The following is a 72,089-nucleotide window of genomic DNA, read 5'->3' as shown; positions in this document are numbered from 1 at the left end:
TTACATGGAAATGAACATCAATCAGTCAAGAATCATCACAAAAATTTCCAAGCATTTATTTTACATTATGAGCATTTCATGAATCAAATGGTAAAATGCATCAATTTTGAGCACATGTGAAATAAGCCTAAGTCCATCCAAAAATATACCATGCACAACTTTGACCAATAGGTCAAACAAATTCTACACTCAACAACAAAGTCACCACAAAAATTTCCATATTTTTCTGAATTTTCTACAATTTTTTATGAATTTTTTCATGTGTTAATGATTTTTTTATGAATTATTTAAATTAAATGAAATTTACAATGGCGGTTTGGTAATTAATTAAGGCGGGAGCGGTAAACACAGAATTCGAATTTTCAAACGGAAAACAAGATCAAACAGCGTTTTGGCTTCTTCTTCATCTCAAACATTTTCCAGATTTTCAAGAATTTGAAGAACACGAAATTTTCACTAAAATTAGCAAATGAGTAACCGTTCGAACCGTCTCAACCTCTACAATCCAAATATCAACCTATTGTAACCTAACAACTCCTATATCATGCGAATCGATCGATCTAGGGTTTGGACACAAAAATTCAAATCCAGATTTCGTGAGCTATGGTCATCTATTTCACAAACCAAACACATCACTGTAATCTACATAACATGAACTACAGCACGCACATAATTATTCAACGAATCATGACACTCGAATTTCGATGATACCTGTTATGGCAGTAGTGTTCTTGGACGAATTGGCACGTGTGAGCTCCAAACAGATGCAGTGCAAGCTAGTGGAAAGGAGATTTGAAGCTTTGATTCACTCGATCTTGCTCCTATTGCTTCAAATCAACATTCACCATTGATGACTCTTGAAGATGCAGTCGAGATTGGCGCGGTTCTTGAAGCTGAAAAGCACAAACAGATGAAGTATATGGTGAAGCAAGATTGATGCAACCAAAATTTCGCCAATTGATCAAAGATTGATGGAGTTTTGATGAAAAATGGTTTTTGGTGTTCTTGAGACTTTGATGAATGTGAGAGGTTTTTTGATCCAATCTTGGTGATTGTGCCATTCTGTTATGCTTACAATGTGATTAAGATTATATATGTGACCTTAATTATCCCTTAATCATCATCATTAGCTAATTGGACTTGTTAAGTGAAAGTGTAATTTCCAAGTGAGGGTAAAAGTGGAATTTCCATAGCCAGCTCATTGCCACCTGTTTTGACAGCTCACACAACTTCCAAATGTCATGTGTGAGCTGTTGAAACTTGTCTCATGCTCATTGGTTAGGCCATTCTCATTTTCACCTTGTGTTTGCATTTTGTCCAAATTTAGCCATTTCACTTTTCAAGCCAATTCTCAAATTACAAGGCCTATGCATGAAATGATGATTCCAACCAATTTTAAATGCCATTCATGAGGTGTAGCAAAAATCCCCACCCAAAATTCCAATTATTTTGAAAGTTGGACAATTTTGCCCTTGGTCCACTTTAACTGTCCAGTTGAAAATTGACTTTTTGCATTGGCCACTTTTGAGAAAATCCAATTATGCACCATGAAATTACATGTCAAATGGAGTTTGTGCATATAAAGAACTTGCAATTTGGACAAACCATGTGGAAATTATGGCCTCCTGATTATGGGTCATTTTTGAATTTCACTGAGCCATAATTTTCCAACCACACATGGGAATTTCAAGTTCTTGGACTTTTTGGAAAGGTGAGAACAAGATCTACAACTTTCATGTTGAACAAATTTTCATTTGAAGTTTCCTTGGACACGTGGCTTTGAGGTCAAAAACTTTCCATTTTTGGAAACTTCAATTACAAGTCACTTTCTATTTTTGGCAGTTTTTGTCCTGACTTGATTTTCTTCATTCTTAAGCTTTGAGATGTCATTCAACACTTGTTCCAACATGAATGAAGTGTATCCAACTCATTTCCACCTCCAAATCCATCAAATCATGTACAGTTGACCACAATTGACTTTTTCATCTGATAGATGAATCTGGCAATGCATAGATCAATCTGAGCTCCAATCTTCAACTGAAATGGCTCAAGGGTGAAACCCTAGCCTCAATAAGCACAAAATAATCATAGAATGAACCCCATAACCATCACAAACCCCATCTCCTGATTGTCCCCTGATTGGCCCAATGCAACTGATTAGGGTTGACCAGTGGTCAAAACCCTAATCTCAAGGAATCTTCTTCAATCTTCTAATGACATCCAACCATGATGATGATGATGTATCATTGCAATCAAGATGAAGACCAACATCCATTGAGAATCATGAAACCCTAATTCACAGTCCAATCCTCAGATGGCCAATGATCAGTCAATAAACCCCTAGGCTTGCCTTTGACTTCCTCATCTTCTGATCAAGACTTGAGAGGATAGCTTGCACAACGTAACCATATGATATGCAACATGACATGCCTAATGACCTAAAAATGACATGCAATGATAATGCTAGTCCCAAGAGAGGAGGGCAAATTTTGAGGTGTTACAGCTGCCCCTATTCAATCCACTGTGAACCTGTCGATACGAATAGCCTCGGCGTTCGGATGATCAGGATGAAGAGTGATTGAATACCAAGAACAGACGAACAATTTGCACTCTGATGGGATGATAATTAACAACGCCTGTCAGCATCGGCGAAGAAACAAACTCGAAACGTCGACCTGGGTACCAAAATAAATGGTAACACAGGGATAACCATGGTCTGAAAACCACACATCCGCTCGGGATGATCATTCTCTTCTTTTTTATGCTTTTCTTAGACCCCGAAAATTTTCTTATCTCCTTTTTCATTTTCTTGAACCCCGAAATTTTCTCTGCGCAAACGACCCTCGGATCTCTGCATTTGAACCCCATTCGCCTGACGATAACCCGCGATCGCCAATATGAACCCCGTTCTCCAGAAAATGCCGCAACATCTCCCTTTCTCCATTTGAACCCCAGAACATGCCGCAGCATTTCTTTTCTCCATTTGAACCCCAGGACAATGCCTCAGCATATCCTTTTCTCCAATCTCTCGTGATAATTCCGCTGGCAACGACGGAAATAACACCAAACACCACTCTGAGGGCGACATATCAGAGGGTACACCTTCACAAAAGGAAGGTAACATGTGCATCTCTTCTTCCGAAGACACCCGTAACGACCTCCACTGGCATCCGCCAAAGTCTAAGGTGACACATGAACAGAAGATAATCCCAAGGACCTCATCCTGGATATAATCTTCAACTCTATCTCCATTTGAACCCCAGAAAATGCCTCAGCATATACTCTTCTCTGATTGAACCCCGATCTCCAGAAAATGTCGCAACATCTCCTTTTCTCCATTTGAACCCCGGAATCGCGCTGATCGCGTAACGTCTTCTGATATCATTTCCATCTCTGTCCGACGGAAACATTTCCTCCAATATCGCCCTACTGGGGAACACTGCTGACCTGATGTCATGGTACCACACTCCTCAGAGTAACACTTTCAACCACACTCCTCGACGTTTACTGGACATCGAACAATGATGTTGACAGGACATCGAACAATGATGTTTACAAGACATCGAACAATGATGTTGACAGGACATCGAACAATGATGTTGACAGGACATCGAACAATGATGTTGACAGGACATCAAACAATGATGTTGACAGGACATCAAACAAGGATGTTGACAGGACATCGAACAATGATGTTGACAGGACATCGAACAATGATGTTGACAGGACATCAAACAATGATGTTGACAGAACATCAAACAAGGATGTTGACAGGACATCAAACAATGATGTTGACAGGACATCAAACAATGATGTTGACAGGACATCAAACAATGATGTTGACAGGACATCAAACAATGATGTTGACAGGACATCAAACAAGGATGTTGACAGGACATCAAACAATGATGTTGACAGGACATCAAACAAGGATGTTGACAGGACATCAAACAATGACCGACCAGACATTAAACAATGACTGGGAAATAACTCGACGTTTACTGGACATCGAATGATGATGTTTACTGACACCAAAGAAAGCTCGACCAGACACTTACTGATGACTGGGAAATACTGTTGTTCCAAACTCACAATGCTGAACTCCTCGGAGTATCGTCTTCATTGTCCGGCAGAACCAATCCTCAAGCGGTAACCACGGCTCGAATCGCGCTGATCGCGTAACATTCTCCAATCTTCATTCCCATCTCGGCCCGACGGAAAAGCTTCCTCCAGTATCGCACTACTGGGGTACATCTCTGATCCAATCATGAGGCTAAACTCTTCGGAGTAACACCTTCACTGTCTGACACAACCACTTCTCAAACGGTAACCACGGCTTGAGACTAGCTCTATGCTTGCAACAATGATGCATGATCTTTTTCTGCGTAATGCTCCGTAATTATGGAAATGTTACGCGATTTATTATTTTTTCTATGCAATATGTTATGCTTATTTACATGATGAATGCATAAAAAGGCATCCCCCTCAAGGGACTCTGCGGAAGCACGAGGCACTCTGCTGAGGAACTCGCCATTGCTTCAATTCCACCCTGCTGGGGAATAGCACTGCTGCTGGGAAAAGGCAACCCTTGCTGGGAAGAACCTCCTTTGCACCCAATCCGCTCGGGAATTTGCTGGGGATAAGCACCACCAACACTCTGTGGGGATACAACAGTTTTTGACTTGCTGGGGATATCAATCCCGACTCTGCTTCGAGAAACCCTCACAGATACCTGACGACTTTACTGGGGAAAATGCTCACAGACACTCTGCTGGGAAAACAGCCACCTTCAGGTCTGGCAACTGGGGAAAGCATCAATTTGACACCCGCTGGGGATGACCATCCTGACCCTGCTAGGGAAGCGAATGCTACTCCGCTGGGGACAACCCGTGCAATCCACACGTAGAATCAACTCAGCTGAGGATGCAAAATCCGTCCGCTACGGAAATTCGTCCAATCCACTGGTAGGATGAACACTGCTGGAGATATATTTCATTGAAACCCGCTCCACTCGGGGAACTGCTGGAGATGTATTTCTTTGAAACCCGCTCCACTCGGGGAACTGCTGGAGATGTATTTCTTTGAACCCGCTCCACTCGGGGAATAGCAACCTTCTGGCCTGGCTGCTGAGGAAACACCATTGTAAACCTACCGGGGATAACCATCTTGACTCGGCTGGGGAAGTCTCAGACCTTGGATCTGCTGGGGAGCTAGTCCTCTAATTCTGCTTGGGGACTACGCTGGGAAATGAGAAAAGTTGGTACAGAACACCCGTCGACTCATCGAACCATGGTATCAACCTCCCAATCTCGTACCAGCTTTCCACTTTTGAGAATTCCCAGACTCGTCTGGACCTTTTCTGCTCCATCATCTTGTATTCCGAATCGCTCCGCGCCCGACGGAAAGCGTACTCCTGGGATTTATACATACTTTTCAACTTTCCGACTTTGAAGAGTCTTCTTGGTTAATTTCAAAGGTCGTCGGACGTCTCAACGTCGTCTCTTCCTACCGTCCCTCCTCTGGGGAATTTCTACAAACTTTCAAGTCTTCCGACTTTGAAGAGTCTTCTTGATTATCATCAAGGATCGTCGTACGCCTCAACGTCTTCGTCATCCTTTCATTCATTCATTCCTGAGCGAACTCTCTGGGGATTTGTTTCATCAACAGCTTCCATATCACAACCTGCAAGTGAGTGACGAATACCTAACAGTTCCTGCAAAACAGATCGTCAGATAACCGTGCCCCAGGCGTGTCAAGATTTCAACACTAGGGTCACTCACCCTTCCAAATAAGATTTCAAGCTTTCCATCTTATAAACATGCATTGGAAGGAACCTGTATGTATTAAAAATGCAAGATTCTTTATCAAAAATATCTGGATGTTTTTGCAATCAAAGCGGCAATGAAAAACAAAAACAAAATTATTTGACTGAATTTGCATTTTATTGATTTGAAAATGGGTGGCTCAAGTTGAGCAATACAAAGGAAGCAATTCCTGAAAAGAGGTAATTGCGCACAAAAGGAAAAACCTATCCTAATGGCAATGTGAAACCCGTGATCTCATCGAGTTCCAACTCGGTTACACCCCATATGTCCTCAGACTCTCCATGCTTTCTGCCTTCTGAACAAGACGATTCCAACTGATCCCTACCGGGTATTATCCATGATGCTTTAACCAAAGCTCAAACGATCATGCCAGACGCAGTTATTCGTTTCAATCCCTCTTTTGCCTGGACCGCCCTTTCGGGTTTTCAGTCCACCGGGATACCCATTTTTGCCCAAGTCGCCTTTCCAGGTTTTCGACTTGCCGGGTGTACAATTTTTCATCTATATCCCTAATTTTTGCCCGAACCTTTCTTTCTGTTTTTTTGGTTCGCCGGGATGCCCTTTTTTTTGCCTGGACTATTTTGTTCTTTTCGTCCAACGGGTCACTTTATACGAAGTATTTTTTAACTGCGTCCGCATTCACAGGGGATGGAAAATCTTCACCATCCATGGTCGTTAACAACAAGGCTCCGCCAGAGAAAACCTTCTTGACCACGAATGGACCTTCATAATTCGGCGTCCATTTTCCCCTTCGATCGTTTTGAGGAGGAAGGATCCTTTTCAGCCCCATATCACCCACGTGATACACCCGAGGTCGCACCTTCTTGTCAAAAGCACGCTTCATCCTTTGCTGGTATAACTGCCCATGACAGATGGCTGCCAGCCTCTTTTCTTCAATCAGGCTCAACTCTTCATACCGGGTTCTTATCCATTCAGCCTCTTGCAATTTGACGTCCATGTCCATCAGGACTCTCAAAGAGGGAATCTGAACCTCAACAGGTAATACAACCTCCATCCCATATACCAATGAGAAAGGAGTTGCCCCAGTAGACACATGCGAAGATTAATACCCAGGATACCAGTTTCCTACTCAATCACACCGTCGTTGGTGTATTCAAACGTTATCCGGGCAACAAAATCTTATTCTCCTTAACCTCCCCATCAGACATCAGAATCCGTTCGGATTTGGGGTCAGGCCCCTCCTCCGGGATCGGTCACTCTCAATCTTTCGATTTGAGTACCTCGAGATGTCCTCATCAGGGAACTCAAACTTCATCGATTGATAATCCTCAATGGGTTGTTGAGCGATGTAATCAGACAATACCCCTTTGATGGCTTTCTGAGAGCATCACAAATTAGTCAACATTCTTTTGCGCTCTCGCCACCTGTCCGGTCAATGCTGGATTCTCAAACCCATACTCGATCGGATCCATCTCGGAAATCTACAAAGTGGTATGAACCAGCATAAACTGTCTCAGTCGGCGAGCAGCCTATGCCAAAGTACATCAAGTTTTCTCGAACAGTGAATGTATTGTTTCACAGTCGGTAAACTTTTTGCTAAGGTAAATTGCATGCTCTTTTCGACAAGACTAGTCAAGCTGACCCACTTCACCCCGTAAACCCCTCGAAGGCCGTCAAGTACAGAATTGATAATTGCCCCTTCCACAGGAGGTATCAGAATCAGAGGTTCCTGCAACTTATTCTTTTTTATTCTTCAATGCCCCTTGGCAATCATTATTTCACCTGACCGTTTGATCTTTTTTTTCAACATCTTGAATATAGGTTCGCACGTGGCTGTTAGATGAGATGTGAACCATGACAGATAGTTCAATCTTTCTAAGAAACCACGAACCTCTTTTTCCTTTTCCTTCGGTTCAGGCATTTCTCATTTTTTTTTTTAGCAGGATCAACCTCGATTCCTCTCTTATTTACAATAAACCCCCAGCAGCTTACCGGCCCGCACTCTGATAGTGCACTTATCTGAATTCAACCTCAGTCTGAATTATCTCCACCAGATGCCCCACTCCTGTTTGGGACTTTGCTATCATGTCATAGCATAGCAATTGGTTCCACGATGAATCGTCTTATGAAACAAAGTCACCATGGCTCTCTGATACAGGCACTGGCGTTCTGCTTCTTTAGAGGACAATCTTCTCTCCATGGTAGCTTGTGTACAGTGACACCGGTATCCGACCCTGGCATATCCTGACATGACCAGGCGAAGGTATCCACATGCTCTTTCAACAAGGCTACCATTCTGCTCTCGATTTGCCTCTGAAGCGGCCTCATTTCACTTCCTGACCTCGGCGGTGCTTGGAATAACAACCTCAACCCGCTCCTCATGCGGCTGGATCACCTTCTCCTCTTGTCTCGACAACCTGGTTAATCCCAGCAGATCACAATCTTCTTCGCCTTCTTCTTTGGCATGATTGCTCGGATTGTCGAAGTCATACGAGGTGTAACCAAATCGTTATCAACAAGATCCGGAGAATATTTTTCGACTTTGGAACGAGACAAATCAAAAAAGAAAAATGAAAACAAACATTGCCATTTTTATTTGTTTTTTAAAACTGCAAAAATAAATGAAAAACAGGGAACACCGCTTTTTTGACTGAAAAACATCCATTTATTTATGATGCAGAAATGCAAATTTAAACATGAGGTGGCCCTTACAATGGACCATTACGTGTCGGGCAACACATATGGCTTTCATGCAGATAAAACTGAAAACAAGAAACATTACTCTTCCAGACGAGCGACAGTGATGATCTTGTTAGGCCTTCCAGCTTCCTGGTACGCACGATCTTATCCATTGATCAATCTCCCAGTCACTGTCAGTTTCTTCACCCACTGTATAGGCGTGATCTGAATCTAGCATTCCGGCACTGACAAAGGTGAACGACGGACGACGTCCTCTGTTCTGCTCAGACGAGTCTTGACCTGGATGATAACCAATCCCAAACATATCCGCCTTTACCACAATGCCTATGATCTGTCCCCAGCCTGGGATCCCTCCATTTCTCACCACTTCCAATGCCTGCTTGTAAGAAGAAATGGACGGCTTTTTCTCTTTCTCAACACCAATGGCATTTTCCACCTTGACGGTTTCAACTGCCAGACTGGGTGCTTTACACCTTACATCGTCCATTTCTGCTTTCATCATTCTCTGGACCGATCCCCCAATTACCACACACCCTTTTATAGCGATGGCTGCACAACAATCATCAACACGAGGGAAAGCTCCACTTTTTCGTCGGGCGTTTTGAGACCACGGACATTGGCATTTTCAACTGATCCTTCTCAGTCACCTCTATCCCTTTCTTGTCCCTCGACATCATCTCCACTTTTACAGGACCAGACCTTGTCGCGGGGTTAGCACTATCATCTGTCATCGGTGCAAAGCTGATTGCCTTAGAATCCACCAAGTCCTGGACCACATGCTTAAAAGCTTTGCAATCCTCAATGTGATGTCCGGGTGCCCCAGCATGGAACTCACACCTGACATTCTCATCGTAACTGGCAACCCTCTGATCCTGTTTCCCTGGAACCAAAATCCTTGGCTGCACCAACCCAAGATCCTTCAACTTTTTAAACAGAGAGGCGTAAGTCACGGGCGGCTTATTGAAATGACGATCTGTCGTCCTCCTTCTCACTTGGCCCACTGCTCTTTGTGTCCTCTGTTGAGGTGGTGGTTGCCGCTGTTGTGCAGATTGAATACTAGTAGGTATGTAGGGATTGAATACTAGTAGGGATTGTTACCGTATCAGCATATGGGTGATAACGATCCTTACCGCGTTCTCTTTTGGCCTGCACACCACCTGATTCAACTTCCTTCTCAAGATGACCATTGACAGAGGGCTTCTTTGTTACAGAGCCAGAGGGATTTGTTACTTCGGATGACGGAGCCTTCCCATGAACCTTCTCCTTGATCATCCAGCCCTCAATCCTTTCCAATCTCTCGGCCATGGCTTTCTGCCCCAAGGCAAGCCCTTGCACAACACTGAACAAATCCCTCACCATCTCTTTCAGTTCGCGGATGTCGGCGTTGGGAGGATCCATCAGTTTGGATTTGTTGCCCCTAGCAGGATATCTGAGCAAACAAGCTATGTGCACCGGTCGACACCTACAAAACAGCAAATGGGTTAGTATGCATGAATGCAACGTCTATCCATATGAGGAAGCTTCTGCCCTTTGATTCTGATTTCATCGAGACAGACAACATTTTGACATCCACATTCTGAAATTCAAGATGTCTCTCAACCAGATTCTCAATCAATAATACTCCCCATATGGCTAGACGTGAGTTTGATGCAGATGAATGCAAAATGAGAATGATGCAGATGTATGCAATGCACTGGGCCATCCTCCAACTCATCTGATCATCAACTGTACAGAAGTCTCTGATCTCTGAACTGATCACAACCATCTGAGGAAACTGTAACCACAAATCTGACCCACGGGTTCCGAAATAAACGGAAGAAAGATACATTGTCATCATCATCACCCAACAACCTCTGATCAGATACCCATCATCATCTGAATCGCCCCGGGGAATCCTGAAATAAACGGATCCCCACTGATAAATACGGACAGCACTCCGGCGTCTCGGCAATAAATGGCCATAAATCCGACTTATAAATAGGACTCTGATCCACGGAACAAAAAGTCACCATCTGAGTCCCATCTGATCATGCATCTGACAGAATCAAACCCTCCCCTCACAGGTAAATTCTAAACAGGTCATCCTAAGGCGGACAATAGTCTCGACAATCGGGCAGAGATACTCAATGGGTTTGCCCTTTCGGGTGTGCCATTGTAGCTCTCCTGAGATCGTCTGAACCAAAGATCCGGGAAATGATCGGTCACCAGAGTCAACAGCCCAAAAGAGATAACCCAACCAAAGTGGAAAATCCCACTGGAAGAGCATTTCTCAGATGAACCTCGTCCGGCTTGTGGTATGTCACGTCGCAACATCATGCCCAACCGACATGTGAGCGACGCGAGACCACACTAATCCTAGGTGTATACTCGGGCCTGGGTTTTAGCCCCACTAAGAACACCCACCCCAAACAGAGGAAACACCTGCACGGAGGACAGCAACAATATGATAGTATGATGCATGCAGACATTAATGCAAATATAGATACACACTGGTTAGAATAATAAATGCAATAAATCAAACATCACAAGCAACCTAAACTAATCCTAGAACGCTAGGAAGGACTCGCTCGGGGAAGATGGACCAGCACAGGTCTACATCATATGACTCCCCAGCAGAGTCGCCAGCTGTCGCATCCTGCGAAAAAACAACCGGCGAGACTCAAAATAAAAACACAACACAGAGCCGCCACTGCGCGTTATTTATCCCTAAATAGGGAAAGGAAACGCTCAGAGAAACCTGGAAAGGAAATGGTCTCGCGACCAGAGAGAAAAGGTTCGGGAGTCGGTTACGCGAGGGGAAGGTATTAGCACCCCTCACGTCCTAGGTACTCCTAGGGATCCACGTCCTAGAATAAAGAATAGGTTGCTAAACATCACACACACACACACAGGGAACGCAGGTGGGGTTAGGAGAAACGGGCTCGATAAGGTATCGCACCTTATACCTACATATCTTGTCTGGAACAAGAATCAGAGCCACTGTAGTTCGGCTTACGCACGCCAAACAACACAAAACGCACAGACAGATGGCAAACATGGAGCCCGACAACCACTTGATGGGATTACGTCAGCATCCGAACCAAAACACGCACAAAGGGGCAAACGTGGAGCCCGACAGCCAATTACTGGACTTACGTCGGCATCCGAGCCAAAACACAAAGAAACGGCAAACTTGGAGCCCGACAGCCAATTACTGGGCTTACGTCGGCATCCGAGCCAAGCACACAATCAGATAACAAACAAACACACGCAAAAAAGAAAAAGGTTGCCCGGAGTGGTCTCGCACGACCACCTGCCTACATACCTCGTCTGGAACGAGGATCAGGGCGATGTAGTTCCCCTGAAAGGGAAAGAAAGAACATGCAAACTAGTAGGGAGTCGGGAACTCGAGCCTACAAGTCATCAAGCAAGCCAGAAGAGACGCCGAGACGTCAGAAGAAATTGAACACACAGACTAACAGGGAGTCGGGAACTCGAGCCTGATAGCTGGCAAACAAAACACACGCAAAAAAGAAAAGGGTGCCCGGAGTGGTCTCGCACGACCACCTGCCTACATACCTCGTCTGGCACGAGGATCAGGGCGATGTAGTTCCCCTGAAAGGGACTGAATTGCTAGCCAGAAACCAGGGAAAGACACACTACTAGGGAGCTGGACTCGAGCCTAGTGTTGTCATGCATCGTTTACCCTAAGTTCGGTTTTCTATCCTACTTGCATAAGCAAACTACTCCTATCCAGGAAAGAAGCAAGCATACAAGCATACAGAATAATTCAAGCATACATCCAATGAGAACAAGCATCTCAAACAGATATCCACATAGCATGCACTATAACCAAACAAGTGGCTCACACAATAGGTTTGACTGCCTCAGCAAGTCGTCTGTACGGGCTGTGTTTGCTCTTAACCTTGCCATTACGAGGCTAAGGTGAAGCAGATGAGAGGTGAAGTGAGGATCAGACCTCACAGCTCTTATCCCTAACCAGGGAGAGCTTCTGACAAATGAGCATGGGTCCAGAATGGGGGAACCCTTCTATACTCAGAGACTCTGACACAATGTGCACTGCACAGGATTTTGGGCTAGGATCTCAATGCTACAACCATGTAATGGGAGCAAGGAGAAGACTCAACTGAATAGTGGGGGATAGATTGCTTATCCCTAACTTCCACCAATTGCCTTGATTAAGGACTTTCACCTGCTTGGCACGAAAAATAAACAACCACAATCATTGCCTCTTAAGGAGGACTTCAGACATTTATTTGCCCGGCCCGGTAACAGCCGGGTCTCCAGACTACATGAAGTTAGGAAGTTATACCTCAATGCAAGTTGCTTAAGCAAAGCAAAGCAAAAGTTCACAAGGAACTGAGCAACTAAAGTACCTGGAAACAGTCAAACACAGTTAGTACTCAGACAGACAAACTAAACAGCAAAAGTTCAATCAGTTAATCTATACAGATCAAGGCACAACAAAGCAAGCTCAAAGCTCAATCCCAAACTTCACAACCTACAAAACAATGTTATGTTAGTGTACAAACATCAAACAACATCAATTGAATTGATTTGGATCATTCTCCATGAGCATAATGCTTTTCTCATCCTGAAAAATCAAGCAAACATTAGCAACTAGACCACTAGGCCAAGCCTAGGGTCCAAAGGCAAGAAAAATTCCTAAACAGCAAGGTATTCACCAACCAAAGTCAAATTAATATCAAACAAGAGCAAACACCATTAGTCTCATGTTTATATCATTCATCATGTTCATGTTATGCACAAAACAATCCAAACTAGTTCAAATGAAACACCAAACATGCAAACAGAACTATTGCATTCAAATCCACATCAAAACACTTCCAAAAATTCTCAAATAAATTACACCTAAACAGGACCTAATCCAGGTATGGCACACCAAATTTCAGCTTAATTGGGCAAAGGTAACTATGTCAATAAAAATCAACAAAGACAGACACAACTATAGGCTCCAAATCACAACATCAACACATGCTTCCACTTCAAAAATTCATAACTCAATGAAAACAGTAAAGAAATGAGTGAGACCAAAACAGGGATGTTCTAACATGTGTCTATTACAAGCATATCAAATTTCATGATCATACAATACCATATGAGCATTTCACAAAAGATTTGCCAACCTATGTCACATGAACTTGCAATTTCAACCACCAGAGATGAAAAATACCAAACAATTTGAAAATGCAATGTAAAATTCCACAAAAATTCATATAGCATCTCAACATGTTAATCAACCATCATGCAAAATTCCACATTATTCTACCAAGCCTAGGTCACACAATTAAATCCAGCAAATTGACACAATGAGGTGTGACACAAATTGTCACACCTAAGTTCCAAAATTCATAACTCAATGGCCAGGCATCAAAAATTCATAAAGTTTACATGGAAATGAACATCAATCAGTCAAGAATCATCACAAAAATTTCCAAGCATTTATTTTACATTATGAGCATTTCATGAATCAAATGGTAAAATGCATCAATTTTGAGCACATGTGAAATAAGCCTAAGTCCATCCAAAAATATACCATGCACAACTTTGACCAATAGGTCAAACAAATTCTACACTCAACAACAAAGTCACCACAAAAATTTCCATATTTTTCTGAATTTTCTACAATTTTTTATGAATTTTTTCATGTGTTAATGATTTTTTTATGAATTATTTAAATTAAATGAAATTTACAATGGCGGTTTGGTAATTAATTAAGGCGGGAGCGGTAAACACAGAATTCGAATTTTCAAACGGAAAACAAGATCAAACAGCGTTTTGGCTTCTTCTTCATCTCAAACATTTTCCAGATTTTCAAGAATTTGAAGAACACGAAATTTTCACTAAAATTAGCAAATGAGTAACCGTTCGAACCGTCTCAACCTCTACAATCCAAATATCAACCTATTGTAACCTAACAACTCCTATATCATGCGAATCGATCGATCTAGGGTTTGGACACAAAAATTCAAATCCAGATTTCGTGAGCTATGGTCATCTATTTCACAAACCAAACACATCACTGTAATCTACATAACATGAACTACAGCACGCACATAATTATTCAACGAATCATGACACTCGAATTTCGATGATACCTGTTATGGCAGTAGTGTTCTTGGACGAATTGGCACGTGTGAGCTCCAAACAGATGCAGTGCAAGCTAGTGGAAAGGAGATTTGAAGCTTTGATTCACTCGATCTTGCTCCTATTGCTTCAAATCAACATTCACCATTGATGACTCTTGAAGATGCAGTCGAGATTGGCGCGGTTCTTGAAGCTGAAAAGCACAAACAGATGAAGTATATGGTGAAGCAAGATTGATGCAACCAAAATTTCGCCAATTGATCAAAGATTGATGGAGTTTTGATGAAAAATGGTTTTTGGTGTTCTTGAGACTTTGATGAATGTGAGAGGTTTTTTGATCCAATCTTGGTGATTGTGCCATTCTGTTATGCTTACAATGTGATTAAGATTATATATGTGACCTTAATTATCCCTTAATCATCATCATTAGCTAATTGGACTTGTTAAGTGAAAGTGTAATTTCCAAGTGAGGGTAAAAGTGGAATTTCCATAGCCAGCTCATTGCCACCTGTTTTGACAGCTCACACAACTTCCAAATGTCATGTGTGAGCTGTTGAAACTTGTCTCATGCTCATTGGTTAGGCCATTCTCATTTTCACCTTGTGTTTGCATTTTGTCCAAATTTAGCCATTTCACTTTTCAAGCCAATTCTCAAATTACAAGGCCTATGCATGAAATGATGATTCCAACCAATTTTAAATGCCATTCATGAGGTGTAGCAAAAATCCCCACCCAAAAATTCCAATTATTTTGAAAGTTGGACAATTTTGCCCTTGGTCCACTTTAACTGTCCAGTTGAAAATTGACTTTTTGCATTGGCCACTTTTGAGAAAATCCAATTATGCACCATGAAAGTACATGTCAAATGGAGTTTGTGCATATAAAGAACTTGCAATTTGGACAAACCATGTGGAAATTATGGCCTCCTGATTATGGGTCATTTTTGAATTTCACTGAGCCATAATTTTCCAACCACACATGGGAATTTCAAGTTCTTGGACTTTTTGGAAAGGTGAGAACAAGATCTACAACTTTCATGTTGAACAAATTTTCATTTGAAGTTTCCTTGGACACGTGGCTTTGAGGTCAAAAACTTTCCATTTTTGGAAACTTCAATTACAAGTCACTTTCTATTTTTGGCAGTTTTTGTCCTGACTTGATTTTCTTCATTCTTAAGCTTTGAGATGTCATTCAACACTTGTTCCAACATGAATGAAGTGTATCCAACTCATTTCCACCTCCAAATCCATCAAATCATGTACAGTTGACCACAATTGACTTTTTCATCTGATAGATGAATCTGGCAATGCATAGATCAATCTGAGCTCCAATCTTCAACTGAAATGGCTCAAGGGTGAAACCCTAGCCTCAATAAGCACAAAATAATCATAGAATGAACCCCATAACCATCACAAACCCCATCTCCTGATTGTCCCCTGATTGGCCCAATGCAACTGATTAGGGTTGACCAGTGGTCAAAACCCTAATCTCAAGGAATCTTCTTCAATCTTCTAATGACATCCAACCATGATGATGATGATGTATCATTGCAATCAAGATGAAGACCAACATCCATTGAGAATCATGAAACCCTAATTCACAGTCCAATCCTCAGATGGCCAATGATCAGTCAATAAACCCCTAGGCTTGCCTTTGACTTCCTCATCTTCTGATCAAGACTTGAGAGGATAGCTTGCACAACGTAACCATATGATATGCAACATGACATGCCTAATGACCTAAAAATGACATGCAATGATAATGCTAGTCCCAAGAGAGGAGGGCAAATTTTGAGGTGTTACAATTACCAACTACCAATCAAGTGGTAACTTAACAAAGGTAACTAGTCAAAGGTAAAAGGAGTATTACCTACTATCAGCCAAGTGATAGCTTAACAAATGTAATAAGCTGAAAAGGACGATTACCAACTACCAGCCAAGTGGTAACTTAACAAAGGTAACCAGTCAAAGGTAAAAGGAAATTTACCTACTATTAGCCGAGTGATGACTTAACAAAGGTAATAAGCTAAAAAGGACAATTACCAACTACTAGCCAAGTGATAAATTAACAAAGGTAATCAGTCAAAGGTAAAAGGAATATTACCTACTATCAGCCAAGTGATAGCTTAACAAAGGTAATAAACTTAAGACAAAATGATTACCAACTACCAGCCAAGTGATAGCTTAGCAAAGGTAAACAATTGAAGGTAAAAGAAATATTACCTAACTATCAACCAAATGATAGCTTAACAAAGGTAATAAGCTCAAACGTAAAGATTACCAACTACCATCCAAGGGATAGCTTAACAAGGTAACCAACTAAAGGGGGCCAAAGTTCAATCCAGGAATGAACTGGAGAGAAGAGGTCAAATAGGATTCAATCCAATGAGGGCATGAACTCAATTTGAGATTGATCCCATCCAAATAATGAACTGGATGGGAAAATTGAAACAAAATATTCCACGAGGATCAAACTCAGTGGGGAATTAAAAGGATAAATTATTTCTACTTAAAGTCGACACTCTATTGGAGAGAGGACGCATACACTCTGCAGGGAGAAAGGTTACAGAGAGTGGTGAGGAATTATTTAAAAATGAGAAATAAACATCATGATGATATGCACATGCGTATGATTATGATGACGAAACAAACGCAAATGCGCAAGACTGATAACACAGTACAACCAGATACTCGGCTAATCTCAACAAGATGGAGATGCTCACAGAGATTCGTTAGGAATCACACCACTCTTGCAATCTAATGCTGGGGAGACCATTATAAAAGAAAATCCATCCTAGGGAAGTCACTGAATTCCGCTCTTCAGGATCTTACCATCCTTGGGATTGCCATTATCATTCCTCTTTTGTATTCACATGTCGAGGAAAATACATATCTTTTTTTGTAAATTTTCAAAAATATGATTGTTTAAATATATTTTTTTTTTGTTTCAAAAATGATCATCAAAAATAAACAAAATTTCATAAACTGAAACAAAATAGGAATGGTGAACAAATGGGAAAAAGCTTCAAATTTTATTGATATAATGGTTTTCCGCAAATGGCGTGACTCCATGGATCATTACAAAGTTGGAAAAATGGCAAGTACATGGAAAATGCTACATTGAAATACAATTACCATTATTCTCCCTAAAAACTTTGAATTCCACTATGCTCTGGACTTCGGTCGAGGATGACAGAAAAGAAACTGTGATAAGCACTATTGCTTAAAATGATCAAGTTTGGCCCGATGCAGTTACTTTCCATAATCCCTAACTTTTGCCTAGATTTCAGTTCGGGGTCAATCTACCGGGATGATTATTTTTTATTTATGTCTCTAACTTTTTCCTATACCTCCCTTTCAGCTTTTTGATCCACCGAGACGCCCATTTTTGTCTAAGTCTCCCTTTCGGGATTTTAACTTAGCGAGCTATTCTTTTATTTTTTTAGGCAAAGTATTTATTGACTGCATCGACATTTACAGGATGAGGGAGCTCCTCACCATCCATAGTTGTAAGAATCAATGCACCACCAGAGAAAGCTCTCTTAACTATATATGGGTCTTCATAATTAGGATTCCACTTGCCCCTAGAATCAGTGTTGAAAGACAAGATCTTCTTGAGCACAAGGTCACATTCTTTGAATACATGAGGTCAAACCTTCTTGTCAAATGCTTTCTTCATTCTCTTTTGATATAACTGACCATGACACAAGGTTGTCATTCTTTTCTCTTCAATCAAATTCAATTGATCATATATGTTATGACACCATTCAGCCTCAGATAAACTAGCTTCCATCAGGACTCGCATTGATGGGATCACAACCTCTAAAGGGAGCACTGCTTCCATGCCATACACAAGAGATAAAAGGGGTTGCCCCTATTGAAGTGCGGACAAATGTACAATATCCATGCAAAGCAAATGGGAGAATCTCATGCCAATCTTTATTTATCATAACCATCTTTTGGATAATTTTCTTAATGTTCTTATTTGCGGCTTCAACAGCCCCATTCATCTTGGGCCTGTAAGGAGAAGAGTTGTGATTTTCAATCTTGAAGTCATCACAAAGTTCTTTCATCATCTTGTTATTCAAGTTCGACCCATTATTCGTAATGATCTTACTCAGAACACTATATCGGCAAATAATTTGATTCTTGATAAATCAGACCACAACATGCTTGGTCACATTAGTATAAGATGTTGCTTCTACCCATTTGGTTAAGTAATCAATGGTTACCAGGATGAAATGATGTACATTCGAAGCTTTGGGTTCAATCATACCAATTATATCAATTCTCCGCATAGAGAAAGGCCATGGGGATGAAATAACATTGAGAAGTGTCGGAGGCACATGAATTTTATCCGCATAAATTTGACATTTATGGCACTTCTTCATATATTTACAGCAATCAGATTCCATTGTCAGCTAGTAGTAACCTTCCATTAACATCTTTTTAGCCATTGCATGTCCATTAGCATGAGTACCAAAGGATCATTCATGAACTTCTCGCATTAGCATGTCTGACTCGTGTCTATCCACGCATCTGAGCAAAACCATGTCAAAATTTCTCTTGTATAACACATTTTCATTTAGAAAGAAATTTCTAGCCAGTCTTCTCAAAGTCTTCTTATCTTTGTTGGATGCCCCAAGCGGGTACTCTTGACTTTGGAGGAAATATTTAATATCATAATACCAGGGCTTATCATATGTAGCTTCTTCTGCTGCAAACACATGAGCAGGTTTGTCAAGGCGCATAATTGTGATATTGGGCGCGCCATTCCAACGATTTACTTTATACATAGAAGACAAAGTAGTCAGAGCGTTTTCCATCTGATTCTCTTTGCGAGGTATATGATGAAGCTCTATTTTATTGAAGAAGTTTAACAACCTCCTTGCATAATCTTTGTAAGGAATCGGGTCAGGATGACGAGTTTCCCATTCTCCTTTAATCGATTAACCACCAAGGTTGAATCTCCATACACATCTAGGAGTTTAATTCTCAAATCAATGGCCTCTTCAAGGCCCATGATGTAAGCTTCATATTCTGCCATATTATTCGTACAATCAAACATCAATCTTGCAGTGAAAGTGATATGAGAACCCTTAGGAGGAATAATGATTACCCTAATTCCATTACCATAAGCATTAATAGCTCCATCAAACATTAAACCCCATCGGGATCCAGGCATTGGTCCTTCTCTAGGCAATGGTTCATCGCAATCTTTAGCTTTCAAGTACATAACATCTTCATCAGGGAAGTCGAATATGATGGATTGATAATCATCGGTCGACTTATGAGCCAAATAATCTGTGAGAATACTTCCTTTAATTGTTTTCTGAGTACGGTACTCAATATCATATTCAGACAATAGCATCTGCCAACGAGCTATCCTCCCGGTCAAAGCAGGCTTTTCAAAAATATACTTGATTGATCATATACTAGCGTAAACATTTAGTATCCCAGGCTAAACCACAACAAGTCTTTTCAAGCATGGAGTACCGAGACTCACAGTCTGTAAACTTCTTACTTAGATAGTAGATGGCATGCTCCTTTCTACCAGTTTCATCTTGTTGTCCAAGCACACATCCCATGGAGTCTTCTAACATAGTCAAATACATAATCAAAGGTCTTACTTCCACTAGAGGAGACAAAACAGGAGGTTTAAGCAGATACTCCTTGATGTTGTCAAAAGCTTTCTGGAATTCCTTTTTCCAAACACAACCTTGATCTTTGCGGAGAAGCTTGAAATTGGCCCACACGTGGCAGTCATGTGAGATATAAATATGGATATGTAATTCAGACGCTCGAGGAATCCTCTGACTTGCTTTTCTATCTTCGGCGCAGGCATTTCTTGAATAACTCCGACTTTATCAGGATATACTTCAATATCTTTCTGGCTGACAATGAAACCCAATAGCTTTCCTGAATGGACACCAAAAGTGCATTTATTAGGATTCAAATGGAGTTTAAACTTTCTCAACCGCTGAAATAGATTCAACAAATACTCAACATGATCTTCTTCAATCTTCGACTTAGCAATCATATCATCAACATATACTTTTATCTCTTTGTGCATCATGTCATGGGAAAGAGTAGTCATGGCTCTTTGGTACGTTGTACCAACATTCTTTAAACCGAAAGGCATCACTCTATAGCAGAATGTTCCCCAAGGTGTAATAAATGTAGTTTTTTCCATGTATTCGGGTTCCATCTTGATCTAATTATATTCGAAGAACCCATCCATAAAGGAGAAGACATTGAACTTAGCTGTATTTTCTACCAACATGTCAATGTGTGGTAGAGGAAAATCGTCTTTTGCACTAGCTTTGCTCAAGTATCTATAATTAACACACATCTGAACTTTACCATCTTTCTTTGGAACGGGTTCAATGTTAGCCACCAACAGAGGATACTCAGCAGTAACAAGGAACCCAACATTAATCTACTTTTAAACTTCTTCTTTAATCTTGACATCCATATAAGGGTGAGTTCTTCTCAACTTCTGCTTAACCAGCGAACATTCTGGCTTTAACGGGAATCGATGCTCCACAATATCAGTATCAAGACCTGACATATCTTGATAAGACCAAGCGAACACATCCATATGATCTCTAAGAAGCTCTACCATCCTCTTATTTACATCTGGACGAAGTAGTGCCCCAATCTTGACTTCTTTCTTGTTATTTTCGGAACCCAAATTAATCACTTCCAATGGCTTCGTATGAGGCTGAATGAGGCTTGATAAATCATTTGGAGGCGGAGAGAATATGAAAGAGGTGAAGTTACAAACTCACAAAAAAACGTATGAACTGCTTCAGATGGAAGACAATGAAAGCATAACTGATTTTTTCACTAGGGTTACAAAACTGGTGAATCAAATCAAGGTATATGGAGAAGTGACATCAAGATCAGTTGTTTCAAAGATCTTGAGGTCATTGGCTCCAAAGTTAGACCATGTGGTAATAGTCATAGAAGAGCCGAAAGATTTGTCAGCATTGATAAAGGAATAGCTTTAAGGGATGCTTGAATCTCATGAATAAAGAATAGTTGAATGAGTTGCAGGCAAGTCGAAGAGTGACGTGGCTTTGTAGACGCAATCAGCAAGAGAAAATAAAGGCAAAGGGAAGTGGCTCGACAACAAAGGTAAATGAGGCTACAGCAATTCGACTAGTCGAAATCAGCAAGAAGAAAGCTAGTCGAATCAGAGAAGACCTGCATGCCAAAGTAACCAAAGAGGAAGAGGTGGTGGTCGAAAGAAACCTGACAAAAGTCACATTTAGTGTTTCAATTTTCAGAAGTATGGCCATTGCTCAAGTGATTATCCTGAAAAATAGAAGAATCGGGAAACTGATGCAAAGTTTGCAAAGTATGAGGAAGAAGATGCGTTGTTGATGGTCACAACAAGAGATGAAGAAAGATTCCAGGACCAATGGTACTTGGACTCAGGATGCTCATCACACATGACTGGTAGGAAAGATTGGTTTGTCAACATGAAACCCTCAATGAAGAACATGATAAATTTTGCAAATGAAAATACTCCAGCAGCTGAAGGTATTGGTGATGTTCTGATTATGAGGAAAGATGGCAAGAGGTAAGTAATTTCCAATGTACTATACATATCAGACATGAAAAGTAATTTGCTTAGCATAGGGAAGTTGGTCGAAAAGAACTACAAAGTGTCGATTGAAGACAAGATGATGAGAGTTCTCGACTCACGTGGAATGTTAATCTTGAAGGCACATATATCTCATAATAGAACCTTTAGGATTGAACTTAATGTGATGGAGTACAAGTGCCTTGCAACTGCATCCAGCAAGGATGAATGGATATGACACTATAGATTTGGAAATCTTAATTTCAAAGACTTCAGAGATCTGAAATGAAGAAATATAGTTTTAGGGTTACCAGAAATCAATATTCTAAATGAAGTGTGTGAAGAATGTGTGCAGGCGAAGCAACACAAGAACAACTTCAGTATGAATGCAGGAAGCAAGTTGAAGGCAATTCTTAAAGTCATATACTTTGATGTGTGTGGTCCTATCTAGGTGGATTCGATTAGAGGTAACAGATACTTTATCACATTCATAGATGATTTCAGTCGAAAACTGTGGACTTACCTGATCAAGAAGAAAAGTGAATTGGTCGAGGTATTTGTCAAGTTTAAATTTATGGTCGAAAGACAAAGTGGTCGAAAGACAAAGTGGTCGAAAGCTCAAGATTCTGAGTACTAATGGAGGTGGAGAGTATGTGTCAAAAGAACTCGATAAGTTATGTGAGAAAGAAGGGATTGTGCATGAGGTTGTGCCACCCTACACTCCACAGCATAATGGAACAACATAAAGAAAGAATAGAACCATCATGAACATGGTGAGAAGTATGTTGAAAGGCAAGAATATACCCAAAGAATTATGGGGAGAAATAGTGTCGATAACTACATATATTTTGAATAGATGTCCGACGAAGAAGCTAGAAGGAATTACGCCAAAAGAATATTGATCTAATGTCAAGCCTAACTTGAGTCTTTTGAAAGTATTTGGATCTATAGCACATAGACATGTGTCAGATCAGTTGAGAAGAAAACTTGATGACAAGTCGAGTCAGATGATCCTAATAGGATATCACTCGACTGGAGGTTACAAGTTGTTAAACCCAGTGAACAAGCAAGTAGTGATCAACAGGGACGCGATCATAAATGAGCTTAAGGAATAGGATTGGACTGAAAATGTCAAGAAGGATTCAATGAAATTCTTATGTGAAGAACCAACAATTGAATTCGAAAGAGAAGTTCGACACGAATAAGTCAGAGGTTAAGCAAGCACAAGCATACCTCAAAGAACAAGACGCATGCCTACAAGGTTGCAAGAATGTGTGATTACATCAGATGATATGGTCGATGATGAAGGTGACCCGGTACACTATGCTTTCTATGCAAATGTTGAACTAGTCAATGCAGTTGAGGCATTGAAGGATTTGAAGTGGGTGAAAGCAATGAATGAGAAACTTAAGTCCATCAAAGTCAACAACACTTGGTCACTTGTCGAATTGCCTTAATACAAAAAGGCAATCGATATGAATTGGTAATAAAAGGTGAAGTTGAATCCCAAAGGAGAAGTAACTCGACACAAGGAAGACTTGTGGCGAAAGGATTTCTTCAGAAAGAAGGAATCGACTTCGACAAAGTTTTTGCACTTGTTGCTAGGATCGAAACAATCGGGTTGGTTATTAGTCTAGCAAGCATGAACAATTGGCACATATGTCAGATGGATGTGAAATGGTCATTCCTGAATGCCCCCTTAGATGAAGAATTTTATGTTGCACAACCAGTTGGGTTTGCGAAACAAGGCGAAGAAAGCAAGGTATACAGGTTGCATAAAGCCCTGTATGGACTTAAGCAAGCTCCAAGAGCTTGGAATAAGAAGATAGGTAGCTTCCTAAGAGATAAGGAATTTGTGAAATGCGCAACTAAGCATAGAGTATATGTAAGAAGAAGCAATAGTGAATTGCTTATACTATGTCTCTATGTTGATGACTTGTTGATAACAGAAAGTTGCAAGGAGATCGAAGATTTCAAACATGATCTAAGTGGGGAGTTTGAAACGTCAGACTTAGGAAATCTCTCATATTTCCTTGGCATTGAATTCTACAAGAGTGGTAGAGGTTCGATGATGCACCAAAGAAGATATGCAGGTGAAATACTCAAGAGATTTAAGATGTAAGATTGCAACCCATTCGACTCCAACTGAGCCCGGAATACAACTGTCGAAAGACATAGATAAAGATGATGTCGATCTAACACAATACAGAAGACTCATTGAATCATTTCGATACCTTTGTCACACAAGGCCTGATCTAGCATACAGTATAAGTATGATGAGTAGATTCATGCAAAAACCAAAGGTATCACACCTAACAGCGGCGAAAAGAAGGTATCTGAAAGGAACTCTCGACTATGGCATTTTATTTCTTGCAGCTGATGAAGGAAAAAAATGCAAGCTAGTGGGTAACATCGATTCAAGTTGGTGTAGCGATGTTAAGGATAAAATTTTCACAACTGGCTACGTGTTTATGCTAAGTGGTGCACCAGTTGCTTGGAGTTCAAGAAAGAAATTAGTAGTTGTACTATTATCATGTGAATCAGAATACATAGTTGCTTCTCTTTGTGCATGTCAAGCAACATGGATGGTGAATTTGGTCGAAGAGATTACAGGAATGAATCATGGAGTGATTACCATGACGATCGACAACATGTCTGCTATCAATTTGGCGAAGAATCTGATAACGCATGGACGAAGTAAGCACATCGAAATGAGGTTCCATTATCTTCGAGAGCAAATGGCAGAAGCGAAGCTGAACTTGAAACACTACAGAACTGAGAATCAAATTGTAGATATCATGATGAAAGAAGTGCAGGTCAAAGTGTTCAAGAAGTTAATGTTTATGATGAATATAGATAGCTTAGACACAACAAGTTAGGTGGTATGTTGAATTGTAATTCTTTATGTCAAAGGTGTATTTTTTAATAGAGTCTATTATCGTCGAAATACTGTGTCGAAATTATGTGAGTGTCGAAGTGTTAAGGAGTTAACATCAACATGGATTTGATTTTAAACTTAATTTTGTAGTGTTCGCAGAATTAGGTATTTTAGGTTTTTATTTTTGTGTTTTGCTTAGGGAGCAAGCAAGTAAGCAAGATCTATAAATAGGGAGTAACCCTATTATTGTAAACACTTGAATTTTGCACTTAAAAAACAATAAAGATTCATAGTTTGTGAGTAAAGAGGAACTCTATAGAAATTTCATCTTCTTTCTTCTCTCGATAAACCCTAACTATTTTCTTCTCTATTCAATCTTCTTTTCTTGTTTTCATCATCATTGTGCAACAATACAATCTTGCAACCAAAATTGGTTGATTCACTCGAGTAAAGAATAAAGAACGAGAAAGAATTCAATCGATGCGATTGAATCTTGTTCATAAAAATTGATTCAAAACTACTCAAAATCTTAGATTTAATTCCAACAAAGATAATTAACATTTTAGAAAATGTTGCACGTGTTTTTACCCTAGACTTTACCGTTATAACAAAAATTTCAATATCAATAAAGAGTTTAAATTATAAATCTTACCATTGTGAGTTGTGTGCTAAGTTACTAACAGTTATTATAATTAAATTAATTTATAAATTATATAAATAAATGAATAAATAAGAATAAATGTATGCACAGGAATGTGCAATAATGTCACCCCACTTTCACTTAACATAAAAACACTTATTTTGTCCTGTAATGATTCTCATTCATTCGTATATCCACTCACTCATACAATAGAAAACAAAAAGCATGAACGTGACACCGCAAGCCACTTGGCATACTTTTTCTTAAAAATTCAAACATATGACGATTAGTCAAATTCCATCGGCAGCAGCCATATTTTAAGGATTATATTTTCGGCTGTAATTATACTTTGGATTTGTTCCTTCAGATTGATCATTTAAATCTTAAAATGTATTCTATTAGTCTTTTTTTTATCTAATTAACAATAAAAAAAATTCAAAAATTAATCATTAAATTAGTTATTAATCCGACAAAAGTGACCAACATAACATATTTTAAAAGTTAAAGGATCAATATATTAAAAAAAAAATTAAAAAATCAATCTAAAGGAACAAATCAATCAAATTTTATATCTACACCTTTAAATTAATCAATTTTAAAATACTCCTCTGCTTTCCATAATATGTCACTTTCATACATATTAAAAAATTATTTATTAACATGAAAAGGAAAAATGATGCATTATTTTATTAAATAATTGTATTAATAGTATAGGGAAAATAAAGTAATGAGCCGAAAGAAAAGATAGTAACTAATATTTAATAAAAGAGGTTCTAGTAGTACATAACTTAAGAATTGTATTAAAAAATGAAAACCACATGCTCTTATTCTTTGGATTTGTAATCCTTATCTTCAAAATGGAATATTATTTTGTCTATATATTCAGTTTGATCAAGTATACAAAGATCATATAGTGAGCAAACCAGTGCTAGCTAACTTATCAGTATGGCTATCCAAGAAACTTTGATAGACAAGCCTAGAAAATCCATTCCCAAAACTTTCTGGTTAATCCTCTCTTTAGCTGCTATCATAGGCTCATCAGCCCTTATTGTTTCTCATCTCAACAAACCTATCTCCTTCTTCCCACTCTCTTCAGCTCCCAATCTGTGTGAGCATGCTGTTGATACAAAATCATGCTTAACTCATGTATCAGAAGTGGTTCAAGGCCAAGCCTTAGCTAACACAAAAGACCACAAATTGAGTACACTCATATCCTTATTAACCAAGTCCACCTCACACATTCAGAAAGCCATGGAAACAGCCAATGTTATCAAACGCCGGGTTAACAGCCCTAGAGAGGAGACGGCTTTGAATGACTGTGAGCAACTAATGGACTTGTCCATGGATAGAGTTTGGGACTCAGTGTTGACTTTAACAAAAAATAACATTGACTCACAACAAGATGCACACACATGGCTAAGTAGTGTGCTCACTAACCATGCAACTTGTTTGAATGGTTTAGAAGGTACATCTCGGGTCGTCATGGAAAGTGACCTTCAGGACTTGATATCAAGAGCTAGATCTTCTCTCGCCGTGCTTGTTTCCGTTTTACCTGCAAAGAGTAACGACGGATTCATTGATGAATCATTGAACGGTGAATTTCCCTCATGGGTAACGAGTAAGGATCGAAGGCTTTTGGAGTCTACAGTTGGGGACATAAAGGCCAATGTTGTGGTGGCTAAAGATGGGAGTGGTAAGTTCAAAACTGTGGCTGAGGCTGTGGCATCTGCACCAGACAACGGTAAGGCAAGGTATGTTATCTATGTGAAAAGAGGAACCTACAAAGAGAAGGTAGAAATTGGTAAGAAAAAGACAAATGTGATGCTCGTTGGTGATGGTATGGATGCAACAATAATCACAGGCAACTTGAATTTTATCGATGGAACAACCACTTTCAATAGTGCAACTGTTGGTATAGATTCTCCCCCTTGTCTGTATTTACCATTTCAATATTTTTGTGACAACTAATTTGTGAATGTTTAATTTGGTTTTGCAGCTGCTGTTGGAGATGGGTTTATAGCTCAGGACATAGGGTTCCAAAACACGGCAGGCCCAGAAAAGCACCAGGCAGTTGCTCTCCGCGTAGGTGCTGATCAATCTGTCATCAACCGTTGTAAAATTGACGCATTTCAAGACACCCTCTACGCACACTCCAACCGACAATTTTACCGTGACTCCTTCATTACCGGTACTGTTGACTTTATCTTTGGAAACGCAGGTGTTGTGTTCCAGAAGAGCAAACTTGTGGCCCGAAAGCCCATGAGCAACCAAAAGAACATGGTCACGGCCCAAGGTCGAGAAGACCCAAACCAGAACACTGCAACTTCAATTCAGCAATGTAATGTCATACCAAGCTCGGACCTCAAGCCTGTGCAAGGCTCCATCAAAACATACCTAGGCCGCCCATGGAAGAAATACTCCAGGACTGTTGTGTTGCAGTCCGTCGTAGACAGCCATATTGACCCAGCAGGATGGGCTGAATGGGATGCCGCGAGTAAGGATTTTCTGCAAACATTGTATTACGGAGAGTACTTGAACAGTGGAGCAGGTGCTGGTACCAGCAAGAGAGTGACTTGGCCTGGTTATCATATCATCAAAACTGCTGCAGAGGCTAGCAAGTTTACAGTGACACAGCTCATCCAGGGTAATGTTTGGTTGAAGAACACAGGGGTAGCCTTCATTGAAGGCCTGTAGAAATTGGCTTCGGCAGGCGTGTACTATTATGTTTTTGATATGAGTGAAATTTGCAGGAAATAAAACAGAAACATTATCCTTTATGGAAGAATGAGGTTTAATTAAAAAAATTTCCTACATACGATGTAACAACTGTCTTCTACCAATGTTAAAATGAATGCCACATGTCTGGAAAATAAACTTTGTAGTTACAACAAAAATCTTTGACAATCTATCTTACACTTAAGGAAAAAATTCTTATAAATACATTATTATCTAGATTCGAATATCCTAATCGACTTTAACTTTCATTCATGAATGAAATATCCCAAAACACCGAAGTATTTGATAAATATTTGGAAGACCAAAATGTGCAACTAGAAAGGATGAGAGGAGCCATGTTAACATTGCTACATACTACGTACCCAGTAAATTTGAGTAATAAAATGCAAACCTGTAAAAAAGGCATCATTTGAAACTGCAGCTAAGTGTGATTGCATTCTTTCCAAAGCATCCAGCAAAATGATAATTGACTGCACTGTCCTTCTTTCACTTTGTGACGGACACTTTAAATTGTCGTTGATTATAGGGATTTTGATCTCTGATGTTTCATTCAAGCAAGCTTCCATTTGTCGTGAGACTAAACACAGTTCATTTGTGTCTTCCCTATGGTATTCTGCGTCACCTGTTGCGTCACATAAGAGCATCCACGTCCATGCCAATCAAAATGGTATAAGTTGACCCCACTTAATATACTTCACACTTTTCAATTATTTAAGCAACTAAACTACATTTTTCAAATATCAATACTACGTGGCTGCAGAAAACAACGGCGGCTTATAAATACTAGTAATTGTATTTAAATCTGACATAGGTTGCTTTGCCCAGTTAAGACATTGCCGATAATTATGCTCTAAGTGAACTGATTTTATTTTCCAATTAAGCACGTTAATGTTAACAAACCATTGCCTTTCAGAATTAAAGATAAGTGCTGTGAGTAATGGGACCCTAAACAATGGAGGAAAATATTTTTATTTAGTCCTCTAACCTACCCGAGCAGCAGTGTTGTTGTCGCGGAGAGCCAAAATCCCGCAATACCGGCCACTTTACCACACCATTATAGCGGATTATGACGGAAAAACCCACAATATCAGCCAACATTTACCATTGCGACGAGCCCAAAAACCGCCATGTATATCCACCATGGCGGATATTAGATAACACTGCTGTGCAGTACCTGAATACAATAAATGCCAAAAGATGAAACCAGAAACTCAATACACAAAATTAAACACTTGGTACAAAAAATTTTAAACACTTGGCATTTACATTTTTGTACATAAATGTAGAAAGCTAATCCAAAGAGGGTTAAGTCCAGGTGTGATGTTTCCAAGTCGACGGTGAATTTTGGCAGCGGTGGTAGTCACTGGGTTTTACGATTGTCGGAATCAGTTGTGTTTGGATGTGGCATGTTTGAATATGAGTAACAACTCAGATTCATTACCAAAGAAATTGCATGCCTCTATACCTAAGTGTTTTAATTTGTAGGATAACTTACCCCAGGTGTTGTTAACCGATCCTGTTATCAATCCCGGATAGCAGCTGACCCCAAAATTGCTACAATGAGATAGCAGATAGCGGGAGACTACTATCTTGAAATTTTTTATACAGTCTATATAGTTTCACTACATTCTTAAAAACACAATAATTGGCAATGACTAACCAGTGAGAAGGTGAGACATGATGGGAGAGGAGAAGCCCAAATGCTGTTACAGTGTTTTTTAACTGTGAAATTCCTAAAATACCTGAATCTAAAAGCTCTAATGTTTAGTCTTTTAAGGGATTTGCTGTAACTTTCAATCTCATTATGATGCGTAGCGCTATTGAGGCCGCAACAAGCCATTGATTTGACCGCTAAAGAAGCTGCCGGGGCTACTACACCAAGTGCTCCCCTTCTGAAAGGGGCCAGGGGCTGCGGCTACACTGCTGTAGCACCCATGTAACATTGACAACACTGCTTATCCTATTGTGCCATAGAAGAGAAGACCATTTAAACTACTTCATCTGAGTTATCACAGCTACATTATACTATAATTTATTCATTCATATAACATTGATTTTCAAAGCACGGACACTCCAAAAACGATCCTGACAAGTGGTCGACACCAACACCAACACGAACATGGACACCCTTTTTCACAGAGGTGCCGGTATTATATAGATTTTTACTGCCTTAAAAGAGAAGAATTATGAAATTCACGAGGACCACCATAACAATTTTAAATGTTAAATCCTATATCAATATGCATTCCAAGGTTTAGCAAAATCAAAGGTTTCGAATCCATGGTAAGAGACTTTTTTTTTCACCTTGGGAACAAGATATAGCAATTTTAGAATAAAACTATAAATCTTACCGGAGCACAAGCGGAGCAAGACGTTGCAAGTGGTGATTTATTCCTGGCTTTCATATCTAGGGTTTATGATTCATTCGTCATTTTTTTTTTTTTTGGATAAGTGGCAAAGTCCAGGGGGAATTGTTAATTTTGGTGGAATGAAAATTCAAAAATACCCTTTTAATTTCGAAAATCTATCATAAGAGAGACGCATCATGTTTCTCATTGAAAGATGTCTTAACCGAGTCTCATCCATATTTTTTTCAAAATTTATTCGGAGATGTTTCTCGGAAACAACTTTACGTACATATCATGCATTCCTCAAAGAAACGTCATTTTTTTTTGACATAAATTATTTTGAAGATGTATCTTCTCCATATTTACATTAAACAAAATCTAGAGATATATCTTCGAAACTAAACTAGACATTAAGTTTGACTTTGATTTAGAGATGCTCTGATGACTTTGACGATATATTATAACTATAATATTATTTTTTAATTTTATATAAATTAAACCATACACTTTCGAAATAATATAAAAATAACATAAAAAATAATAAATTTGGAGTACACAATGAAATCAAAATAAAATAGAATCGGAAATAGTGTTTCTAATACAATTATTATATAATATTGTGTATGACAGACACGGACCCCTTGTTCTTATGTTGCTTCATGTATTGCATTGTCTCACGTGCCTCCTCCATCATGGCATTTAGAACGTCATCAGAAAAGAGTCTTGTGTCTGTACACGTCTAACAATCTTCATGATACAACGACATTTAGACAACACATCAACATTACGATATGCCCTACCCTGCTCCTCCTCTAGTATCTCCTCATGAGCTGATCTAGGTGGATCTCCTGGAGTATCTGGTGTCATATAAGGACGTGACACCCTGAAATATCACTGGGTGCACCCGTTGTTGGTGAGAATATGGAGTACATAAACGGTCTAGAGGGGGTGAATACACCATAATTAAAAAAAATTAATCGATTTTCCAAAAATGAAATATTAGACTTTTTCAAAAAAGCGTTGAAGTCTTAAAGCTAAAATAGAAATTTTATGCTTGTATTGGAATCCAATCACGTTGAAAAATACACAATTCACAAAATTCACATATTGTTCAAAGACAATGATTAATTGAGTAATTATACATTACACGAGATGTGTCTTATGCAATGATTCAGTTAATACCAGATTCTAACAACATTAGTTTTCTAGAGTTTAATAAACATTAAACCTCAATTAGGTATCAATTCTAACAAAACATAATCTTACATAATAAATCGTTATCAACTCAATAAACGATAAACTACGCTAAGAATTGAAAAACCTAAGCATGTAATTGTCCAACGAAAATTAAAATGCAAGAGAGAGAGAGAGAGAGAGAGAGAGAGAGAGAGAGAGAGAGTGCACCGGGATGTATAGTGGTTCGGCGTTCGTCCTCATTTTTCCTACTCTACTCTTCAATGGTTTACCATTGGAACCTGTTTTGTTCCTTTTTATTTTGACAAATATTATAAGAGTTTATACAATCAATAATCCACAATAATGTTGAGAAAAAATCTCTTATCTGGATCTCGACTTTGTAGCGGGAAATTCATGATCATCAAGCTATTGACAAGCTAGAGATCAATTAACAAGAGTCGTCACCGCGCTTTTATTGTTTCCAAGGGAAAAGGGAAAAAGTACGAACAAAACCCAATTAGTAAGAAGTTTTCAAATAAAAACTAATAAAAATCAGAGATCACAGGTAAGGGGGTTGGTTACACAAAGGGAATGTGTTAGCACCCAAAGTGTCTTAGGTACTCCTAGGGAGCTCTTTTTGTGTGCATATGTATTTTGTACAAAGTGATGTTTACAAACAAATAGAATGGGGGGATGATAAAAGAATTCATTAATTATATTTTTGTGTTTGACAAGACCTTCGGTCTTGTGCCTACGTACCAACATAAAAATGAGGGATCAAAACCTCGTAGTTCGTGCTATAAATTTCAAAATGAGTGTGTTGATTTTAACAAAATTTAAGTTTGAAAGGCACAAAGGCCTAAAAATGGTTTGAATGAGTTAGTTCTTTTTGGCTTTTTTGAAAGTTTAGGTCGAGTATAGTTAAGTTTATTTACAAGTTTGATTTAAGAAAATAAGTTTGAAAATGCAGTGGCATAAGGCCAAAGTTTCTACCTCTTTTGAAAATGGTCAAAGTTTGGAACAAAAGTAGTTCACACAAAGAAGGTTTTGAAAATTGAGGGAGATATTTTGAAATTAAAGAAGTGGGGAGAAGATGAAGAGACTACCCTATACACAAAAAATTTAAAAGTTTAAAGTTGAAAAGATCTGACCAAATGGGAGCAATCCAATAGACAAGTATGTCAATAGAAACTCAGAATTCCCTTGAACTTTTAGAATCAAGCAACACAAATGCACAATTATATCAATCTTGAAGAGTAAAGGCATCAAATAAAGATGGTCTCATCCAAGCTTATCCACTTCATGATCTTCTTCAAGATAGCCTATGTAGCAGATAATTCCACAAGTCACAGGTTCAACATAACAGCTTAACAATGATCAATGTTGCAGATGAACTGGAGAGATCTTGAATGATGTATCAGATGAATTCAAATTGCAAATACTTGGTTCTTCAACAAATTGGAATTGGCCAAGTCCATTAGCAAAGGAATGTTTCCTAAGTTCTAAGTCCAATTGGGCAAGATCAAACCAATAATCCACTCAAAAGTCGTTTAGGTTTTTTGTTATTATTATGTGCATTAATGGCAAAGGACCACACAAACAAGCAAAGCAACAAAGTATATCACACAATATGGTCCAAATGGACAAAGGGAAAATTACATTAACATAAACAATTAGAATGATATGTATAATGGCAAATGATATAAAGTGCTAAAAGTAAATTGCATTAAAAGTAAAGATTTGAAATTAAAAGTTAATGGTTAGTGAGTTAGTAGTTAGTTTTGTTTTGCTTTTTGATTTCAAGACATTCTTTGGAGAACACTCAACCCACTTTCCACAAGCATGGATCCTTGAACCAAAACATCTTCCAAAGGAAGGAAAGAAGGCCAAGTCTCCACACGATACCATGGAAGAGGGGAGACTTATAATCTCACTAACTAGAATGCTTATGCCTTTTATGTCACAAATTTAGCGTTATGTTAAGCAATCGTAATTTGACTTATATAGAAGTCACAACTATTTGAGGCCGGGTAATAGACTTTTGGTGTTAATGCATGTTGGAGACATAGTATTATGAACTATGCTCATTAAACATACCACACACACAAAAAATATGCAAAGGGGTGGCCTAATCTCATCCATACTCATGTTAATCTTTCAATCAACTAGCATTAGGACTTTGAGATATCATTGGCCAATTGAAAATGAATGAATGAAGAAGGGGAATTAGATGAAGAGGGAAATGGATGAATGAGATCACAAATTGGTCAAAGGAGAATTTTTACCAAATTAATATTATTCATTCATTTTGGGAGATGGAATGTACATTCCATCAATCCCCTAAATCCAATAATATTAATTTGACAAAGTAAAATCAACTTTGACCAAGGCCCAACAACAAATGAGAAACTCAATTAAGTTAATACAAATGGTCAACACAATCAAAATGGCATTTATTCAATTAAAAATAGTAAAATAATGCATTAAATTTAAATATGTTTTGTCCAAATCCTAAAATCTCATCAAAACACCAAATAAATGGTCATGAGATTTATCATAGATCAAACAAGGTCAAAGGACCTTGGAGAAAAAATTTCATAATTTTTGGACACTTAAAAATATTTTAGCTCTTTGGAAAGGTGAGATCAAGAGGAACAAGTTTGATGTTGAACACTTTTTCATTTGGAGCTTGGAACTTGGAGATATCTGAGGTGGAAGTTTGGAAAATTTTGACATATCAAAAATTTTCTAAGTGTCAAGTCATATGTCTCAATAGTCCACCTTGCCTAACTTTATATAGGAGCTTCAAATGAGAAAAGTGTCTTCATCAAAGTTGTATCCCTCTCAAAGACCTTAAAAATGGTCACCAATTTCATGTCATTTGGATTTGAAATGATAGAGTTATGCATTTTTGAATTTTTGAAAAATCACTTGATCAATGGTATAGGTCAAAAGTGACCTATAATGTAGCCTCATATCACATGTTCAAAGAAGTTGGATTTGCTTCCACTACAAACATAAAAGTTGAAGTAGACACATTGAATTTGATTATTAAACTTAGAAATATTTCATCTCATAAAAATTGAGCAAGTTATGGCCTTGGGAAGTTGACTTTCAAATTAGGGTTTAGACAAAATGACCTATAATGTTTCAACATAGAAAATGATTTTCCAAGAAAAATTAGCCCTAGGTCTCAACATGAAAGTTGTTCATAACGTAATTTAGAGTAAGTTTTCTCTTGGGATCATTTTCATATGGTGAAAAATGTAGGATATAGGGTCTAGGGAGACCCCGTTTTGATCAGATGAATCCATCTGGCCAACCACCATCAACCAACTTGCTAATTTCCAATTCTCTTGACTTTATTGGCTCATGGTAGATCATATATGCATAAGATAATGAATTTTGAAGTACCCCTTGAGAAATTTGATCAATTGGTGAGATAGCTTGTTGGAGAAGTTACTCAAGATACCCAATCAAACTAGGGTTTCCAAGGCAAATCACCCTCAAACTCTTGAAGCAAATTTAATCAATATAATATGTAGAGATCATTGGGACTCATATATGATGTTCATAACCGTTCTTGAATCAATTCTTGATTGTGCTCTTTGTTCATGAGGGTCTCAAACCCTAGATGTGATCTTAATGAATCAATGAGATCATGCCCTACCTACAAAAGAGTTAGATAGATACAAAGACATATTTTTGGTATTTTGGTTAGTGAAATGATAAAATACAAGTATGATATAATCACAAAATGCTTGATGATCTCTCCCAAAACAAACCCAATGAAAGAGGGGTAAGGAGGATGCCAAGGTATGATCCTAATGCTAATGCTTATGATGAAGTGGATGAGGGATCTTAGGGTTAAAATTGGGGTCTTACAGCTGCCCCTATTTAAGGATATTCTAACTGAGGAGGTGAAGGTTAAAATCTTCGGCTCGACTCAGTAGAATGGGCTTAAATAACAACATAGAGAAACAAATTTTGGTCCCTAAGAGACCTCATGATGCATATGATATGAATGCAAAAGTCAATGCTCTGTGGGGAAATATTGCCACAAAGGAAAAAGAAATCAGAGAGACCGAAAGTCCGCAGGAGTATAATGCATTCCATAAGGAAAACTCACTGGGGAGACAGAGACTCTGGGGGATAAAAAATGAGTTATCCGTAGGCCAGGCTACGACTTAAAACTATTGGGGGACTCGAGGAAATCCATACAAAATGGAAAGACTCATCCGGGGGAACAACAACATTTGCAGGGGATACGAATAAGTCAGGATAAAACTGAAATACTCGACTCGTGCAGGAAAAAGCGATTTCACTAAGGAAATATGCACTCAACTCAACTGGGGAAGAAATAAACTTCAGCACAGGAGGAGCAGGAATCTATTACCTACTACCTGTTACTGGGTAAGGAGATAATAAAAATCTGACAAAGAGACCACCCGTCATTGGTTAGGATGAACATATCAAGGATGACTCACTGAGGAAAAGCAGGAGGAATATTCATTACCGGTTACTGGGTAAGAATAGCCTTGTTGGGGAAAACTATAGAAAAATAGGATTTACAACTACCAGTTACTTGGCAGAAGACCAAAGGGTGAGAGTATCTGTCATCGGTTAAGATGAACATATCAAGGATAAACTCAACAGGGAAGAAAATCTGTCATCGGTTAAGATGAACATATCAAGGATAGACTTTCCTGGGGATGTTAAGGAGGATATCCGTCATCGGTTAGGATGAACATATCAAGGATATACCAACTGAACAACAAAAAGGAATTACATCTATCGACAACTGGATAGAAAACCGTTAGAGAGAGAATCTGTCATCGGTTAGGATGAACATATCAAGGATTAACTCTGCGAGGGGACAAAGTAGGATTTATAACTACCGGTTACTGGGTAGAAGACCGATCAAAGAGAAAATCCGTCACTGATGAAAGTGAACATATCAAGGATAGACTCTGAAAAGGGGAAAAAGTAGGGATTACATTTATCAGTTACTGGATAGAGTACCAAAGAAGAGAAAATCTGTCACCGGTTAAAGTGACATATCAAGGATTGACTCTGCAGAGAAGAAAAGTAGGATTTACAACTACCGGTTACTGGGTAGAAAACCAACAAGGAGAAGAAAACCCGTCATTGCTTAAGATGAACATATCAAGGATTAACTCTCTGGGAAACAAAAGAGTAGGAATTACAACTACCTTTTTACTGGGTAGAATACCAGAGAAGAGAATATCCGTCACCGGTTAAAGTGAACATATCAAGGATAAACTCCACAGGAAAAGAAAAGATATCCGTCACTGGTTAGGATGAACATATCAAGGATATACTTTTCTAGGAAAAGATCCACTAAGGATACTGCTGAGGAGAAAAAGGGGTATTTTTGTCGGGTATTGGGCACAGACACTCCAAAAACGATCCTGACAAGTGGTCGACACCAACACCAACACGGACACCCTTTTTCTCAGAGGTGTCGGTATTATATAGATTTTTACTGCCTTAAAAGAGAAGAATTATGAAATTCACGAGGACCACCATAACAATTTTAAATGTTAAATCCTATATCAATATGCATTCCAAGGTTTCGCAAAATCAAAGGTTTCGAATCCATGGTAAGAGACTTTTTTTTCACCTTGGGAACAAGATATAGCAATTTTAGAATAAAACTATAAAATCTTACCGGAGCACAAGCGGAGCAAGACGTTGCAAGTGGTGATATATTCCTGGCTTTCATATCTAGGGTTAATGATTCATTCGTTATTTTTTTTTTTGGATAAGTGGCAAAGTCCAGGGGGAATTGTTAATTTTGGTGGAATAAAAATTCAAAAATACCCTTTTAATTTCGAAAATCTATCATAAGAGAGACGCATCATGTTTCTCATCGAAAGATGTCTTAACCGAGTCTCATCCATATTTTTTTCAAAACTTATTCGGAGATGTTTCTCGGAAACAACTCTATGTACATATCATGCATTCCTTAATGAAACGTCATTTTTTTTGACATAAATTTTGCTGAAGATGCATCTTCTCCATATTTACATTAAACAAAATCTAGAGATATATCTTCGAAACTAAACTAGACATTAAGTTTGACTTTGATTTAGAGATGCTCTGATGACTTTGACGATATATTATAACTATAAAATTATTTTTTAATTTTATATAAATTAAACCATACACTTTCGAAATAATATAAAAATAACATAAAAAATAATAAATTTGGAGTACACAATGAAATCAAAATAAAATAGAATCGGAAATAGTGTTTCTAATACAATTATTATATAATATTGTGTATGACAGACACGAACCCCTTGTTCCTATGTTGCTTCATGTATTGCACTGTCTCACGTGCCTCCTCCATCATGGCATTTAGAACGTCATTCGAAAAGAGTCTTGTGTTTATACACGTCTAACAATCTTCATGATACAATGACATTTAGGCAACACATCAACATTACGATATGCCCTACCCTGCTCCTTCTCTAGTATCTCCTCATGAGCTGGTCTAGGTGGATCTTCTGGAGTATCTGGTGTCATATAAGGACGCGACACCCTGAAATATCACTGGGTGCATCCGTTGTTGGTGAGAATATGGAGTACATAAACGGTCTAGAGGGGGTGAATAGACCATAATTAAAAAAATTAATCGATTTTCCAAAAATGAAATATTAGACTTTTTCAAAAAAGCGTTGAAGTCTTAAAGCTAAAATAGAAATTTTATGCTTGTATTGGAATCCAATCACGTTGAAAAATACACAATTCACAAAAGTCACATATTGTTCAAAGACAATGATTAATTGAGTAATTGTACATTACACGAGATGTGTCTTATGCAATGATTCAATTAATACCAGATTCTAACAACATTAGTTTTCTAGAGTTTAATAAACATTAAACCTCAATTAGGTACCAATTCTAACAAAACATAATCTTACATAATAAATCGCTATCAACTCAATAAACGATAAACTACGCATAATTGAAAACTCATAAAGATGAAAAGCGAAAGGAAGAATGGAAACGAAGATTAAAATGCAGAGAGAGAGAGAGAGAGGGAGAGAGAGAGAGAGAGAGAGAGAGAGAGAGAGAGAGTAGAGAGAGAGAGAGAGAGAGAGAGAGAGAGAGATGAGAGAGAGAGAGAGAGAGAGAGAGAGAGAGAGAGAGAGAGAGAGAGAGAGAGAGAGTGCACCGGGATGTATAGTGGTTCGGCGTTCGTCCTCATTTTTCCTACTCTACTCTTCAATGGTTTACCATTGGAACCTGTTTTGTTCCTTTTTATTTTGACAAATATTATAAGAGTTTATACAATCAATAATCCACAATAATGTTGAGAAAAAAAATCTCTTATTTGGATCTCGACTTGTATACATGTTAATGCTAAGTTCTTTTGCAAAATCTTTACTCGATTCTTGCTTCTTTAATCTTCCAACTTCACCAATCTGATCACAATCTTCGTGTGCGGCAATCACCTTTTTATCCCACTGATTTCTTAAGCAATAAATGGTCTAAAGATTGAGAAGAACTCCACCTTGTTTGTAGCCTTCCACGCAGTCACTGCCAAGGTCAGCTGGCGAGAAGTACCTCATTCTTTTCACTAGAATTTGTCACTACCAATGACAATAACCTCAATCTTGCAAGTTTCCTGAAAAACCTTACCAAACCTTCAAGAACGATTAGTTTCAAGACAGTGTCTCCCAAAATCAATTACAAATATATCATTATCAAGATTTGAAATCAAAACTAGAGGTTGAAGCTTAAAGAATCAAGTGCAACTTGTGATTCAAATCACAATGTTGCCTGGTTCGAATCAAGGTAAAAGTGTGATTCGAGTCACAGGTATTGAAAAATTTATGTTTGTCGTTGTTCAATTTGATTTGATTCATGATATGTACATGATTAGAGTCATGCACATAAAATATCAATTTTTCATGATTTTCAAAATACTTTGAGATTTTGTTTTCAACCTAACTTGAATCAACAACACATATGGTTATTTTTCCACTAACTTAACCAATTGACCAAAAGCAGTATGATCAAACTCAAAATATAACAATTGAATTATGCATGCTAAAAACTAATCAATTCAAACATTGATTCAGAGATGTGCAATCATGAAGGAGACTCAATAAACAATAATATATGAGACGAACACGATAAGAAAAGCAACAAAACTTTATTGGGGCTCTCCCCCTGAATGTAGTAAGGACATGCAACTTGAACCTCCTCCTTTTTTATGCTTGGCAAATTTTCACTTGAAATTTAGTCGACTTTGAGTCATAGAAAATAAATGTATGTGCTCTCCCTGAAACATTGCACACAAACAGCACGACATAAAATGCAGAAAACAATTCTAGACTCACATTACAACTTCTCCCCCTTTGATAACATTAAAAATATATAGATCGAAAAGAGAAAATACCAAATAATCAGCCGCAAAACAATAAATTCAGATGAACACGTGAACTAAATAGCTAAGAATATACAACAACAAGGATCAGATACATAATACGAAGATAGACATGCTACATGCAACAAAATGAAAAATAGACATGCAAAAATATTCAATCAACATACAATTAAGTGACTTTTTTTAAAAATAACAACATTTTCCAAATTAAATACTGAAATAACCATTTTTACAAAAAAAATACGAAAATAACCACATTTCCAAACAGATGCGCCAGTTGATCTGGCGCATCCGTTTATCCTAAGAGGAGGCACCAACTTCCTTGGCGCATGCTTCTAGAGCATTGCATGGAGGCGCCAGGGTTGCTGGCACATGCATGTGTCTTTAGCCACATGCGCCCATGCATCTAGCACATGCATGCAATGTGTGTTTGGGAATTAAAAAAAGAATTAAGGTGTATGCGTCAGATGCATTGGCGCATACACCAATGCATAGACACATGTGCCAGCAACCCTGGCGCCTCCATTCAATGCTTTAGAAGCATGCGCCAAGGGAGCTGGCGCCTCCTCTTAATATTAAATGGATGCGCCAGATCAACTAGCGCATCTGTTTGGAAATGTGGTTATTTTCGTTTTTTTTAAATGGTTATTTCAGTATTAAATTTGAAAAATGTGGTTATTTAAAAAAATCTAATTAAGTGATCAAAACTATAATTAAAGAAAGATTTAATAATGCATGAACAGGTTTATGAATGGCCAAATGCACATACTTATCAACACACATTTAAAAAAACTTAAATGCAAAAAAGAAGAAGTCAAAAACATGTTAAAGATGAATGAGTAATGTAAAGAAGGTAATAAGCAAACCAATGAACAAATCCATAAAAAACATACACACAATGATATAAAACTGAATACAAGAGTTATAGAGACATACCAATGTAATCGGTGAAACTATAATTTGCTACAAAATAGTGTTAATGAAAATGAAGTATATACAATAAATGAAATTAAACAGAATGCTTGATCTATTTAAAGCACGAGGAATCTAAGATTCTCAAATCCTTACATATCTCGTGAAAAGTTTTGATGACAATGGTTTTGTAAAAATAACAGCAAGCTGATTTTTTGTGTCAGCGTATTCAAAAACAACACCCTATTTTTTCAACATTATCTCTAAAAAAATGGTGTCGAATCTCAATGTGTTTAGTTCGTGAATGGAGTCCAAAATTCTTAGTACTATCACACTTAATAAAAATGAAGTCAATTTTTAAATCATAATCTAACAATTGTTGCTTAAGCCATAAGACATACTTTTAGCATTCTTATGATGTGAAATTGAGTAGAATACTTTCACGCTTAAAGTTGAGATAAGTATGTTCCTCGCTTTCAAATCATATGAAGATTGTTTGGTTTCATTACATGTCTAATCCTCTAGGTGTTTAACAACATCAATGTCACCCTTAGGAATAAAAGGACCATCAATGACAAATACCCATAGATATTTGTCAACTGATAGTAAATGTACATATATGTTCTCTTTCCAATCAACATAAATCTTGACTTTTAAAAACAGGTGCTCTATTATATGCTCCCTTGGATCATCATCGTCCGACATATTCTCAAACTTTTGAGTCAATTAGACACGGTCAATAGACCCGTTATTAATGTAATTGTCGAGTGAGAATATGGATTAGACACAGTCAATACCAATCATTCCTTCCACCTAATAACCCAGATTGTTGCATAGCATGCATAATATTCATATGAATCAAGCATATACACCACATACATCATACATTGCATATCATGTATATCAAATATTTCTCTTGTAGCTGGTCTATTTCCCCAACGAATATTTCAGTCAATCCCCAACAAAATAAACCTACAAAAGCCTACCTACCATTCCATATCCCAATAAAAAAATTCACAATAATACACTTGCCTTCCTTAAATTATATTAATCCATTTTCAATGGACAAATTTTTGAATATTCTTGTATTTAATTATCTTATACCTTGAATGCCCGAAAAGCTATCGTCATTCGTACATTCTTATCCAAGATGATTAAATAGGGGTAGCTGTCATACCCTAAAATTTGCCCTACTTTTTCACTTCATCTGGCTCATGGCTCATTGCATCTGCATATTCAAATGCCCTAATCATCCATCATATGACATTCATTTACAATTGCATTTTTTTAAAATAGCATCATTGATTCAAAGGTTTCTTGTTATTTAAGATATAAGGCACTAAATTATGATTTGCAAGCTTATGGTCATTGTGCTTCATCTCGACATTGTAGATTATGGGCACAACAAGTTAATGATTGATCTTTGTTCTTAAGTTGAATCTTCATGGAACCCTAATCTTTAGTATATGTTTTGGTTATGTTGATTACATCATGGGCAATTAATTTGGGAGACATGCTTCAAGGTTGACCATTCTTTATGGAAGTCTTACATGGCTAGTTGATTAGTTGTTCATTTGATTCAAGGATTTACAATTTGGATTCAAGTCAAAGAAATCAAGATAGATTCATTCAATTTCATATTCAATCAAGGTTTAAATTCAATTCAAAATTCAAAATGCAAGCTTGAAGGGAAAAGTGCTTTCTTGTAACATAAGTCACAATTTAATTCAAAAGGCCATTTTCATTTCAAAAGCATCCAATTACATTAAAAAGGGTCCTAAAGCAAATTCTACACAAAATTATATTTTTGACCTACAATAGAGTTTTGGTCAACTGTTGACTTTTTGGTCAAACAGTTGACTAAAGTTAACTAAATATCCTAGAACCCTAACAAAGTTCTTTGGTCTTTATTCTCATAAGTCTTTTATTCTTGTGCCTCAAAGTGATTAAAGATCTCAATATCTTTCATGCTTTGATCAAACCTTCATGAACCATGTGTGTTATGCAATTCCAGGCCAACCCACCTCATATGTATAATAGCCCTGCAACAAACAAAGCCCAATTTCAAGTCATGACCATACATAGACACACCTAACCAAAATTCAAAGCATGATTACAACTCACAATGTCGAGACAAGGTTCATGAATCAACTTGCATATACAATCCAACACATAAGAACCAACTCATAAGATAATACATATATCAACATTTCTCATCTATTGCTCATAAGATAATACTTTGAAATTTTCCTTTCAACCTAACTTGAATCAACAACTCATATGGTTCTTGTTCCACTGACGCGACCAATTGACTAAAAGCATGATGACTAAACTCAAATATAACAATTGAATTATGCATGCTAAAAACGAATTGATTAAAAACTTGATTCAGAGATATGCAATCATGAAGGAGGTTCAATAAACAGTAATAAAAGAGACAAAAGTGATAAGACAAACAACAAAATCATATTGGTGCTAGATGATTAAGATAATAATCAAATGTGGTATCCATATCCCTACGTGTCATAGCGAGATGTTTAGACTCAGAAGACTCTCTCAGAATAAACTGCATGCAGCTAAACTGCCACATGACACGCTTAGGCAGATCATGATATGCCAGATGTGAACCGCAAGTCAACCATCCAGAGTAGAAGGCTATGTCGTCAAAGCGACGCGTCTCACAGTGAGTGACGTAAGTATGGAAGTGTATATCCTCTACTACCAAGTGGTCAAGCTACACTCAGTATGGCTCAGTCGCATGATTCCCTTTGAGCGGGATGAATATAGAAGCACATGGTATATCCTCACTGTAGGTCAGAACAAATGACCAACCAAATATGCGTGGGAAGTGCTTAAGGATCCAAGCCTAGAAATGGTACATATGAAACATTAGTAATGTCATAACAAAAACGTTATGTAAATGACACATAAATATTAATGTCAAAAGTGTGATGTTGCAATCCATCTATTTGGTCTTCCACATATAACTTTCAACTAACTTGGAGTACAGGTAGACCAAACAAGCGGCCCCCAATTTTACTCATGGGTTTGATTTAAGTCATCGAAGTATCGCATGTATACCACATCCACATAAGTGGTACTATTATCCATAAAAATGGACGTGTCAATCAAATACAATAGGTATGCTCTCAAAGCATATGCTCTATGCTCTACAATCTACTATTCACCATCAGCAGCTTGCTCTGCATCATGCAACTGCTATGTGTACAACCTCGCTAGGAACCAAAACTTAGCATGAGCCCATCAGATGGCTTCTAACTCCTTCATGGTATCCTCTGGGTCAGCTCCCTGATAGTATACCATCATCTCCAATGCGTCATTTATGTTAATTATGTCGTGGTCTAGCAGTATCCCCCTGATCGGAAGATGTAGCAGGCACAATACATTGTCTAATGTGATAAATATCTCACCATGTGAAAGATGAAATGATGACGTCTCCGAGTGGCATCTCTCTACAAATACAGATAGCTTACCATGGTTAACAGTAACATGATAGATCATGCACAAGTCTCTTAGCTCGGATAGTTGCATCACTTCCTGAAACCACTACTTATTAGTTTGTGGAAGACCCATAATATTTCGGCCATGGTTGATGAATTTTAAAGCAACACGGTCCTGCTGAAAATACATAATCGAAGTAAACCCTGCTTTAATTAGGTCTTTTGCATGTTGTAATGTGGCCTGGTTCATAGTTTTATAAAAACTGATTTATGGCTAAAAACTTTTTCTAACCTACGCATTCTCCTTTATGTTCTTCAGTCCTATGTTTAGCTAGTTCGAAACAAGCGCTTATTTTCCAAAAGGGACTTTTAATGGTAGAAGTGAAGGTTAATGAACCAACGAGGTTTTTGGAGTGGCAGCACCTTTCACGAGTTTGGTTTGTAGCTACACGACTTTGTTCTTGCTTGAGGATTTTTCTTTTGACTCCTCCTTTATTTCTTAGTTTTTGTTTATTTCCCTTATTTTTTGCTAGACTAATTCCAATTTGCTGAAGGAGAATTGCGATCCAAAACGCAGCGGAAATTAAAATTTTCTCCTTAGAGATCCTTACGAATGGTCATGATCAGTGATAGAATATTTACCTCTTGTGACGATTGAAACCTTTAGTGCAGATCTCTTGTGACGATCAAAACCTTTGATGCAGATCCACGGAGCGATCACGAACGTTGAACGATGACAACGTCTCTACTCAGTCCACACGAACGGATTCCTTCAATCTCAGTGCTAGCTGGTACGAATGAAGGCTTTGAGTGAGAGAGAGAGAGAGAGAGAGAGAGAGAGAGAGAGAGAAAACAAAAATAATGCAACCGCCATTAATGCTTCTGCACAAGGGTTCTATTTATAGAACCACTTATGTGGGCTTCAAGCTAAAAAGCCCACTTAAGTGTATTTTGGCCCACATATTATAATATGCCCAAAATCACTTAAGCTCATGGTACCTTACCATATTTCGTATTCAACTTAAGTACATCGTACCTTTACGATGTTCTACAATTCACTTCAGGGCACCGTACCTTACGGTGTTCCTTAGTTACTCTATCTCTCATCACTCCGTCCTTTGTGTGTGACCCTGTAGGTTTTCGCGGCATCGACAATTATATTAAATCATGTATTTAACATAATAAACAGTGAGCGGTATCTAACAACACATCACTGCTACCCAAGACATGAAAATGTCATGTGATCTGACAATTCCTTCTGTGATAATATTTATGTGTATAATTACCCTTTTGCCCTTATGTCTATATTGAACACAAGGCATAGACCGTGTCATCCTTGTCCAGTTCAATATTGGGCCCATAGACATTTATCCTGTTATGCGGGATGGGCAAATTCCATCTAGGTCACTCATGTCCCTCAGCATGCTTCGTAGAGTACCCATCAACTGTCTTTATGGTTATCCAGTTACGGACAACGTTTGATCAGCAATAAAGCACTCGATTCTACATCTAGGGTCCATAGTGGTTTTAGGTCGAAGAGTGGTATACACCATTATCACCATGAGAATAACTTATGACACTTTGCATAACTTTTTGTATAGTATTCTCATAGCGGGTCAATCCAGTATAAATATTACTCTTAATATTCATACCTATGTTTAAGACTTGATAACTCCTTATCCATGATCCATGAGATGTGATCATCAGTCTATATACATAATAGTCTTAATGCTCTAATGTCATCCCACTTCACAATAAAGCTCGACTACGGATACTTTAAGAATAGTGTCCTTATGTTTAATGTGATCTCATGATTAAGTCATACTTGATACATTAAACATACTAGCTATTCTAGGGACTTTATTAAACAAACGTAATAAAGAAAAAGCCTTTTATTATTAATAAATAATTCGATACAAGTACCAAAAGTATTGGCCTCTAGGGCTTACACCAACAATCTCCCACTAGCACTAGAGCCAATCAGGCATACCCTTAATACCCATAGATCTAGTATGGCCATCATGCTTCTGCTGCGCAAGAGGCTTTGTCAGTGGGTCAGCAATATTGTCAAGTGTAGGTACTCTGCATATTTTCACATCTCCTCTATCTATTATCTCTCGAATGAGATGATAACGCCTAAGTATGTGTTTGGATCGTTGGTGAGATCTAGGCTCCTTGGCTTGTGCGATAGAACCATTGTTATCACAGTAGAGACCAATGGGATCCACAATGCTAGGAACTATGCCAAGTTTACTAATGAACTTTTTGATCCAAACAGCTTCCTTTGCTGCACTTGAGGCAACAATATACTCGGGCTCGGTTGTAGAATCAACAACTGTATCTTGCTTTGAACTTTTCCAGCTCACAGCGCCACCGTTTAAGCAAAACACATAATCAGATTGCGATCTAAAGTCATCCTTATCTGTCTGGAAGCTAGCATCGGTGTATACAATTACAGCCAACTCTTCCTGACCTCCATATGTAACACCCCTATTAAAATAAGAGAATTATTTAATTGAGTTAATATTATTTTATTAATTTAATTAAATAAAGTTGAATTATTGGATTATTATTATTATTATTTGGAGTAATAATTATTTGGAAAATATATATGTTGGAAATAAGAGAAAGAGTCTTATTTTTGGAACAGAAGGGTTTTACGTGAAAAAGCAGAGAAGCATCGTGAAAGAGGAAAAAGGGCAAGAGAAGGAGCTGTAGAGCAAAGGTTGGAGAACGGAAAAGCTTGAAGCTCGAAGAGTTGCCGGATTGTTAAGGTAAGGGGGGTTTATCGTCGTTTAATGGGTATTATCGATTAACATGTAATGGGTAGTGATAAGCCGTCGATTGACCCTAATTGGGATTTAGAATGTTGAGAAATTATGTTGAATAAGTTGTATTAAAGCTGAAATTGAATTTGTGTTTGAGTGTATTGTGAATTTCTGAGCGTATAGCTTTTTACGGAAGTTGAATCGGAGGTCCGGAAGTCCTCCAACGGCGGAAAATGCGGAAACTCTGCATTCTGCCTTGTGTTAGCGCAGGAACTGCTGTTTCGCCTGCGTTAACCGGTTAACCCAGGGTGTTAACCGGTTAACACTGTTATAAATTGTGAAAAATGTTGAGTTTTGCCTGCGTTAACCGGTTAACCTATAGCGTTAACCGGTTAACACTGTTGCGTTTTGCCTGGAAGTGTAATTTTCCTGCGTTAACCGGTTAACCTATAGCGTTAACCGGTTAACACTGTTGCAGTATGTAAAAATGGTTGATTTTTATGATGTAAGTGTAATTGGTGATTGGCCTATTGTATCCAATTGTGATAAATAAATTCGTGGAGTCTATGTTGCGAAATGTTGATGCAAATATGTTGATAAGTTGTTTTTGTGGAAAATATTAAGTTGTAGGCTGATGAGCCAAAGTTGAATATAAGTTGTTTTGTTGAAAATGCTGAGTTGTAGGCTGATGAGCCAAAGTTGATTTTTAAGTTGTTGTTGCTGAAAAAGCTGTTATGTTGTCGTTGTTATTATGTTGTGGAACTTCAAGTCGTACATGCCATATACATTCATATGCATTAAGTCGGGGCTTTTGCTCACACCACGTTGGCCTGGATTGGCAAAATTATGGGGCTTTTGCTCACACCACGTTGGCCTGGATTGGCAAAAATTCTAAGTTGAAAGTTGAAGGCTTATGCCTTGATGCCCACTAAACTGGCAATGATTTTAAGTTGGGAGTTTTACTCCAAATGGTACCACATGCATGAAGAGTCGAGTCTCATTTGAGTTGCATTTACGTTGTGTTTGAATATGATGTTGAGTTGAATATGCTGCTACCGAATGCATGATATGATGTGGGTGATTAACGTGTAAAGTTACTTAACATAACATGATGATTTATAATATTTGTTATATCGATTGAGGAACTCACCCTTACAGTTATATTTTTCAGGTAACGAGCAGTGAGTTGAGTAGAAGCTAGTGCTTGAAGTCTAGAGTGGTTTTAGTGGGTCATGCTCTGATAGATGTAACATCGGGACGGGATGTTTTATTTGTTGAATAAATGTTAATTTTAAGATATTACAGATGTTGAATGTTTCTATCCGCTGCGAATTTTTAAAGAAGTGTTTATGTTGAATTAAATAATGAGCATGACTGATTTTTACGGTGAATTATGTGAAGTATTATGTGACACCCTTGGTGCATGATTACTCTGATATTGATTTATATGCTGTTGTTTTAATTAAATATTTGGGGTATTTTAGAAGGGTGTTACATTAGTGGTATCAGAGCAGGTCGGTCTGTCCGGCCAGTTGTCGTGTCATTACTGTCTAACAATTGTGTAATTGTTATTAATCTAACGTTAAGTTGTGTTGTATTGATAAGTTGAAATGGCTGGAAGGAATGACGCTGCAATGGCTGCCGCAATGCAAGCAATGGCACAAGCGGTGCAGAACTTGCCAAATGCTGGTGGTGATGCTGGGTCACGTAGCTTGGCGACTTTTCAGAGAGAGAATCCGCCGGTGTTTAAAGGGAAGCATGATCCAGATGCAGCCTTGGGATGGTTGAAAGAGATTGAGAGAATCTTCCGTGTTATGGATTGCACTCCAGCTCAGAAGGTTCGGTATGGTACTCACATGCTAGCAGTCGAAGTTGATGACTGGTGGCTAGAGACTCACAAGAGGTTGACCGTGGCAGGTGAAGACATTACTTGGGATGTATTCCGTAGGGAATTTCTGAGGAAGTATTATCCGGAAGATGTCCGTGGTAAGAAGGAAATCGAGTTCCTTGAGCTGAAGCAAGGAAACATGTCTGTCACTGATTATGCTGCGAAATTTGTGGAGCTGTCCAAATTTTATCCTCATTACACTGGTGGTGGTGCTGAATTTTCGAAGTGCATCAAGTTTGAGAACGGATTGCGCTCTGAAATTAAGAAGGCTGTTGGGTATCAGAAGATACGCATTTTTACTGATTTGGTTGATAGCTGCAGGATATTTGAAGAAGACAATAATGCTCATTACAAGATTGTCAGTGACCGCAGAGGCAAGCAACATCAAAACCGTGGCAAGCCGTATGATGTTCCAGCTGGAAAAGGGAGACAAAGAGCTGCTCCGGCTCAGAGAGCTAGTGGGGGAGGTGCTCCTACTGGTATAGTTTGCTTCAAGTGTGGTCAGGCTGGTCATAAGAGTAATGTATGCACTGCTGAAGTAAAGAGGTGTTTTCGCTGTGGTAAGATTGGCCATGCAATAGCTGATTGCAAGCACAAGGAAGTGATTTGTTTTAATTGCGGAGAAGAAGGGCATATTGGAAGTCAGTGTCAGAAGCCGAAGAAAGGGAATCAGTCAGGAGGCAAGGTCTTTGCTTTATCGGGTTCTGAGACTTCTGCAGATGATCGTTTGATCCGAGGTACGTGTTATATTAATGGCTTTCCTCTTGTAGCTATTATTGACACAGGTGCGACTCATTCCTTTATATCTTTGGATTGTGCTGTGAAACTTAAGTTAGAGATATCTGAGATGTTTGGTAGTATGGTAATTGATACTCCTGCGAAGGGTTCAGTGACTACTACTTCGGTTTGTTTAAACTGTCCTTTGAGTATTTTTGGTAGGGACTTTGGAATGGACCTAGTGTGTCTTCCACTAGTGCAGATTGATGTTATTCTGGGTATGAACTGGTTGGTGTTTAACCGAGTTTCTATCAATTGTTTTGATAAGACTGTGATATTTCCTGAGAGTGAGGAAGGAAAGAGTTTGTTTCTATCAGCGAGACAAGTGGATGAGGAAGTAGCTGATGGGGCAGAGTTGTTTATGCTGTTAGCGACTTTGGAGGCTAAAGATAAACTGATGATTTGCGACCTAGCTGTGGTGTGTGATTTTCCTGATGTGTTTCCGGAAGAAGTGAATGAATTGCCGCCAGAGCGTGAAGTGGAGTTCTCTATTGACTTGGTACCTGGTACTAGGCCGATATCGATGGCTCCGTACCGTATGTCTGCTGTTGAGTTAACTGAATTGAAGAGTCAGTTGGAAGATCTATTGGATAAGAAATTTATTCGTCCGAGTGTGTCACCGTGGGGTGCACCAGTGCTATTGGTTAAGAAGAAAGAAGGTACTATGAGATTGTGTGTGGACTACAGGCAACTGAATAAAGTGACGATCAAGAATCGGTATCCTTTGCCGAGGATTGATGATTTGATGGATCAGTTGGTTGGTGCAAGTGTGTTCAGTAAAATAGATTTGAGATCTGGGTATCATCAGATCCGTGTGAAAACAGAGGATATTCAGAAGACTGCTTTCAGAACAAGGTATGGACATTATGAGTATTCTGTAATGCCTTTTGGTGTGACTAATGCACCTGGAGTATTTATGGAGTATATGAATAGGATTTTCCATCCGTACCTAGACAAGTTTGTTGTGGTGTTTATTGATGATATTTTGGTGTATTCGAAATCTGAAGAAGAGCATGCTGAACATTTGAGAGTGGTTTTAGAAGTCCTACGAGAAAAGAAGTTATTTGCTAAATTGTCCAAGTGCGAATTTTGGTTAGGAGAGGTAAGTTTTCTTGGTCATGTGATTTCAAGAGGTGGTGTGGCTGTTGATCCTTCTAAGATAGAAGCGGTATCTAAGTGGGAAGCTCTGAAGTCTGTTGCTGAGATTCGAAGTTTTCTTGGTTTGGCTGGTTATTATAGGAAGTTCATTGAGGGATTTTCTAAGTTGGCGTTACCGTTGACGATGTTGACTAGAAAGGGGCAAGCGTTTGTTTGGGACTCAAAATGTGAAGAAGGTTTCCAAGAGCTAAAGAGAAGGTTGACTACTGCTCCTATTCTGATATTACCGAGTTCGTCGGAATCATTTGAAGTTTATTGCGATGCTTCATTGTTGGGTTTGGGTGGCGTGTTGATGCAGAATAAGCAGGTTATAGCTTATGCTTCAAGACAGCTGAGGGTTCATGAGAGGAACTATCCGACGCACGATTTAGAGTTGGCAGCTGTGGTGTTTGTTCTGAAGTTATAGAGACATTACTTGTACGGGTCAAGATTTGAGGTTTTCAGTGACCACAAAAGTTTAAAGTATTTGTTTGATCAGAAAGAGCTGAATATGAGGCAGAGAAGATGGTTAGAGTTTCTGAAGGATTATGACTTTGGGTTGAATTACCATCCGGGTAAAGCAAACGTAGTGGCTGATGCATTGAGTCGGAAATCATTACATATGTCTATGTTAATGGTTAAGGAATTGGATTTAATTGAACAGTTTAGAGACTTGAGTTTGGTGTGTGAGAGTACTCACAATAGTGTTAAATTGGGAATGTTGAAGTTGACGAGTGGTATTCTGGATGAGATCAGAGAGGGTCAAAAATCTGATATGCTTTTGGTTGATAAGTTGACTCTAGTGAATCAAGGTCAAGGTGGCGAATTCAGAGTTGATGAGAATGGTATTTTGAAGTTTGGTAGTCGGGTGTGTATTCCGGATGTTACCGAGCTTAAGAAGAGTATTCTTGAGGAAGGACATCGTAGTGGTCTGAGTATTCATCCTGGAGCTACGAAGATGTATCATGATTTGAAGAAGTTATTTTGGTGGCCGGGAATGAAAAGAGAAATTGCGAGTTTTGTCTATTCTTGTTTGACTTGTCAGAAGTCAAAGATTGAGCATCAGAAGCCGTCTGGGCTAATGCAACCGTTGGCTATTCCAGAGTGGAAGTGGGATAGTATCAGTATGGATTTTGTTTCTGGTTTATCGAGGACAAGTAAGAATTTTGAAGCTATTTGGGTGATTGTTGACAGATTAACAAAGTCGGCTCATTTCATTCCGATTAGAATGGATTATCCGTTAGAAAAATTGGCTGAGTTGTATATTGAGAAGATTGTAAGTTTGCATGGTATTCCGTCGAGTATTGTTTCGGACAGAGATCCTAGATTTACATCGAAGTTCTGGGAAGGTTTGCAGAGAGCTTTGGGAACTAAGCTGAGATTGAGTTCTGCATATCATCCGCAGACTGACGGTCAGACTGAGAGGACGATTCAGTCATTAGAAGATCTTTTGAGAGCTTGTGTTTTGGAAAAAGGAGGTGGTTGGGATTGTTATTTACCTTTGATTGAGTTTACCTACAACAATAGTTTTCATTCGAGCATTGGTATGGCGCCGTTTGAAGCTTTGTATGGTAGGAGATGTCGGACACCGTTATGTTGGTGTGAGTCCGGTGAGAGTGCTGTGGTCGGACCGGAAATTGTTCAACAGACTACAGAAAAGATTAAGATGATTCAGGAGAAGATGAGGATGGCTCAGAGTCGTCAAAAGAGTTATCATGACAAGAGGAGGAAGTCACTTGAGTTTCAAGAGGGAGATCATGTGTTTCTTCGTGTTACTCCGATAACAGGTGTTGGTCGGGCTTTGAAGTCGAAGAAGTTGACACCTCGATTTATTGGTCCTTATCAGATTTTAGAGAGGATAGGAGAGGTAGCCTATCGTGTCGCTTTACCGCCGTCACTTGCGAATTTGCATGAGGTTTTTCATGTGTCTCAGTTGAGGAGGTACATTCATGATCCGTCGCATGTAGTCCAAGTAGATGATGTACAGGTGAGAGATAACCTGACTGTTGAAACATCACCTATGAGGATCGAGGATCGAGAGTTGAAGCAGTTGCGGGGTAAAGAGATTTCCTTAGTGAAGGTAGCTTGGGGAGGACCAGCAGGTGGCAATGTGACTTGGGAACTGGAGAGTCAGATGAAGGAGTCCTATCCAGAGTTATTTGTTTGAGGTATGTTTTCGAGGACGAAAACTCTTTTAGTGGGGGAGAGTTGTAACACCCCTATTAAAATAAGAGAATTATTTAATTGAGTTAATATTATTTTATTAATTTAATTAAATAAAGTTGAATTATTGGATTATTATTATTATTATTTGGAGTAATAATTATTTGGAAAATATATATGTTGGAAATAAGAGAAAGAGTCTCATTTTTGGAACAGAAGGGTTTTACGTGAAAAAGCAGAGAAGCATCGTGAAAGAGGAAAAGGGCAAGAGAAGGAGCTGTAGAGCAAAGGTTGGAGAACGGAAAAGCTTGAAGCTCGAAGAGTTGCCGGATTGTTAAGGTAAGGGGGGTTTATCGTCGTTTAATGGGTATTATCGATTAACATGTAATGGGTAGTGATAAGCCGTCGATTGACCCTAATTGGGATTTAGAATGTTGAGAAATTATGTTGAATAAGTTGTATTAAAGCTGAAATTGAATTTGTGTTTGAGTGTATTGTGAATTTCTGAGCGTATAGCTTTTTACGGAAGTTGAATCGGAGGTCCGGAAGTCCTCCAACGGCGGAAAATGCGGAAACTCTGCATTCTGCCTTGTGTTAGCGCAGGAACTGCTGTTTCGCCTGCGTTAACCGGTTAACCCAGGGTGTTAACCGGTTAACACTGTTATAAATTGTGAAAAATGTTGAGTTTTGCCTGCGTTAACCGGTTAACCTATAGCGTTAACCGGTTAACACTGTTGCGTTTTGCCTGGAAGTGTAATTTTCCTGCGTTAACCGGTTAACCTATAGCGTTAACCGGTTAACACTGTTGCAGTATGTAAAAATGGTTGATTTTTATGATGTAAGTGTAATTGGTGATTGGCCTATTGTATCCAATTGTGATAAATAAATTCGTGGAGTCTATGTTGCGAAATGTTGATGCAAATATGTTGATAAGTTGTTTTTGTGGAAAATATTAAGTTGTAGGCTGATGAGCCAAAGTTGAATATAAGTTGTTTTGTTGAAAATGCTGAGTTGTAGGCTGATGAGCCAAAGTTGATTTTTAAGTTGTTGTTGCTGAAAAAGCTGTTATGTTGTCGTTGTTATTATGTTGTGGAACTTCAAGTCGTACATGCCATATACATTCATATGCATTAAGTCGGGGCTTTTGCTCACACCACGTTGGCCTGGATTGGCAAAATTATGGGGCTTTTGCTCACACCACGTTGGCCTGGATTGGCAAAAATTCTAAGTTGAAAGTTGAAGGCTTATGCCTTGATGCCCACTAAACTGGCAATGATTTTAAGTTGGGAGTTTTACTCCAAATGGTACCACATGCATGAAGAGTCGAGTCTCATTTGAGTTGCATTTACGTTGTGTTTGAATATGATGTTGAGTTGAATATGCTGCTACCGAATGCATGATATGATGTGGGTGATTAACGTGTAAAGTTACTTAACATAACATGATGATTTATAATATTTGTTATATCGATTGAGGAACTCACCCTTACAGTTATATTTTTCAGGTAACGAGCAGTGAGTTGAGTAGAAGCTAGTGCTTGAAGTCTAGAGTGGTTTTAGTGGGTCATGCTCTGATAGATGTAACATCGGGACGGGATGTTTTATTTGTTGAATAAATGTTAATTTTAAGATATTACAGATGTTGAATGTTTCTATCCGCTGCGAATTTTTAAAGAAGTGTTTATGTTGAATTAAATAATGAGCATGACTGATTTTTACGGTGAATTATGTGAAGTATTATGTGACACCCTTGGTGCATGATTACTCTGATATTGATTTATATGCTGTTGTTTTAATTAAATATTTGGGGTATTTTAGAAGGGTGTTACACCATATATCAAGAATGAGTCCTTAGTCCTTCTTAAATACTTAAGGATATTCTTGACATCTACCCAGTGAGCATCACCAGGATCAGATTGGTACCTACTCGTTGCACTTAAAGCATACGAGACATCTGGTCGAGTACATAACATGGCATACATGATAGATCCTATTGCAGATGCATATGGAATCTTATTCATGCGATCCCTTTCTTCCTTAGTTAAAGGGAATTGTGTTTTTGATAGACACAGGCCATGTTCCATAGGTATGAATCCTTTCTTGGAATCATGCATATTAAAGCGTCTCAACACTTTGTCTATGTATGTACTCTGACTTAGGCCAAGCAGTTTTGTGATCTATCTCTATAGATTCTGATTCCTAATATATAGGCTGCTTCACCTAGGTCCTTCATAGAAAAGCATTTCCCCAACCAAGACTTTACTTGTTGTAGGGTAGGGATATCGTTTCCAATGAGTAATATGTCATCTACATATAATACCAGGAAAACGATCATGCTCCCACTAACCTTCTTGTAGACACAAGGCTCATCTTCGTTCTTGATGAATCCATATTGTTTTACTCTTTCATCAAAACGAAGATTCCAGCTTCTGGAAGCTTGCTTCAATCCATAGATTGGTCTTTGTAACTTACATATCTTTTGGGCTTCCTCTGGTATGTCAAATCCTTCAGGTTGTGTCATGTACACATCCTTAAGAAGATTTCCATTAAGGAAAGCAGTTTTGACATCCATCTGCCATATTTCATAATCATGATATGCAGCGATAGCAAGTAAAATCCGAACAGATTTAAGCATTGCAACTGGTGAAAAGGTTTCATCATAGTCAATCCCACGAATTTGTTTATATTCTTTTGCAACCAGTCTTGCCTTATAGGTATGTACCTTACCATCCATGTCAGTCTTCTTTTGAAGACCCACTTGCATCCTATAGGGTTAACTCCTACAGGAGGCTCTACCAAGGTCCAAACTTGGTTTGTGTACATGGAATCCATTTCAGATTTCATGGCTTCTATCCACTTCTCAGACTCGGGACCAGTTATGGCCTCTTGGTAGGTCACATGCTCATCTTGATCCATGAGTAATACATCACCTTGATCAGTTATGAGATATCCATATCTCTCAGGTAGTTGACGTATCCTGCTTGACCTACGCTGGTCTTGTTCTACTTGAGCAGGTTGCTCTTCCACAACTTCTTGTGTTTCCTGCTCTAATTCCTCCATAGGTGTATCTATGCTTTGTGATTCTTGAATTTCTTCAAGCTCTACTTTCCTCCCACTGGTTCCTTTGGAAAGAAAATCCTTTTCTAGGAAAACTCCAGTTCGAGTGACAAACACTTTGCCCTCAGAAGGATTGTAGAAGTAATACCCTCTTGTTTCTTTAGGATACCCCACAAATAAGCATTTGTCATATTTGGGCTCAAGCTTAGTTGAAATTTGTCGTTTCACATAAACCTCGCAACCCCAAATCTTTATGTAAGACATATGTGGTTTCTTACCACTCCATATCTCATATGGTGTCTTCTCAACCTTTTTGGATGGAACACGGTTAAGTGTGTAACCTGTTGTCAATAGCGCATGTCCCCAAAAGGAGTTTGGAAGATCGGCGTGACTCATCATGGATCGGACCATGTCCAACAGGGTTTGATTTCTTCTCTCAGACACACCATTCCATTGGGGTGTTCCAGGAGGAGTGAGTTGGGATAGGATCCCACACTCTTTCAGATGGTCATCAAACTCTAGGCTTAAATATTCACCACCTCGATCTGATCGAAGAGCTTTAATATTCTTACCTAGTTGGTTTTGTACTTCATTCTTGAATTCTTTGAACTTTTCAAAGGACTCTGATTTGTGTTTCATTAAATACACATAACCATATCTACTGAAATCATCAGTAAATGTGATGAAGTACTGAAAACCTCCTCTAGCTGGTATGTTCAGTGGACCACATACATCAGTATGTATGAGGGCCAAAAGATCATTAGCTCTTTCACCTTTTCCTGTGAATGGAGACTTTGTCATCTTTCCAATTAAACAAGATCTGCATGTCTCATATGATTCATAATCAAAAGAGTCCAACAGTCCATCTTTATGGAGTTTGGAAATGCGTTTCTCATTTATGTGGCCTAATCGACAATGCCAAAGGTAAGTTGGATTTAACTCATTAGGTTTCATCCTTTTAGTATTAATGTTATAAATAGGTATTTCAAGATCAAGGACATATAATCCATTGTTCATTTGAGCAGTAGTATAGAATATATCATTCAAATAAATTGAACAACAATTGTTCTTTATTATGAATGAAAAACCGAACTTGTCCAAACAAGAAACAGAAATAATATTCCTGATAATTGCTGGTACATAATAATAGTTCTCTAACTGAATTATTAAACCACTAGGTAAAGTCAATTCATAAGTTCCTATGGCTAAGGCAACAACCTTTGCTCCATTACCAACTCGTAGGTCGACTTCACCTTTTGCCAATTTTCTACTCCTTTTTAGTTCTTGCACATTTGTACAAATGTGAGAACCGCATCCAGTATCTAATACCCATGATGCAGAAGTAGATAAATTAATTTCAATAACAAAAATACCTGAAGTTGAAGTCTTTACTCCATTCTTCCTATCTTCCAGGTACTTTGGGCAGTTCCTCTTCCAGTGTCCGGTCTTACCGTAATGGAAGCATGTGCCTTCCTTTTCTATGCATTCACTAGGCTTTAAAGTAGCACTAGTGGATTTGGGTCTGGCAACTTCCTTGCCTTTCCCTTTATCATGTTTGAGGACAATCCTCAGGTTTCGGTACCAATCCAGGAAATTTGTCCCAGACAATTTTTCCTTGTCAAGTTTTGATCGCAATATGTTGCTAGAGGTGTTTGTTGTCATGGTAATCTACATAAGGATTAATGAAAATATAAGTATCATTGACATATTTAATTAGGCCTTTAATTAAATATGCTCCCACTATTTTACTCAAAACAAATGACCCTCATCATTTGATTCGGAAAATCTCGTTGGAAGATTTTCTAGTGGGTTGAGATCCATATTTCACTTCGTTCTAAGTCCGCGTAGGCGGATTACACAAAACTAGGTTATTTAGGTAGGAACTCCTTCCAATTGTATCTCATACAACTCTCGAAAATTTCAGTTGGGTGAATAACTCCTTATTCCAATCCATCATATGGATCATTCCCAACTCTTGCTTCTAAACATATATATAATCTTATTATAATTTGTTTAGTTAAGTTTGACCCATTGTTTTAACAGTTGGATATTACAATTATCCCATCGCACCTTACTAATATATAGATCATGCACCTCGCGTAGGCGAAACCTACATTATCCATTACTAGTCTTGATGAGTGTTAAAACTTGGAAAACATAAACTTAATATTTAATTTGAGGGAATTGCAATTTTCTGATCTCACCGGCTTGTTTATCATATAAACCGTCTCTCACGTGCATCAACATACATTCACATGCATTAACATACATACATAATGAAATAGTTATGGCCCCTAGCGCAATTGTTCTCCCAAGCCAATGAGAGAACCTAAGCTAACCTACAACGATCTAAGCTTTTCCAAGCAAGATCTTCAAGGTTGTCCTCCTTTGATATTGAATTCTTATCTAAGCTTCTCCAAGCAAGATCTTCAAGGTTGTCCTCCTTTGATATTGAAATCTTCTCTTTCTTCGTAACATTGTCTTCTTCTCTTTCTTCATAACATTACATTACAGAAGAAACTCGTGTTACATACGAGGGATTGAGATGAGAAAAGAAGTTACATTAAGAGATTAAAAGGAGAGGCACGACACGCATGTCGTATTTTAAAACCCAAAACAAGATAAAGGATAACTAAGGCCATAACTGATCACCATAAGGCAATAATGGTAAACACATTATTATTATTATTATTAATTTTAATTCCTTTAATTTATTAAAACCAAATTAAATTTCGGCGACCGATCATACTACGCAGAGTTAGCCGGGGGTTGGAGGGGCAGCGTCCCTGTCCAAAAATTTTAATGAACAATTCATTTGAAATGGACATCGTTTTGCCTCAACACAACTCTTGCGCAGTCACAAAACAGAAACCCCGAGAATTCTGACTCTATGAGTGTGACGACCGTCACAAGCATGTTACGACGGTCACAGGCCCATGACGAACGTCACGCGGCCAAAAATAGAAACGCCTAGAATTCTGGATCTGTGAATGTGACGACCGTCACAAAGCACGTGACGACCGTCACGTCCAGCTTGTTACGATTGTCACAAGTCCATGACGATCGTCACGCGACCAAAAACCAGCGCTTTGAAACAGTCAGCAGACGTGTTCCAACAAGCCCTCAATTCACAACTCCTTGACGACACAACCCTTGCGCCGTCACTAACCCTAATGCACCAATTTCAGACCATCAAACACACCTCGATTGTTGATTCAGTATGATTGATCAACAGGTCATTGCTTCACCATACTAATGTCGGATTCCGAAGCAAATGACCATTGATCGCTCAAAGGAAAACAACCATTTAGTGTTTGAATGAACGAAACAGAAACAATATATCATATATACCGTACTTTGCATTAGGATTACTTATATCATATATAAGTTGATCGGTCTTAATTATGTAACCTATGGACGATCGATGTATCGCTGCTTCACCATACTAATGTCGGTTCCGAAGCATAGCCAACATCAATCATCCAACTGGTACACTCATGATGCCAAATTTAATTACTCGTTTAATTAATTGATTCATTCTGTCTTTTAATCATATTAATACAGAAAATAAACAGCTATCCGAGTCATGGTTTCGTAAGTGGCTCTGATACCACTGAAGGAGAATTGCGATCCAAAACGCAGCGGAAATTAAAATTTTCTCCTTAGAGATCCTTACGAATGGTCATGATCAGTGATAGAATATTTACCTCTTGTGACGATTGAAACCTTTGGTGCAGATCTCTTGTGACGATCAAAACCTTTGATGCAGATCCACGGAGCGATCACGAACATTGAACGATGACAACGTCTCTACTCAGTCCACACGAACGGATCCCTTCAATCTCAGTGCTAGCTGGTACGAATGAAGGCTTTGAGTGAGAGAGAGAGAGAGAGAGAGAAAACGAAAATAATGCAACCGCCATTAATGCTTCTGCACAAGGGTTCTATTTATAGAACCACTTTTGTGAGCTTCAAGCTAAAAAGCCCACTTAAGTGTATTTTGGCCCATATCTTATAATATGCCTAAAATCACTTAAGCTCATGGTACCTTACCATATTTCGTATTCTACTTAAGTACGCCGTACCTTTACGATGTTCTACAATTCACTTAAGGGCACCGTACCTTACGGTGTTCCTTAGTTACTCTATCTCTCATCAATTTGTCCTTTGTGTGTGACCCTGTAGGTTTTCGCGGCATTGGCAATTATATTAAATCAAGTATTTAACATAATAAACAGTAAGCGGTATCTAGCAACACATCACTGCTACCCAAGACACGAAAATGTCATGTGATCTGACAATTCCTTCTGTGATAATACTTATGTGTATAATTACCCTTTTGCCCTTATGTCTATATTGAACACAAGGCATAGACCGTGTCATCCTTGTCCAATTCAATATTGGGCCCATAGACGTTTATCCTGTTATGCGGGATGGGCAAATTCCATCTAGGTCACTCATGTCCCTCAGCATGCTTCGTGGAGTACCCATCAACTGTCTTTATGGTTATCCAGTTACGAACAATGTTTGATCAGCAATAAAGCACTCGACTCTACATCTAGGATCCATAGTGGTTTCAGGTCGAAGAGTGGTATACACCATTATCACCATGAGAATAACTTATGACACTTTGCATAACTTTCTATATAGTATTCTCATAGCGGGTCAATCCGGTATAAATATTACTCTTAATATTCATACCTATGTTTAAGACTTGATAACTCCTTATCCATGATCCATGAGATGTGATAATCAGTCTATATACATAATAGTCTTAATGCTTTAATGTCATCCCACTTCACAATAAAGCTCGACTACGGATACTTTAAGAATAGTGTCCTTATGTTTAATGTGATCTCATGATTAAGTCATACTTGATACATTAAACATACTAGCTATTCTAGGAACTTTATTAAACAAACGTAATAAAGAAAAATCCTTTTATTATTAATAAATAATTCGATACAAGTACCAAAAGTATTGGCCTCTAGGGCTTACACCAACAATTGCAACCCACATGGATGGCCTAATTTTTTCCCAAGTCACTTGTTTTCAAGTTTTTTGACTTAGCGAGCTTTCTTTCTTTTTTTAATTTTGGATTTCTCATTTCTTTTTCTTATGTTGGAATAAATTGTGTGACATCTGTTTGCTTGATTTAAAGAGATTGTATTTGCCTCGTTCCTTTAGTTGGTGAGGGATAATCGTTACAGATTTGTGGCTTTCGACCTCTCGTGAGGGATAAGACATGGTTGATCCTTAGATAAAACACTCCCTTTTTTTAAAAATTTGAATGCATGGTCAAATTAATTGAAGACTACCCTTCCCCAAGTTAATATTGAGGGTTTTTCATATAGAAAGAAACCCATACTCCTTGGCTAAAAAGGGTTGACTAGGGATTATCTTCCTTATACCTCTGGTGGTTAGGGATTTGAAACAATGCCTTACATCGTTAGCAAGGTTTTATTCAAAAGCATACATGCAATGATTTTGTGTTTTTCAATTTCATCATTCTCCTTTTGATTTTGCTTAAACAAAAGTTTGATATCGATGAATAAAATATGAGTGGACACAAATGGACTGATTCAAAACATGCATATTCATTTCATTATTAAAATCATTTGAAAACAAACGAGTTTTTACAGGTGAATATTACAAATGACAAACAAGAAGATTACACATGAAAATGATTAAACATTCTAGTGATTGCTAGCATGATTAGCCTTATTCTTCCCATAGGTTAAGGTCATTGCTTGTAGAAATTGATGTGACAGTCCCAAAGGATTCCTTCTTCAAACTTTTCTCACAGATGCAACTTCTTTAGATGTACCACTTCTTCCAGATGCACTGGTTATGACATTGCAGATGTGCTTTCCTGCATAGGGTTGTTCATTACGTTTAGAATATTTGGTGTGAACGAGATAACCTTTGAGTCGATCAGGTCTTGGACCTTATGCTTTATGGCTCTATAATTCTCAATTGTAAGTCTGGTTCCCCTGAATGAAACTCACATCTAACATTAGCGTCATAACCCTGATGGAGAGGTGTTAGAGGAGGTCCTAATTCCCTTAATTGAACTAATGAACCTTGAAGAAAATGAGCAGGCGGTTAACTATAAGGCATGTGGACCATATATATCTTTGTTTCTAGTTTCCTTTGTTTCTGCTGAGGAGGTCACATTGCTATGTCACATTGTAATAATCCACACCTATATAAACTACTCATTTTAGCAACCTTTAAAAACATGTCCAGACTCTGCTAAGTTAACACAAAAACAACAACAAAAATGAACATTCGATCTCAATAAAACAACAATAACATTAAGCCTTCAATCTCAACACAATAACTGCAACTTCAACAACAATATTAAACCCCCTGTCTAAAAAACAACAATAACATTAAACCTTAAATATCTCAACAACAATATTACTAGTACAATCATGAAGAAAGTATTTATGTATCAGAAACGTGATAAGAGAGTCAAAGAAATGAGTTGGTTTGAGCTTCGAGTTTTCTTATTCGAGCTTTGTTTGAGTTTCCTTCTTCTAGTTTTGTTCAATTTACATTCCTTCTTTGTTTACTTCGTTTGACTTGAAAGATTGAGTTTAGTTTGGTTTAGTGGAGAAGATGAAGAATGCTATTATTGAGTTAATGGAAGATAGTGTTTCATTTGTCAGGTGGAGAAGATGAAGAATGTGCTTTGTTCGTCAGACTCAATTTTTTTATAAGAAATGCAAAAGTGAATGAGAGCTAATATTGTGATTTTGGATAACAATGTTGTTGGGAGTTTTCGTATTGGTTGGCAGTAAAAACCGAGGGAATAACTAATATTTTAATTTTAAAATATAATAAAATCAAGGCGCTAATTTAAAAGAAATAAAATCATAAACATAAGTTGTTGGGTATCGAAACGTGTCCCTGAGGTACTTTTCCCCTCGGTTATCGATTTTTTTTTAAATATCCAGAAATTTTAAAAAAAATTCAAAATTAACCATTTTTTCAAAAATATTACACAAATGGGCAAATTTTGCCCTAAATTACTACATAGGCGCCACCCTAGTTGGCGCCTACCCTTAATGGGTAGGGCAAGTCGCCACTAGGAGTGGCGCCTACACCCATTCCATTTTTTTTTTATATGTTATATATATTTTTTTTTTTTTTTTTTAAATATTTGATATTTGATAAAAAATTTTTTTTTATAAATTATATTAATTTATATTAACACAAATATATAAATAAAATTATTTATAAGATATATATATATATTAATTTATATATATATTAATTTATATATATATATTAATTTAATTTATAAACAATTAATATTATACACATGTAAATTAATATATATAAATATTTATTTACAAGATATATATATATCTATATATATATTATATATATATATATATTATATATTATAAATATAAATTTATATATATATTAATTTAATTTATAAGTAAATATATTATTTATAAATTGTTGGGAGAATTAGGGTTAATCATGTTAAGGTTAATTTATCAATTATAATTAGGGTTTATTGATCGGTTATAATCAGAGTTTGTTAGTTATGACCTAATTGAAACCCTAATTAATCAAGTGCGACACTAATTAGGGTTAAGTAGATTGGTGTACAACCCAGATCTTTTCCTATAAATAAAGTGTTATTTCCTTGCATTTTCTTCACCACTATTTCTTATCACTTTCTCTATCAAGTTGAGTTCATGGCATCTCCAAGACCGTCGTCATGGTAGCGAACATCATCAAGGCACCCGGATCCTGAACAAGTAATCTTAAAAAGGGATGGGCATGTTATTTTTTCGCCTTTGAAACCCCCAATGGAGATGAAAGTTTGGAACATCCGTTCGTTGGACCAACTAAAAAGGTCCTTGATGTCTTGGTTAGAGGGAGATTACCAACCTGGTGAAGTCATTAGAAGGATTCAGAGGCTTAGAACAAGGTTCTCATTTGAAACTGGAGAAACAATACGTTGGTGGGTTGAAGTTGAAAGCGACATTGATTGCATCCAAATGATGCATGGATCAGACGATATAGTGTTAACTGTTGTAATTTCTTAGATTTTAATGGTTGTCTGTCATGTTATTGTTGTATTTGTTATTGTTCTAGTACTTGTTCTTGTTTTAGTACTTGTTTTTGTTCCAGTGTTTGTTTTTGTTTCTCAGGTAATTGGTGTTGTAATGTTAGATGTTTGTGTTTGTTGTTCAAGTGTCATCTTCTATTTGGAATAAAAAGTAAACTTTAATGATAAATAGCATTGGTACACAGATTTATGAATATGAAAACTAAGTTGTGGAAGTAGATCCACGATATGGACATTTGTTCTTATTATGCCCTAGTTGTCTACATATGCTACACTTCCTCTGCATTTTCTTTGCGACGTCCATTTCAGTTCTAATGCGCCTGCTATTTGGGCGACCACTTTTATTCCGCCGTATCGATTCGTTGTGCCAAACAATTTCCCCGTCATACTCTGGCCAATACGCCTCCAATGCTACCACCGGAAAGGGATTGTCGTATACATTGAGCAATGTTGCAACTTTGTAGATGGGAGACACTAGCGATAATGCATCGAAGTGGCTGTGTGAACACGCTGCAATGACATGGGAACAAGGCATACGATAGGCCTGAAATTGACCACAGTCGCACCAACGGTCTGGTATTAGGACCCTATACTCTTGTCTGGGCAGCCCTTGGTTGTGGTCAATTGTTTCCTTGACACTAAAAGTGTGGCCATGGCGGTCGAATTCCGTAATCCGATGGCTGCTGGCTTTGGCAGATTCCTGCCTCATAAACTTCATGCAGGCATCACTATATACCTGAATCGTCTGCAACACTTCATGCCAGCGCCTGCCTCTTGTTACGAACAATGTTGCCATCCGAAAATAGGTCGCACTCACCAATGCGGTTACCGGGAGGTTACGTATGCCCTTAAAGACGCCGTTCATTGATTCCACAAGATTTGTTGTCATGTGGCCCCACCTCACCCCATCGTCGTATGATCTAGTCCACTTCGCTCTGTCGATATTATCAATCCACCTCCCTGCATCAGAATTTGCCAACACTATTTCCCGGCGGTAGTATTGGAATCCAGGTTGGTTTAATGCATACCCCGCGTTGATCAAATGTTGCTTCAAGAAGTTATCCTTGAACTCCCGCATAAAATTTTGAGCAATATGCCTGATGCAGTAAACATGGGTAGACGGGGGGTCATGCCAACCATTTGCTGGATTATTGTATGCACTGTCTATTGAAGCGTGCCTGTCAGAAATCACACAGATGCCAGCTTGTGGAGTCACGTGCGTTCGGAGATTCTTAAGGAAGAAACTCCAAGCAGCAGCCGTTTCTCCTTCAACCAATGCAAAGGCTATTGGGAAAATATTAGAATTGCCATCTTGTGCGACCGCCATCAGTAACGATCCTTTGTATTTCCCATACAGCCAAGTTCCATCGACTTGAACAAGTGGTTTGCAGAATGTGAAACCGATGATGCAGGGACGGAATGCCCAGAAAAGTCTATGGAAAATTCCATTACCTTCTAGACGAGTTCCGTCAGGGGATTGTGTCGGCAAGGTCTCCATTATAGAAACCGTCCCAGGTGAATACAATCGTAGTGCAGCCAGGTAGCGTGGTAGTTGTTTGTATGATTCCTCCCAGTTACCGTATACCAGTTCAATTGCCTTGGTTTTCGCTAACCAAGCCTTTTTGTATGACGGTGTATATTTGAAAACAGCCACACAATGGGAGATAATTGTTTTGACCTTCAGTGACGGGTCAGCCTCAACTAGAGGTAATATGGAATGGCAGATCATATCATGGCTAAGTTTGCGATGATCCTGTGCCATGTTGGTGTTGACGCAAATGTGAGCTTGAGATATGGACCCTATCACCCACGCATTATGTTTCTTCTTGTACGATGCCATCAACCTATACCCACACTCCGGATTTTTGCATACAATAACGTATCTTTCCGGATTTGATTTGATAACATCGTAGTCAACACAGTTTTTCAAGTGCCAGTTCTTTATTGCTAACAGACACTCTTCCTTGGTCCGAAATTGGTCACCCTTCTTTAAGTCCTCATCAGACCTCATATATGGGTTGTAGAACATATCTGATGAGGGCTCATCCTCGCCCAAGTTAAGTGTTGTGAAGTGCGCAGGCGGTGAGTAGCGTTGCGCTATAGGTATTTGAACATGGTCTTCGTCTTCAGAATGACGGTTCACCAAGTCATCAACCACGTCTTCAGCATCATCAACCACATCGTCTTCAACGTGGTGCTCAACATCTTGTTCGTCATCAATCACAGGATCAATAACCTGTGATTGAATATTCTGAGTTGGTTGAGGTTGTTCCAACACAATGTACAACACTATGTATTCGTAACCAGAGTACTCATGGTTACGAAGCATGTATTGTGTCTCCATGTCATTTTGTATCAATGACTTATAAAACTTGACAGAGTTATTTTCTGAAAAAAAAAGGTTGTTGATAAAAAATTTGGGACACGGGTTGTCTTAGTTTGGACTCAATCTTCCTTTTCAGATAAGAGAAGTCAGCTCCTCTATTTAGAGCGTGCGGGTTTCGGTCATGTTATGCATGTCGTAAATGCCACAATTGATGTCAAATTCATTTTGGCTCTGTGTGAACGTTGGAGACCTGAGACACACACTTTTCACCTACCAACTGGTGAATGTACCGTCACATTAGAGGACGTGTACATGCTTTTGGGTCTTAGAATAGATGGTAAGCCTGTGACCGGAAATATTCAACAGCCTAACCAAATATGTGTTCAAATGTTGGGGGTAGATCTGGTCGAGGGTGAGGGGTCTGCCAAAGCAAGGGGTCAGGGTATTAAATTATCTAGCCTACAATTGTACCACGACTCCATAACTTTGACTGAGGAATCCTCCGAACAAGAAAAAGTCATAAAAACCCGGGTTTACATTATGCTATTGTTTGGGAACTTGCTATTTCCCGAAGGGACGGGAAATAGCATAAACTTTATGTACATGAGTTTGCTCGGGGACATTGATAGAATAAGCACATATAGTTGGGGTTCTGCAGTATTAGCATTCCTATATAGCTCTTTGTGTAAAAATGCACAAAATGAGCACTGTACATTTTCTGGATGTGCTTTTTTGCTCCAAACATGGGGGTGGTGGAGATTGCCGAGGCTAGCCCCAGAAAATCCTAATGTCTACTCCTTCCCCTACGCAACTAGGTAAATTTATGATATTATTTCATTTTGTATATTTATTTTATAAATATTTTTAAATAATATTATTTATGTTTTTTTGTTTAGGTTCATTACAACCGGACTGGATTACAGTCTTACCCCCAAAAATAAAATTATATTTTATCGTCAACTCTTAGATCGTCTCCGAGCACAAGATGTATTACCACTAAATCACTCAGCTTCTAACTGATTTATTAATATCATGCATTCTCGATAAATAACATATTTACTTTTTTCTTTGCAGTTTATTTGGAGGCCATATTTGGGATTGGAACATCAACCCAACCCCGAAGATGCAGCTGTTTGGACAGCAAAAACGGCCATAATGCGGTTCACCACTGTGGAGATGCACCAAAGTGACCGTGTCAAGCTTCAATTCGGAATGCATCAAGAAATCCCAGGCCCCCCAATGTCTATGGAACCTTGGCATCTAAAAAAAGTCAGCCACCAGTGGTATGCCCAAAATTGGAAGGAATTTGCTAAGGAGTTTCGTAAAATGTGGAAAGACCGTGCCTACTATGTTCTACAATTTCCGGTGGCGCCCAACGAAATGAAGTCGACAAGGGAATATGTGGATTGGTATAGAGCAAATACAAATCCAGAAATGATTGTGTCTGACCCGTTCTATTTGGACGATCCCCGGATGCAACAACCATATTTCCAACAACAACAACCACCACAATATTCCCAACAACAACAACCACCACCTATTACCAACAACCACCACCACCATTTTACCAACAACAACCACCACCACCTTATTACCAACAACAACCACCACCACCATATTACCAACAACAACCACAACAACACATGTCCACCCCCCAACCAAATCAACAATACATACCACAAACTCAACCCCAATACCATGAAGACTACCAACAACAAACTCAACATTCCCACCACCATCAACAGTCCCAACACCTACCACAATATCAATCCCCCCACTTCCACCAATCCCAACACTTCCATCACGACAATGTGCCGAGCTCTTCCAGTCCTCCACCTAGCCCCGACACGGGTATACAAGAGGACTACCAGCAGGACTACTACACACCACAACAAACATTGTACTTTGGCCAACCCGATTCAATCCTAAACTACCAAAGACCACAATTCGAGGGCGCACCCAGCAGTAGTCAGTTTGTCCCACCGAGACAAAGCTTTGAGGGCGCAGAGGGGACCTGTCTTTCCTACAGCACTGAAGGGACTTCGACCTAACCACAACGGGAAACGGCAAGGGGACGCGTTAGGGCAAGGGGTGGTAATAGGGAAGCACCACCACCACGTGAACCGTCCAGGCGAGTAATTAGACCTCCCCCGTGCGGATCGTACCAGGGACCGCATCATATGTGATTAATCATATCTTTGTAATATTTGTCTTGTCTATTATTATAATAAAAATATTTTCTGTTTTATATCTTTATATCTTTATCTTTATCTTTAAAGATATTGTCTATCATATCTTTATATATATATATATATATATATATATATATATATATTATATATATATATTATATATATATATATAGATATAATATATATATTATATATATATATATATATTAATTTAATGTGTATAAATATTTATTTACACGTATATAAATTAATTTTTTTCCCCAAAATTTACAAATAATATTAATTACTTATAAATTAATTTAATATATATATATATATATATATAAATTAATATATATATAAATTAATATATATATATATATACATCTTGTAAATAATTTTATTTATATATATGTGTTAATATAAAATAATATAATTAATAAAAAATATAAATTTATAAATTAAAAAAAATTAAAAAAAAAAAATATAACATATAAAAAAAAAATGGAATGGGTGTAGGCGCCACTCCTAGTGGCGACTTGCCCTACCCATTAAGGGTAGGCGCCAACTAGGGTGGCGCCTATGTAGTAATTTTGGCCAAAAATGGCCATTTGTGTAATATTTTTGAAAAAATGGTTAATTTTGAAATTTTTTTAAAATTTCTGGATATTTAAAAAAAAAAATCTCGGTTATCAGCCTAACCGAGGGAATAAATAACTTCTATTGCATATCAAAAAATTGGTGAACGATAAGAAATATTAATTACAAGTTCTTATGATTACCTTTTTTCTGGGTTGCTATATCTTCTCAATATGATTAGGAATACGATTTTCAATATTGTCAACCAAGACAAGCAATAAATCATTGAATGTTTGCCTTCATGACAACAATGATAAATTATTCCTAAAACAACAACAACAACAACAAAACAACAGTAATAACAACAAAAACAACAATAATAAAATCAACAAAAATAACAAAATCAACAAAAACAACAACAAAAACAATAACAACAACAATAACAACAACAACAACAATAACAATAATAATAACAACAATAAAAACATAAAATAGAGTTTGATTTAGAGGAGAAATATAGATTCGTAAATGAAAAATAAAGTTTGGAGGCACAAAGATGAATTATGTTTAGGGCAAGAGTGGAGAACGTAGTATTTTATATATAAAATTAGAATAACATTTTCCTTCTGTTTTACCAAGTAAATGAGAAGAAAAATCAATTACTTTTAATATTAAAATAAAAAAAGAATGTGTCTTTTTAATTATAATTAAAATATAAAATTGTAGGTGTTGAAAATCAAAATTTATCTTTAAAGTTTTTTTCCTTTTAATTTTTTTTTTACAACCAAGAGAATAAGTAATATATTTTTATATTAAAAATTAAAGCGTCTTATAAAATAAATTTTACCTTGATAGGTAAGCACACAAAAGTAAATTTTGTTATGGAATATAGAATTTGTTATAGTTACTGAAAAAATTACAAAGTAACTAATTGACTGGTTAAATAGGCAAAGTTGTAAAAACAAATTAATTAGATATTAAACTAACTTGTAACCTCTTTATCATCTTTGTTGTGTGATAAGATAGAAAGAGTTGTCGGTTTAACCAAAAAATTTAAATACGAATTCAAATAGTTCTACGTTATTTTTACGATTTTTTACACACGACTTTTCAAAAGTTTGAGACAATTTGAAGGCCTATCTGTAATAATATCTTTCACTTTTAGAAATATTCATCCTGTCTTTATAATGATTAATGCACATTTATCCCATGTTTGTAGTAATATAAGAAAAAAACAGGTGTGAATATGACAGCATAACCCACTTGGTACACTTTTCCTAAAAAAAAGAAAACCATACGTAGGACGAATTTTTCAACTCTACCTCACTTTGTTACATGTTGATATCATGTGGAGCACCACTTGATAATGAGTCTATATTTGAAACACGAATGTTTTCAAACAAAATAAGATAGCAACTTCTCATTTGACACCATGCAGCAAGCCATGAGAAATAAAAAACAAAAATCTTTAAAAATAAAAATAAAAATAGAGAAGTCAAATGCGCATAAAATAAATATATGTCCAAACGACCGAAACCATTTTGATAATATTATCTTCCAATTTCTGTGTGTATAAAGAATAAAATTTATGCACGGAAGTCTCCGTGCAATAATGTCTTCCAATTTCGTTTTACAAGACAGCATATACAATCATACAAGAAAAAACAAAAGTTATGAATTTGACTCCACATCCCACTTGATAAACTTTTACTAAAAGAAATCAACCATGTTAGACCTCATTTAAGAGTAGTTCTAAAATCACTTACGTAAAATTATTTGGGTCTATACTATTAGAAAAACACTTTTCTGTCCGATAGAAATTAGATTTAATTTTGATTTCTTATATGTAATAACGAAACTTATGTCATTTTTTCTATGTTATTATTATATGGTCATGAGTTTGATCTCTAACAAATATATATTTTTTATTTTCAGAATCGGATATCGCACTTCATTTTCTCTTTGGATATATGAATCATCGAGATAATAGACTTAATCTTACCATCTCGTTTTATTAAAATAATCAAGAAAAAATTGTTGTTATTAAAAAAAAGTTATTTTTCTATATTTTACTAAATTGCTCATTTCTAAAACAAAGACATTTTTATGTACCAAAAATATTCATTGTTTATACTAATTGGAAAGACAAAGTAAACACTATTTTTTACAACAAAAATAAAATAAATGATTAACCCATAAAAGCAAAAATCAAAACGTAAATTCTTGAACCATATTAAACACTTATAATTTGAACCACATTTAAAATTAATTATGATAATCAACAACAACATTAAATGTTCAAACCATTGATCTCAATAACAACATAAACATTAAATCTTCAAATCATTGATCTCAACAACAATATCAACATT

General features: G+C 37.8%; 1 protein-coding gene and 1 long non-coding RNA gene across 2 annotated transcripts; one reads left to right on the top strand and one right to left on the bottom strand.

The window, feature by feature from the left end:
- Window positions 1–26,453: 26,453 nt before the first annotated feature.
- On the top strand, window positions 26,454–28,576 carry LOC127127864 (pectinesterase). Its single transcript, XM_051057138.1, has 2 exons — window positions 26,454–27,614; window positions 27,699–28,576. Exons 1-2 carry the CDS (start codon window positions 26,648–26,650, stop codon window positions 28,394–28,396), a joined length of 1,665 nt encoding a protein of 554 aa, XP_050913095.1. The 5' UTR covers window positions 26,454–26,647; the 3' UTR covers window positions 28,397–28,576.
- LOC127127865 (uncharacterized) lies at window positions 28,476–30,963 on the bottom strand. Its single transcript, XR_007805492.1, has 3 exons — window positions 30,790–30,963; window positions 29,428–29,612; window positions 28,476–29,060 (listed from the first exon to the last, which is right to left on the bottom strand). It is a non-coding gene; the product is annotated as an uncharacterized LOC127127865 (long non-coding RNA).
- Between the last annotated feature and the right edge of the window lie 41,126 nt (window positions 30,964–72,089).

Source organism: Lathyrus oleraceus, chromosome 3 (genome assembly GCF_024323335.1).
Source record: "Lathyrus oleraceus cultivar Zhongwan6 chromosome 3, CAAS_Psat_ZW6_1.0, whole genome shotgun sequence".
NCBI classification, from domain to species: Eukaryota; Viridiplantae; Streptophyta; class Magnoliopsida; order Fabales; family Fabaceae; genus Lathyrus; species Lathyrus oleraceus.
This window is presented reverse-complemented; position numbering and strand designations above follow the sequence as displayed.

Coding starts and splice junctions, on each gene's coding strand:
- LOC127127864 (XM_051057138.1), top strand. CDS start 26,648: ATGGCTATCCAAGAAACTTTGATAGACAAGCCTAGAAAATCCATTCCC. Junction 27,615..27,698: donor TTTCAATAGTGCAACTGTTG/GTATAGATTCTC, acceptor TTGGTTTTGCAG/CTGCTGTTGGAGATGGGTTT.